Raw genomic sequence first — 72,089 nt, forward strand, 5'->3', positions numbered from 1 at the left:
AACTGGCGCTGCTGCAGGGTCGCTGCGCCACTCTGCGCCACGTCTGCTTTTGGAGATGGGAATCCATGAATACGCTGTGCGCGGAAATTGATTTTATCGCACGCGGCTGGCGCAGACATTCGCACGGGCACGCTGTGCGCCAGCCGCGTGCAACACTTTTGGAAGGAATTACACGAATCGGCCTCTAAATTTGCATGTTGGTTATTCCTCTTGATGTGCTATTCCAACTGCACAAGGGTCCGCAGGATGTATTCCTCTCCCATGGGCCTCTAGTGTCATTGTCTTTTGTAATGGTTTATTTATAACGGGTTTAATACCCAGGGGTTTCTTTGTCTTGGACCCGGGGATCAAACCTGTGTTGCTTCACGCCATCTTGCTTCCAAGACCAGCACGTTGCCTCTGAGCTATCCTCCCGAGACGTTGGAGACGCCAGGGTCTTTTCATTGGAACACCTCCAGCTCACAGAGGATCAATAATGGGATGCCTGCCTTTACTCCTCAAACATGTAGTACCCCAAATTGAAAGTCTGTATAACGCCAGTCCCCATCACTGAGGATGAAAGTAGGGGTGCTATGTTTGGGGGCGTCATTCAAGTTGGCTTTGTAGCTAATTAATGCACCTCGTACCTTGAATCTGTTAACGCTGTGTTTGTAAAAAGGGTAATTCTGGATTATTTTAATTTTAAATATGACTTGTAGTGTCACCCGAAATCCCAATGTTTTAAAATAATCTGTGTACAGCTCAAGTTGTTAAATGAAAAATAATGCAAATTGAAAAGACATTAACTGTTTTACCTGCAAGGAACAGTTTGAAAAAAAAAATCTTTAATATTTTTATCAAAATAGAATTTTAAAAGCACGGCCCATTAAAGCTACGAAATGACTTATCTACTGTAGTAACACGTTATATGTAACTTGCTTTTCACAATTTGTCTTTAGGAATTTGGGCGAGGACGCGTATGGCAGCTTCCTGAATGTAATAGACAAAAGAAGATGACCTCCCTGGAGTCGGTCCTGCGCCATCCTCATCGTCACGGAAGTGAAACTCGGTCCCACAAAACGGCCTCGGATATTTCCAACTCTCGCGGGAACTGCTTCACTGCAGTCATTCTGACTTTATTTTTTTGTATTGTAGTTTTCTGTTGCCTGTTGATGACCGCTCTATCCGAGAATCTTTTTCATGCGTAGCACAATCGCAAAATGTCTTCATGCATTTCTGTTGAGGGTGGGGGGGGGGGGGGGGTAGGGCTTGAGCAGATGCATTTCTTCATTCCTGGATGTTTCTGGTGAAAGACCTGCGCTGCTTTTTTTGAGGGGTTGAGGGGGGGGGGGGGGGGTTCCCAATTGAAGGAATCAAGTCCTGGAGGGAGGGCAATACTAGTATCCGCGAATCTGACAGACCGAGCATGACATTTTGGCATTTTTAAATGTGTACCAAAGATATACGAATGATATTTCAGCATCAAAGATATGTCAGTGTTGCATACAAAGAGCCCTTGACCCAGTGGAATCTGTGAAGTCTGTTAGTGGCCATTAACCGTAATAACGGCCCCTTCTTCTTTTGTAGCATGCTGAGAATACATGGAAAACCAGCTAAGCAAATATAGGACGCGTTTCATGCCTGTTTGAACACCAGGTGTAGCAGACCTAATTTTTTTAATTCCCAGAATTTACAAGAATTTATTTTTCTAAATGTCGCCTTATGAGATTTTGTGACGGAGCGCTGACACAAAAAAGTTCAAACGCTTGAAAATAATGTGTTTTGCCATCTCACAGCACTTTACAGAGGATTGTGTAATTTAAGTGTACTTTGCTTGTACGGTCGACTGTGCCCCCATGCATAAACTTGGGGCAGTGAAGTTTCGTCGCCGTTCCAGTGTTTTGTATTCGTTACAAATAAAATGTGTATTGGTTTTTAAAAAATGGTTTTATTTCTACTTTACATTGTTAAATACTAATGCAATACAGGACCTCGGTGTATTGTGGAAAGTACCCAAAGAGTGGACATCATTTTCTTATCAATCTCTGAAAAAACGTTCCTTGCCCTTTTTTCTGGGGTTTGTTTGAAGGTAGTTGGACAATATGCATGATATGCCATGTTTGTGTGCCTTCTTTTTAGGAACGTTGATCTACTGTTTCTACAAGTTATTTGCCTCAGCGATGCTGAAGGTATTGCCTGTGTGGCTGTTATACCCATCATCGTCTTGACAGATTCCGTTTTCTATTTTTAGATTTACTTTTAGGGTATTAAAAAGGAGCAGCAATGTAATTGGTTATTGCTTCTGAAGCTTTGTTATTGGTAGTTCTACATCTTAGGGGTACAGTCTGCTATACAGGACCATAACCATGCTAAATTGGTTCATGGTACTCATTGTTTAAAATACAGTAGGGGTGCAGACTCTAAAGTTGCATATATACAAAGTATTTCAAAGATAATAGTTATACACAAATTCAGGCCTAGTCTTCATGGTTGAAAAATGTGTTAAATCTCAGATTAGGCAATCACAGGGCCGTCTAAAGGACTAGTTTGTTTGTTTGTTTATTTGTTATAGCGCGGAACCAAACCCGCAAGGGTAGCTGGGCGCAAAGCAGTACAAGGTTACTTGAGGACTTAGTTACAGGAAGCATACAATTTATACAGTACACAATTAGAGCAAAGGTAAGTATACAAAGAGCAGAAAAAAAATGCAGATCAGTTTAGTTGATCAGATGTCATTCATCTGGTTACGGATGTCATATCATACAGATATCATTACAGATGTCTAGTATCTATATGGTGGGAGGTCAAACTAAATGTCATTGGTGCGAATCCAGGTGAGGACTTTCCGCCTGAAGCCGAAGTAAGGTTGGTCCATTCTAAGATCCAGAGGGAGTTTGTTCCAGGTTTGCGCAGCTATGACTGGGAAACTAGAGCCGCCAGCTGTACTCTTTTTGAATCTAGGCATCACTAAGGTGAAGGCGTTGGTCAATCTGGTAGGACGGTTTGAAGTTCTCTTGTGGATTCTGTTTGCCAGGTAGGGAGGGGCTATGTTGTTAAGACATTTGGATGTAAGGGAGAGTATTTTGAGGGCGATCCTGTCTTTGATTTTTAGCCAGTGGATATTTTTCCTAATGGCGGAGATATGAACTCTGTTGGGAATATTTAAAGCTACTCTGATAGCGTTATTTTGGAGAGTTTGTAGTTTGTCAAGGATATACTTGTTAGAGCCTGCATAGAGGGCATTGCAGTAATCTAGCTTGGATATGATGAGGGCATTGGCTAATGTAATGCAGCTAGTTTCAGTTAGAAATGGTCTGCATGCTCGGATTAATTTACAAGTATATGCAGTGGAAGATGCTAGAGAATTCGTTTGTTTTTTGAAGGTAAGCGCTGAGTCAAGATAAACCCCGAGGGTTTTGACGGCAGGCATCACTTTAATGACGTTATTGTCGATGTTGAATGAGGCATAGTTGGGGTCAAGTTTTTTGATGGTCAATGCTGAGCCAAGGATCAGTAGCTCAGTCTTGTCGTTCAGGCAGAGGCCGTGTGATGCCATCCAAGCCTGAATGAGGAGATATATCTTATTTACTAAGGCCGTGTCTTCCAACAAGTGTCATCTGCATAGTTAGTGTAGACAACACCCAGTCTGTCCAACTTGTCAAACAAGGGCTTAGTAAAGATGTTATACATCGTCGGAGAAACACATGATCCTTGGGGAACACCGCATGAAACTTGTATGGGATCAGCGGCTGCTAAGGGGGAGAAGACTCTCATTGTCCGGTTTGCAAGGAAGGATTGTACCCAGGTTATGGCATCACTTGAGAAATGTGCGGCCGAGCTTAGATGATTGCATAAAACTGCATGATCTACAAGTCGAAGGCCGCAGATAGGTCAAGGAGGAGTAGCTGATTTACCATTGTCCTTCAACTCGTCAATTTGGGTCTTGAGGTCAATCAGGGCTGTTTCAGTACCATGAAGAGGGCGGAAGCCAGATTGCCGTGAGCCTAGTAAATTGTTGGTTTCTAGGTAGTCCTGAATTTGCAGGTATGCTACTCTGTCAATGATTTTAAGTAGGAATGGGACAGTGGTGATGGGTCTATAGTTAGTTGGTATTGCAGGGTCGAGAGTTTGTTTTTTTAGCAAGGGAAGTACCCAGGATTGTTTGAGGTTATTGGGTACTAGATTAGACTTAAAGGATGCATTAATAAGTTTTGAAATGAAGGGTGCTAGGTCTCGCGCTGCATCTTTTATGATTTGGGCTGGGCAGTTGTCTCCTTTGCAATTGGAGGGCTTTAGAGATAGTATGATTTTTTCTGTCTCTAGTATGGATATTTTTCTAAAGCTAAATGGGTGAGGGGTGTTAGCTTGGTTAAGGAGGAGCTGAGGTTGCAGTATAGACTCTGTTTGCGAAGGCAAGGAGGCTTTTTTGTTAGCAATTTTAGTTTGGAGCAGGCTTATTTTACCCGCCGGGGCATATTGTATATTGGGGCACCCAGGCTTATTTTTAGGAATGTTGTCAGGTGGGGTTATGGGTGATTCCATTTCGCGGAGGATGGAGAATAGCTCCTTAGTGTCTGATTTGGCTTTGGAGATTCTGTCATTGAAGGTGTTTCTTTTGGTGTTTATGATTTCCTTTTTATACTGTTTGGTAATGGTGGCTAATTTCGTTTTGTTCTCCTCAGTGGGTGAGTGTTGCCAGATAGACTGCAACTTTCTTTTTTGGATTCTAAGGTCTTTCAGGTGTGGCGTGAAACAGTTATTAAGGTGACAAAGTTGTTTACTTTTGCGTAGCTTAGTGGGGGCAATCAAGTCAAGTGCCTTGATCATTGTACTGTTGTAGGCTTCCACCAGCGACGAGGGGTCTGTGATATTGTCTAAGTTATTGAGAGTAGGGAGGAGATGGGGTAGGAGTAGTTCTGCTGTGATGTCTTTTTTACTTCTCGTAGGGAGTGGCGGGGCCATGAGTATGGGTTTAGGTCGGATAAGGTCTAGTGAGGCGTTGAATGCAATTAAGTAGTGGGCAGTCCAGGATTGAGGTATTATATTAGTAATGGTAATGTTACAGTTCCGATCAGCAACCCAGTCTAGGGTTCTACCTTTGGTATGAGTAGGGGAGGATACTTTTTGAGTTAGGGCGTAGTCATTCAGAAGTGAGGCGACAGATAGGGCATGTTTGTCGTTACCATCATTAAAGCCCAAGTTAAAGTCTCCCAGTAGTAGTATTTGAGCGTGGTCTTTAGTGTTGTTAGTTACGATACTAGTTAGGTCATCTTCAAAGGTTCCTAATGGTCCAGGTGGTCTGTAGATGACATGCAAGGTGAGAGTCCGGTTACAAGAGAGGTGCATTTTGGCAGTAAGTAGTTCACAAGATGGGAGTATCAGGGTAGTAGCTAATTTAAAAGGTAAGGTAGATTTGTGAATGATAGCTAGGCCGCCACCTTTAGAGTTGGGTCTATCCACTCTTAGTAGTTGGTAGCCGTCAGGTATAGCTAGCATGATGGCTATTGTCTTGCCGTCTGCGTGCAAGGTGTCAGTATGTCCTCCTTCCAATTGGCCCATGTGTGCTGCTTTCAGGGACTTTGTAATAGTCTATGACTTCCTCTGGCTGGACCCTACATATCTGTCTGGAACAAGGTGCCCACAAAGACCTCTGCAGCAGCACCTGGCACCTGTGACAAAGTACTTTGCCTGACTACCAAGTTAAACGGTGGTATTCTTGGGAGCCAGGTGTTGCTGCCTGCCCTGTGATGCTTGGGCCAATGATGGCACATGGAGGATCCTTTAGCTTGCAACTAACCCTGCGCTTATGGCAGAGACTTGTCCCCATTAGTGCTCTTGTGTCGCTGGCTTTTTAAGGGACTTTAGTGAAGTCCACTAGTGGGGTAATCCTCCCTTACAGGGTCCCGTGCATAAGTAGGTGAGTGGGGTCAAGTCCTACAAATTAAAGTGGGGGGGGACTCATCAACAAACGCAATGGGATATGACAGCGCCAGAAATTAGCATATCAAGGTGAAATATGCACATTTCATTAAATTGGCTTTGCATAACCACCCAAATGGAACAGGACAAATGGCATTTCCCTTACATGAAATCAGCACACACACAAAACTAAGAGAGGATATTTTCTTCTAATAGTGTTTTTGAAAACGTTAAAAGGTGTGCATGTTTTAAACTCCAAGAACCAATACAAATATTTCGATGGGACTTGCAGTACCGAAATAGGACATTTCACTTTTAGTTGTTTATTTTTCATCAAGTTATATAGTTTAGTGATGGAGTGTCCGGCCTACAAATCTACCGACTGCGGTTTGATCCCTGAGGTCAGCTTTAATTCAGAAATTCAAAAAGGACATTCAATGTTTCTCATTTTAGCTGGGGGGACTGAGCCCCCCCTCTGAATAAAGTGGGGGGACTCCGTTCCACCACGTGTACCCTCGACTTGAGCCCTGGCATAGATCCACCATAGACTAGCTCATGCACGCACTAGAGTTTCAAAATAGGGGGATGGCTTAAAGGCCAGGACAATGTACAAAGGAGGCAGGGACAAGATATCAGTGGACAAGATGCAGCTCAGTAGAAATTAACCTGTGAAATTCCCACATGCAAAAGCCCACACACAAGCAGAGCTAAGCGAAGAGGATGACCCCAGAGGTGAAGCTAGGCCCCAATAACATATATGGGTGTTATTGGATGTGAGTAGTAGGAGGGAGATCAGAGAGAAGAGGTGCAACTGGAAAGTGTGTGCCTATAGGAAGGAAGAGGAGGGGATGAAGCATGGACGGTGAGAAGGTTGTTTAGAGATGACTGGTGAGTTGGAAGTCGTGAGAGGTGAAGGAAGGAACATTCTGCAGACTGGATCTTTTTAAGGAAGAGAAAGACCACCAGGTGTGGAACAGCTAAGGGGTTGAAAATCGTGGACAATTTGGAAATACGTTTCCTTGTGAGGAAACTGTGCCCCGGCTAGGTTAGAATAAAGTGGATTAATATGTCTGATTAATATGCCTGAAAATAAAGTGGATTAGTATGCCTGAAACACACCTAAAAGAAGGACTGTGACGAGGAACAAGTAAGTGGCAGAGTTTTGAGGATTTGGTTGAACAGAGTTGAGGGAACTTGGTCGTTTTAGGAGCAAGATAGTCCTGGCTTGTCGAGGAGGCAGAGGAAGGTGTGTGGAATCAGAAAATACAATATTAAGGCTTTTACACCATGCAAAGAGAAATACACCAACACGGGCTTGTAAAGATTCCCAGAATCTTTATTACAACACTAAACAGTTTACAAAACAAAGTACACAAATAGCTATTTGGCCGTCAGTACTTCAGAGACCACCAGCAGGTTCAATGTGAGCAGTGAACAGGAATTGCTAGCTGGACATCAGCATATTTATACAGTTTTTTAGTAATGATGTCCAGCCTCTTACGAGTTAATCATGTACTGGGCTAGGGTTCGCGCCAGGTTCATTCCTAATTTACATATCTCGTGCATGTGGTTTACTTCTTAATACATTTACTAACAAATACTATTATTCTCTGGGTTAAACTTTACACTCTTTACACATTTGCTTCAATGCAGGTCAAACAGATGTTTTGGGTATGATGTCTTAAATAGCATTCTCGTTCTTGTATCTTGTATACTTGTAAGTTAACATCGTCGATCCAAATAATCCCCTGATCCCGAGGTCAACAAAGGACAAGGTCTACATGACCCTAACATGTAGCCTGCAGGCAGGTTGGACATTAACTCGCCTACAGAGGTTGAAGAGGTTAAAGTAAGAACAAGAGAACACAGGTCGGCTATTTTAGGCCATAGGGTGACTTTGCACGACAGGCCAAAATGGCGGCTTTATCCTAAAGTGGAGGCTTGATTAACGTAAGGTCATGACCTTTTTTTTTTATATTGAGCATGTAGTGTAAATAAATACAAACTTTTGCTTTAAAAGAAAAACCTTTTTTCGTCTTGATTACAAGGTCAAACCAACTCCATGGATTTTCCTTTTTTTCCCATGGCAGGTCAATCCCTGGATTTCAGTTCTTTAGCGGTTTCTCTTATTATTTTGCTTTTTCCTCTCCTTGGTTCGGCCCAAACATTCATTAGGTTATGCTTATTCCACCTTCACGGCATCTTTTTCTATTTGTTGACAAGTCGCTTGTTTATTTTCTAGTTTAATCAACATTGTTTGTAGAAATATGCCGAGTGCTCTTGTAGTTTTTTGATTCGGATTATCATACAAAGTCAACCACCACAGGTCTGGATCCAGTACACAAGTCAGAGTTAGTACTGGATGTAGCAATTGATCTTTGACTGATCTTAACTCAGGACAGTACATTACCAAATGTTGTAAGGATTCTTCCTCCTGCTCACAAAGCCGGCATATGGTGTCATTTACGATGCCATATTTCTTCAGATTTATTTTTGTTCTTAAAATGTTCAGTCTGAATCGTAAGATTAGATCTCGATGAGTAGGATTCGCACTCTTTAGCAAGTAGCCAGGCAAGATTTTTGGTACTGAACTGAGACTTTTTGAGAGGGTATGAAATTTAGAAATGGCGCGGGCACTTTCTGTTTGCGCCCAGTCAACTGACAGTAGCAAAGTCCTCACCCTCTTAGGGTTGTTGCATAGGGTGTCTTCTGTTATATGCAAGTTTTGTAGTAGCTCCTTACATTTTTCTTTCCAGATGGTTCGGGGCCAGAATGGAGCGTTTTCATTTTCTTCCTTTAGGATTACATATTGTGGTGGACAATATTTTACTAGTGTCTTCCTGTAGGTTGAAAGTGCTTTCCATATGATTGAGGCCTGCATAGAATAAAGACCCAATTCTTGACGAATTATGTTCATTGGGACGCATTGCGGTAGCCTCAACAGTTTTCTCCATAATCTAGCTTCAACCTTTTCCCAAGCTTCCCACGATATTCTGAGAGCAGTATCACCAGCGTAAGCTATCGATGGAATTACTTTTGCATTATAGAAATCTACTGTTGGTTGAATTGAAAACTTGCCGTATCTTTGTTTCAGAATTAGTGCTTGGACTGTTAGTTGACCCATTTTGTGCTGTAGAAGTTCTATCCATGGTTGATCATTCCAATAGGCGCTTATTATAGCTCCTAGATATTTTGAGCTTGTTATCGGAATAAGTTTGTTGTCAACACACCATTTGAAAGGCTTTTTCACTCTTGCTCTCGCTTTTTTAATTATTAGAATTTCCGATTTGTCAGGATTATTTTTTTCTTTTTTTTTCTTTAACAAAGGCATACAGGGCTTTGAGTTTTTTCTGCAGACCAATTGGGGTCTTATCCAAGATGATCAGATCGTCCGCATACAGTAAGTGGCCTATTGCTGTGGTACCTATTTTAGGAGAACATGCTCTCATTGGTTCGAACCGATCTTTTATTTCCAGAATATAGAAATTATAAAGAATGGCTGCCAAGGGGCACCTTTGCTTTAGGCCTCTTTTTGTTGGAATTGTCTCAGTTAGAGTGCCTTTTTGGTTTAACCGAACTTGTATGGAGGTGTCTGTGTGCAGGGCTTTAATTGCAGCCACTAGATCTTTCGGGCATCCTTTATTTTCCATCTTGGACCACAGAGTTTTTTTATCCACTCTATCGAAGGCGGCAGCCATGTCTATAAATGCAAGATAGAGCTCTTGTTTTCGCCTTCAATAAATTAAGTATGAGCAGATTTAGGCCACAATCGACTTTCTCGACAAACCCTGCTTGCAGGAGGTCTTAGTTTCCTGACTGTTCGATCCGTTTTTTCAGTCTCTTTAGGAGGATGCCGGCGAAGATTTTACCTATGACATCCAACAAAGATATTGGGCGATAGTTCTCAGGCCTGGCTCTATCGCCCTTTTTGTGTATGGGAATGATTATGGCTTTTGTCCATGTTTCTGGTACTTGTTTGTTATTAATAATTTGTGTGAATAGAGTGTAGCACATGTCAGCCCATACTTCTGGAGCTTGTTTTAGTATGGCGTTTGACAAACCATCCAGCCCAGGTGCCGGGGCACTACTAGCTTTTTTGATTAAGATGGTGATTGCCGACTTCTCAAAAGGTATGTTCCATACGGTCTTGTCAAGGTTTCCTTGGATCTGGTCTTCTTCATGCATACCGTCGCTAAATCTTTAAAATGTTGGATCCATTTTCCCTCATGAATGGGGTTGATCTGTTCCAGCTCTCACCCTCAAAAAGCAAGTGAATTCCCTTGCCTCCTCTACTACCTACACATGCAAACTCATCCGTGCCGCCAGACCCTTCCTGTCCAGTGCCAGCGGCCTCACCCTAGCCAATGCCCTTGTCATGTCCAGACTTGACTACTGCAACGCCTTATACTCAGGTGCCAACAAGTCGGTCACCGACAAACTCCAGAGACTGCAAAATAATGCTCTGAGAGCAGCTCTGAACATCCCACGTAGAGAACATATTTCCAAACATCGGATTGAAGCCCATTGGCTAAAGATAAAGGACAGAATCCTTCTTAAAACTATCTCCCTCACGTCCAAATGCCTCAACAATCAAGCACCCCACTACCTAGCGGAAAGAATCAACTGGAGACCTTCCAACCGACTGACGAGATCTGCCAATACTTTCCTTCTGGAAGTCCCCAGATTCAAACTCACCACAGCGGGCGGTGCAAGTTTCCCAGTCAGAGCTGCTCAATCATGGAACACACTCCCACCAGACCTTAGATGCCCTTTACCTTACACGAGCTTCAGATCCTACGCTCGCAAATGGCTGCACAACAACGACATGCAACGTCCTTCACCCTAGTGGTAACAGCACAAACCTGCTATAACTGCTCTCATTGCGCTTAACTGGATATTCTATATGCATTGTATCACCTACTGTAACCAACCAACGTTTTTTTTTTTTTCTGTAATAGCCTATGTCAGGCTGTGTAACTAAGCTTCGAGTCATCTTGTATTGCTGCGCCCAAATGCCCTCGGGCTAGGAGCGCATTACCAAATAAATAAACAAACAAACAAACAAACTCCTTGAGGGACACTTTTCTGATTCATTAGTGCCCACATGAATTTGGCATTTTTATTGTTGGCTGTTATCAACATTTGTTCAGAGTCTCTTTGGAACAATTAAGCTTGATGAGATTTGGTCCAGTTTAGATGAGCCTTTTTTAGTGTTGCTCTTTCGGCGAATGCACACTGAGTGTTCTGTTTCATTAGTGCTCTAAGTTTCACTGCAAGTTCAGATTTTTTTTCTGCTATTTCAGGGTTGTATTTATGTTGCCAAACAGTTTTGGGCTTTGTGTTGTAGCCTTGTTTTTCTCTGAAGATGGACAAACAAGCTTTGTATTCAAATCCTGTGTTCATTGTTGACTGCCAACACTCTATTGCTTTTTTGAGAGTCGGTGTCATTTTTGGTGCCAAAATCAGTCTATTTAGGCCGTTATTCACTTCAACTTTATAGGGCCAACATTTATGATAGACCGGGCCGCTTTCCTGTTGGTTTGTTGGCAGAGAGCACGTGACAACAAGTATATTATGATCACTTTTTGTTGTTGGTATTATGTCCAAAACAGAGATGTTCTTAAAGGTTCCACGGTCCGCAAAAAAATAATCTAAAGTCGCATTTGAGTTATGTGAGGTCCATGTCGCTGCTCCTTGAAGGTCGCCAGTTACATTTCCATTCACCTGCAAGAGATCCTGGCTGTTATCTCTGTTAACCAGTTTTGCGTACGCGGCAACTTCTGTTGTTTTTGGCCTGTTTGTGCGACTTGAGTTTTCTTTTTTATGCAATCTATATTAAGATCGCCGCATATGATTATTGTGGGACTTTCAAATTCAGCTCTTAGTTCATCAATGTGTTGGATCAGTGTCCATGAATTTGTCGCTTCTTTAGCTTTGATGTTCCAATAGAGGTTAATTATGATTTGAAACCGCTTTTCACACTGTGGGAGACCACTACTTTGCTCTTGAATTATGGTTATTTGTATAAGTGGTGAGGGAGTCCCAACACAGAGTATACTGCCCTTGTAATCCTTCTTTATGATGGTCAACAGTCCTGCAGAAGGTCTACCTTTTTGACCTTTGTATCCTTTGTTCAGTAGACATGTGGCCCCACTCATAGTTTGAGTCTCTAGAAGCCAACATTCTTGGATGCATATGATATCTGATGTCAGTAATTCTTCATTTAGTTGTTCCAGTAGATGTAGATAACCTTTTGTGTTCCATGATGCTGTTCTCAATTTCTTTTGTGACGTCCAGGCTTTCGGTCTAGTAGTTATTTGGAGCAAGGGTCCCGGCTAGCCAGTCCTATTGTTTTTCTGTATCAATTTTTGTCACGGGTACGGCTTCGCTATTAACTATATGGTCCACCACCTTGTTTCCAACACTTTTATTCTCATTCGGAGTGCATTTGGGCCTCGCAGAACAGTTGGCGAAAACCTTATTGGTTTACCGTTCTGATCGTCTTCAGGATAAAGTGCCCTTGTTGGAATATGGGTCGATGGATATTGAGAGATCTTAGTCTGGTTTATTCTGCATTCGTCGTTTGTAGAATCATGTGGTTTAATGTCAAAACCAAGGGTTCTGAGTGCATCAGCAGCTGTCCATATTAGGTTTGTGACTGCTTTTGAGAATAAGTGGATACAGATTCAATCTGTTTCATTTTCTTTTGGAAATGCCACGATTTTAATGTCTTTTGGCTCTACAACGCGTAGTTGTGGTACGTTATGGAGTAGTTTCATGAGGTTAGATCTGTTTAGAATTAGACCGTCCTTTGCTTTCAGTACTCGCTCAATGACGTTTATGGCCAGTCTGCCTCTCCTCTCTTGGTCTTTGGTCTTGAGAGCGAATGTTTGCTTGCGGCCGATCGCTTGGAGCTCTTCTCTCTTTTCTTGGATTTTCACGACATGGGGGATCTCTCTTTTGATGATGTTGATTTGAGTGATCCAACATTACTTTAAATAGTTGCTGTTGTCTAATCTCGTTTTTGAGTTCCAAGAAGTCTTTTTTCTTGGAGAGTACAGAATGGGGGCGCGGTTATCTCTCTTTGATTTAGTTTCTCAGTCGCCTTCCGATTTCTGGGTCTCCTCTAGGCCCTCCTGGCTATCCAGTTCTTTAGAGACGTCACAATCATGGACGGAGAGGAGCAATAAGGCGTCTTAGTCCTCACTAGTGTTGGGGTCGTCGTCGTCGTCTTCAGCATATGCAGTTGCGATGACAAATTCTCTTTCTTTCATTTTTTGACATCCTTCATCTTCGTTTTGAGTGTTAATTGCTTGGATAGTTTGCTCAACTTTGTGGGATGCATCTACAAGAGGTTTCAAATTGCGGATGAAATAGCGGGTTCCTTCACTTGAGGTATGTTTAGGCAGCGGTAGGTTTTTAGTCTTCTTGTTTTGATTCACTTACATCGGGTTTCAGAAGAGTTATTGTATCGCTGAAACAGTGGAGGAAGGCCCTTTTGTCCTTTCAAGCAACTTCCATTAGGTCAATGAGTGTTTAGAAAATATTGTTTTTCGTTTCTTTCTCTCTAGCTCTTTTCTTTGATGGCATCAAAGTAGGATTCTACGCATATTAATTTAGATTGTATTCGAGCTAGTAAGGTAGACTGGTCTTTGTAGATTTCCTGGAGAGCTTCATATAGTTTAAGAAACGGTGCCATGATTATTGTCATCATAGATCCAACCGCGGCCTGCATGTTAGCACAGGCCTCTGAGTTTGCTTGTAAAATTGCTGGAACAATGTTATCATGGGCAGTTTCTCTCTGTCCCTGTTTTTTGAGAACTTTTGTTGGGATGAACTTGTTTTCTTCAACCGAGATTTCATTTGCAATTGGATCTGCATCTGCGTCTCTTCCTTTCTGGTTTGCTGTCTGTTTCTGGGGGCCATTTTTTGGTGCAGATGTAGGTGAATAATCAGGATAGGACTGTTTTTTAGTGGTGTTATTGGATATATGATTTTAGATTTTTTTTCTGGGGCCATCTGTGCGATGGATAAATTTATATCCACTTCTTCAATGCATCGTTTAGGTCTGATTGAGTGAGGAGTAGAAGTTTTCGTTGGACAGGCCAACTCCGCCATGGCCTTGGCGTCTGTAGTTGGGCTGTTAGGTATTTGTCCTTGACTCCCATCTTGTGTGTTCGGGGCTAAAGATTTGATGGTGACTATTCCAGCCTCAGGTGACTTTCTCTTGGCGGGGAGAGTTACATGGGATTCCATTTTCTGAGTGGAACCTCAGCAACTCCCTATTCTTGGTCTGTTTCAATGCACATTTGGTTAATTCGCAGAGTCCCTTTGCTTGAAGTAATTCCTGATCAGCGACTTCAAGTTCGGCCCGTTCTGCATCAAATGTCATTGAGCTGAGCTCTCTATTCGGGTCTAGAGCTGCTTTCAGTGGAGGGCATAGTTCTTTCTTGTTGAAATGCCATCTAATCGACTTTGTCCGAAAGGGAGTTTGCTCTTTATTCTTTTGGGCAGTGTTTGGGAGGTGTGATTTGTTTACTTTGAGGCCTCCCTTTTTCACAATAGCTGGGCTAGGTTGTGGGGTGTTTGTTAGCACGGTTATCTTCAGTGGTAATTTCATGCTGCTATTTGTATGACTCACAGGCCCATTCTGCAAGGAAAGTTGTGTGGTTCTCGGGGGATCTAGTTCCTTACTAGAAGGGGCAATGCCTTGAGCTTTACTGGAGATGTACTTGTTCTAAGAGTGGTCAGGGCCACTCGGTAATTCTCCTATGGCATCCATATATAAGGGAGAATTTAAGCTTCCACAAGATTCTCTGTCTCTCTTTTTATGCAAAGGTTGTGGGAAAGTAAAGAATGTCTCTTCTTGCGGCACACAGAATGCATCCTCACTATCACACACTGAATCTGGATTGCCAGGTCTCAGTCCCAGACTTCGCCCTCCCCCTTCTCCTGTAGCCGCAGAGTACGCCGCCTGCTCATTGTTCAGAGCGATGGAGTTAGGTTGAGCATGCACGGCTGCTCTAGCCACGCCCCCACACACGCTTTGCGGCGAGCTGCTGAAGTTGACGTTCAGAGGGGCTGCTCGGAATTCCTGGGGAGACGTGCACACAGAAACTGGACCGCCAGGTCGCAGTCCCAGACTTCGCCCTTCCCCCCTCTCCTGCACCCACACAGTGCGCCGCCTGCTCATTGCCCAGAGCAATGGAACTAGGTTGAGCATGCACGGCCGCCCCAACCACGCCCCACACACACTTTACGGCGAACTGCTGGAGCCGGTGTTCAGAGGGGCCGCTCAGAGTCCCTGGGGAGATGCGCGCACAGCCAGTAAGGAGTGAGGGGTCGAGGTGGGGGACGCGTCGCACACCATGGGACAAGGGCGGCTGATTATTTGGCATGTAACTTGTTTGTCGGTTGCCACGTTGTCCTTATAGGGGCGGCTCTCCTGCTGAAAGAGGCACGCTTCTGTGTGGCTGTGTTGATTCGCAATCGCAACGCCCTGTTTATTAGGCGCGTGGCAAATACACAGCAGTCTATTACTCAGTATCTTGCAATCGTTGCATGCATCACAGGTGTTGGTGTTAACGGGCGATGCAGAGGCAGAGAGCGCAAGGAGGTGCTCCTCATCCGCCTCATGAGCGGCGCTTTGGTTGCAGGCGCCAGACATTTCTGTGTGGCTCCGTATATGGGGCGGCGGGGGGGCCTGTCACTTTGAGTAGTTTGATGAGGGTAGCTTTGAGTCCATGGAGCCTTCTGTGAACACTCTACTAATGCTCCGCATCTAGAGTGTAGCTTATGTTCAGGCACAACCTCCAGGCACCAACTCCAACAATGGTAGTAGAAGAGTTACTCAGACTCCAGCAGGGTAGTTTCCAGGTCACAGGTACCAAACACTCTGCTAACACTCCTAACCTTTAGGGTTTTGTCTTGCAGCGTCTGGTCTCCCTCTAGCTGCTGCAATGCTTCGTGTGGGTGCATCCAGGCCTTGAGATTCAGACCTTAAGACCCAGAGGCAAGTCTCTTCAGAGCCTAAGAATTCAGGACGAGAAGAAACGGACTGTGATCAAAGAAACTAGCAACCAAGCAACTGATGTGAGGAGTCACCTTCACCTCTAGACTGAGCGATGGAACCCTGATTGTGGAACCTTTCTGTTGCACCTGGAGTACTTTGCTTTTCGGAAACCCAGGGAGAAACCATCCCTTGTTTTTTTGCTCTCCACCGATTGACCCAGGTTTGTACTACAATGTGTTCTAGTTAATTTGAGAATCTTGTGTGTCCCTACCACTGAGTCCGCTCTGCTTCATGAAGTACCCAAAGCCTTTTTTGTAGTTAATATGCCCCGAAGTTTCACTTACTGCTCAACCTTTTCAACAAGTGCCCACTTCTGATCTGGCAGCGTTGATGCGTGACCCTGGCGGAAGTATGCTGAAAATAATCTGAAATTCAGGAGCTCCACTTTAGATCTTTTTTTCGCTGTCTCTTCCCCACCATCCCACCTCCTTCCAGGAATTCCTACTATGTTACAGTTCCTCTATTACCCCACTTAATAGTTTTGTAGAGCCATGTAAGTATGTTATTATCAACAATTGATATTTGCCTAGCCAATGCACAATTAGACGAATATTCTGGAGTTATTGGGGTTATGGTTCCTGGGACATCATCTGAATGTATAAGGGAATATCTGGGAGAGGCGGTGGTTAAGTGATGGGGAGGTACAACATTTCTTACACACGTGTTTCATGATCCTTCTGGATGCAATGCTGTCACTGTGTGCTTGCTGTCTGGGGGACTTCTCTCATGTAGAGGTCTGTATTAACATGCATTGTCTACACTATTATAATTGATTTGATTTATTGTTTGCTTGTTAGGTGCTTCTACAATAAGAAAATACTGTTTCAAATCGCCCGCAGGGAAGGGGTGGGGGTGGGGGTGGGGGAGGGGGGAATACAATGCAATACAATATTAAGAGCAGAGGAGGAAGAGGGACGAACATACTATGCCATGTGAGTATTCAGAAAGTGCAAGTGCAGAAAGGAAGAGGGGGGTAAGTGCTGGGGAGTCCGAGCTCGTGTGTGAGCCATGGACGAAGTCCTAGGAATGTTGAGTGCTACACGGCCTGGGGTGTGGGAGGAGTACGTGCAAGTATCCAGAGTGGCGGGTGTGCAGAAGCAAAGTGCTGTGGATAGACAGGAGCTGGGAAGAATTGGCGTGGGTGGTGAACTCCCCGAAGATGCATAAGGGCCAAGGACACCGATTCGCCAACTGTGGTATCAGCAAAGGAGAGGAGGAGGAAAAGCAGAAAGTCTTAAGGAGCTTCCGGAATTTTTGAATGCCCTGCTCAAGGTTCATGGGGAGGGGGAGGCTATTCCAAAGGAGGTAGCCCGCAGAGTAAAGTGAGTGACTCCTTGCCCTCTTTTTGGCAAAATGCTTTACGCACAAAGAGTTGGTGCCAGAGGAGCAAAGTGGTCTAGAGGGAGAGTATTTAGTGAGATCAAGTTGATGATGGTGAGGCCCCTGTGCCAGACAGCATTATGGATGATGCAGAGGGATTTTTATTTAATCCTTGCAGCAACCGTGAGCCAGTGGAGAGAATTTAGGGCAGGAGAGATTTGGTCTCTGGGCTTAAGGCCAAGGATAAGTATTGCTGCCCTATTCTGGATAAGCTGGAGGGGTCGCAGAATGGAGGAAGGAAGATTCAGGAGGAGGCTATTACAGTAGTCCATTCTACAGAGAACCAGGGCTTGAGTCACATTGAGCCTCTGCGGGAAAGTGAGAAAAGGTAGAATTCCTTTGACAATTGTTCATTTATAACGCGCTTAATACCAGCGAGTGGTTTCTAAGCATGGGATCGGGATTCAAACCTGTGTGAGCTTTCGTTCTCTTGCCTCCAAGACAAACGTGTTTTCCCCTGAGCTTTCCGTCTTCTCCAATGGTACCTTATGTGGGCTAGTGACTAGTAGCTGAACGGCTCCCTTCCTCACATGCTTCAGAAAGAATGTAACTCCACAGCCACTGATGTAGGGGCCATACCCTGTGCCTCAGCTATCCCCTTCGTGGCCTTGGTCCCTTGCTCTGTTGTACAGCACTGTGTAGCTAACACAGGTGCTGTTTATCACAATATTGCTTAGACTCGTGGAAGATCCACAGAGAGGATGTAAAAAGAAATCTGAATAGATGGATGACACAAGACTGTTGTGGAAAGTCCTTGACTGCCTTTCACGAATACATGAAGCCATCCCAGCTCTCCATAGGCTGGATGGGGGACCTATTGTGACTCCCATGTCTTCTCAGCAGAGTGCAATACAGTAAGAGGGCCCTTCACGTGACTATCCTGCATTTCTACGTAACTGAAATCCAGACTTCCCCAATTACAGGGGTCGTGTTTGGGTCCACGCACTTCTTGGTTGCCTTGGCCAGGGTAGTGACCGGTGCACAATAGGCTACTGGCGAACCCACAAACCAAGGCAATATATGGTTCAGTTCTTTAGGAGGCACAAATGCTTCTGGGTATTGTGGGGTTATAGTTTTAAAGCTCGTGTCTTTTTATGCAGGATGTGCCCTTGGGAAATCATGGTTCTTTGAGCTTCTGACTGCTGTGCCCGCCAAGTCCAGGGTACAGCAGACCAAGTAGGGATTTCTGGTCAATAAGCCCATATAATTTGATACACACATAGTCAAGACAAAAAAAAGAAAAGAATCCTGAAATATCAAGCCAAAAATAAGATGGCACACATTAATTTCTCTTACCTCTGGCGCCTGTCGCTACCACCTTTTCAACATTCGTAAAGTCCGCTCCTCTCTCACCTTCCATGCCACTAAACTTTTAATCTCCTCCCTCATCTTCTCTCGCCTCTTCTATTGCTCCTCTATCTTCTTTGGACTCCCTGCATCTCATCTCGCCCCCCCTCAAATCCCTCTACCACTTGGCCATCTGTACCCTCTGTCTCCTTGCTCCTCACGACTCAATTTCCTCTTCGCTTTCTTACCTTGGTTGGCTTCCCTTTCACTCCCAACTTAAATTTCATTTCCTCTGTCTCGTCTTTAAATCTCTCCATGATCTCGCGCTCCTCATCTCCTCTTTCTACACCCCTTTCTGCTCCCTTCGTTCTGCTGATCTCTTCCTTCTCACCGTCCCCTTTTCCCCATGTGCTCCTCCCGTTTCCGCTCCTTTCAGCTCCTAGCCCCCCTGCACTGGAACTTCCTCCCTCTCACTATCCGCTCCATCACCACCTTTTCCTCTTTCCGTACTTCCCTGAAATCTCTCCTCCATTCCCCACCCTGATACCCTTTACCCCCGCACTCATTTATCTCTCCCCTCACATCTTCCCCCTACTCACCTCTCCCTACACGCTCCTTTTCCCCCTTACCTCTCCCTCCTTACATCTTCACCCTAATGCCCTCTCTGTTTCTTTCCTCCTTTCCCTTCCTCACCGCCCTCCTTCCCTTACTTACCCTCACAGGTTAATTACTCTACTTACTGTTTTATTGGTTTGATTCACGTCTTGTAAATTGCTTCTACTGTTATAGATTTCTATGTATCCTGTTATAATGTAAAGTGCTTTGGATTAAAGCGCTATATAAACACAATAAATACAAATACATATACATTTGGCCTAATTACGAGGACGGCGGGAATGCGCTGGTTCTACCGGCGGTTTGGTGCTGTCCTTGTAACACTGAATCCACCGGCTGACTTGTGGTACTAATGGGACACTACAAAACCTGGAGGAGCGGGAAGTCCCCATTCCCGAATGGGGACACAGAAGCACCATTGCTAACAGTGCCGGTGCTTCCGTGACAACTCTGCTTTCCGGGGCCGTTGCGCCAGACCGCTTGGACCTGCAGGCATGCAGAGGCCCCAGAAAGCAGGGCTGTAGTCTGCTGGTCCGGAATGGGTGCTAGTACGTTACTACCTTAATTCCGGACTGGCAGACTTGTAATGAGGCCCATTGTATAAAAGCATGAGGGAAATTTCATATAATTACTACATATTGACAAAAACTATATATGTCCTGCAGTGATCTATGAAGTAAAGTTAATCATGTTTTTATACCTTCTTCTGGAATGCTAGGCACGTTTTAGGGTCCAATACGAAAGTGCAGAAAGGAAAGCCTTTGTGTTGAGAACTATTTATGTTAAAACTGGACCAGTAGACTTCCTCTATAATTGATCATAAGTTCCAAATAAGGCTTAATGAAGGTGTTTCAGTCGCAGTGACATCACGTGTAAGTTTGATCCACATAAGCAACTGGGAGGTGAGGAGGCCTAGCCTCTCAGTTCATCAGGGCGCTCAGGATGTGTGGCCTTACTTTGTGGTGTCTGTGGACCCTGGTGTGCTGGACATGTTGCTGCCATCTTTCCCATGACGCCTTCACCACACTTTCCCCATAGCCTCTCCCATCCCATGGTTCCCCCTCACCTGCATTAACTTACCCTATGTGCTACGTTTTCTGACGGGTGCACTTGCCTCTCCCTGCTGGACAGCCTCTTCCTTTATTGTTGATGCCTGCAATGGAAAGGGAGAAGGGACTAGGAATAGTTACTTTCTGTTTTCTTCACTAGTTTAAAAAAAAATATATATATTTGGCTACCACACTGTTTCACACACTAAAAATGTCTGTTGGCAGAGGGGGCACTCGAGAGCCTGAGCAAGATGCTCGCTCTCTACCGTCGCTCCTGTGAAGCAGCTGCAGGCCTGAGGTTCAGACCTCAAGCTGAAGCACCTCGCTGTGATGGTGGTACACCTGAAGGCCCTGGTTGTGTATGGAGCTTGACTCGGACTGAAACAGCGGGCTGAAAGTGCGATCAAGCAAAGTGGGTGTCTGCTGGGGTGCTTGCTGTCAGACAGGAGGTGACGACACTGAGTGCGGGCAGTGGCGCTGTATCGGCATGGCTGCGAAATAGCTGCTGCTGTGGTCAAAATGGATTTGCGGTGTGCCCACACCGCCCTGACTTTGCACGGTGTAGCCATGAATGAGCATAGGAGGCTTAGCTGCCATGGTAAAGTCGAGTGCTGCCTTGCCGAGCAGACTACTGCCGAGCATGCCAAAGGGGAAGAGCTCTGAAGAGAAATAAATACCACGCGAAAAAAAGAAAATGAAAGGCCAAATAATCACTGCTTTACTTTATTTCATTTATATAGCGCATCATAAACCCGTAGGCGTGAAAGCGCATACAAGACAAACAACGTAAAACAAGTAAGTGACATATGCCAAAAGGGGCTTCACATTGAAAAGTAAAATACAAGCATGACATCTAGCTAAACTAGAAAATCACTGCATGTTTTTTGCAAGGGAAAACAAGGTTTATTATATGCAAAAGGTCTCGGACGGGACCGTAGAACCAAACTGACACAGAGTTAGTCACATACCACAGAATTACATCTTATAAAGTGGGTAACTACAGCATTCGGTTATATAGATTAAACTGTTATCCCACCACCCTCATTGGCTACCACCTATAGAACATGCTAAAGTCCCCCCTATGGTCACTGGACCGATTGGCCACACACTATCTAAACCAACTCCCCTAACACGTGGTCACCTACATCGTCACTGCCAGATCCAGGTATCGGATTGGCTATCCAAACTTATGGATACATTAAGGAATCGAGACTGTCGCATGATGTGCACCCCCCTCTGTTCCAGACGTGACCAGAGTAAACTGTCGAGGCCAACTCTGCCCCATAAGACAATAGGCCTTTTCATTATAACCGACGCTGCACGCTCACAAGCTGCCTCCCTGATCTTGTACTTAATTTACTGGCATCACTATCGCAAATCACTTGACGTGCCAGACACGGCTGCCCTCTTGTCTCTTTCAACCCCAAGGTGCCCAGTAATAATGAAACTGGGCCACCGCTCGGGGCTGCATTTCAGGAATGTATTTGTTCTGATTGTATGCCTACTTGTAATTAATATGGGATTAATATGGGATGACCGCTCTTCGGGAAGGCAGTAGTGCTCTTAAATCTCTGCTTGGGATCACAAAATCTTATGCCCTGTTCTCATGAATGTGTCCTTCAAAGGGCTCCTCCCTACCAGCTCACATTCCATTCCCACCACGTTTGGGCCCTGCAGCTGGATACAATTGGCAGTAATCTGTGCACCTTGACTTCTCTTCTGGGGTATGGGAAAGGGGGTTTGTTTTCAGAACTGAACTACACACAGCTCCATGGCCTGCATTCTATTTTGTTCATAATGTACTCATCCTCACCTTCCAATATGGTGACACTTCTGCCAGGTTAACACACTGGCCTTGCTTCTGCACTTCTCTGACTCCATCTTCCACCAGCCTCCACTCTTCCAACACAACACACGTCTGACCATTGCTTTGAATACAACAACTAAACACTGGGCCTAGAATACTGCCCCATCTATAACTGCAACAGTAATACATGTGTTGCTCTTTCTGTGTTGCTATATATGTATCAAACGTAACTAAAAGCAATATATGCTCCTACTGCGCAAACCTCAGTCTGCTCCAGCAACAGTTCGTGCTAATAGGTTTTTCTCAACCTGTATCTTTTTTGCCTGGGTGTGACGATGTGCGTGCATGCCAACAGCTGTCCATATGTGCTGAAATGTGGCATCTGTATGCCTGGGCGTGTCGGACGCCACAGATTGAGGGGAGAGTTCGACGCTGGTCTGCCCATTGCACAGAGCACTGACCTTGCATGGTAGAGGGTCCCACGAGACTAGGCTTACTCAATTAGGCTGACCATGCTAAAGTGCAACATGCGCTTTATCATAGATCAAGCCAGCCATCCTACAGGGCTAAAACATTGTGGGATTGATGTATATTTAACCCATGGATTCGCTAGGAGCACATCCAGTCCTCCGCCAGACACAATAGCTCAATGGATGTGCTCTCTTCAGGACAGGTGATCTCCGGTACCTCCCATCGATGTGGAGACTCAGCTAGACGGACCACACTATTGATTGTCCGGCCCGTCTTTTCAGCTAGCTCTATGCTGTTTGGGCCTGCTGGACCTTAGGGTTGCCCATCGTACATCAGAAGTTGAACAACCAGCTAGGAAAAGTCTTGTAAATGACAGTCCTTATACTTATTGGGTCGGCTACCTGAGCATGTCCATGCCTCCTCCTGATTTGGATACTAAGACGGCAAGCAATAGCAACACAACATTTCAGAATCCACGCAAACCGAGGAGGCAGCCTGTCAAAATGGATACATCGGCGCATCTTTAAGCCATACTGGCTGAAATGAAGATACTGAACCAACGCACACAAGAAGCCAACAGTACAGTACAAGATATTGTGAAAGAGACCATTAATTGCATCAATCTGCAGGCTGCACACACTACCAAGAACGAGCAATGAATTTGTGTGGTGGAGGACAACCAAGAAGCTCTTCCCACAGAACTGGGCTCAGTGATTAAGCAAATCAATACAAGGATTGAAGATCAGGAGAATCGTGCCAGGCAAAACAACCAATTCCTGGTTGTGTGCCAGAAAATTGAAGGCTCAGACATGGAGGGTGTTGTATATACGCTGTTGCAGGAGGGGCTACTTTCTCCAAGCCATGCGACTATTGAGAGAGCACACAGGGCGCGGGACCCTAAACCAGACAAAGGGGAACCACCAATGCATAATCACAATAAGATTCTTGAATTTTCAGCAGTATCAGTGAAGAAGGCATATAGTGCAAAAGGCATGCTGCATAAGGACAGGGTCAAGAATTCACAGGTTCATTTTTTTTTTTTTTTTTAATGTTGATGTCCAGACGGCGAAGGGAGCTCGACTCCGTGTCTGCTGTCAAAGCAACAGAATACCGTTATTACCTTAAGTTCCCAGCTACCTGGTTCTTCCAATACAAAAGCATTGGCACTCATTTGAGTCTCTAGAGGAGGCCTGGCAGTTTCAGCAGCAGCAGCACAATCTAGTTGCTACTGACTCGATATCGGATGTGCCCTCTGCTGTTGGCACCTCTTGGCATCTGCCAGACCGGTTGTGCACCCAGAGCGGAAACTCGGGGAACCAACTCGAGACCCCTCTGAGAATGAATGTCGATGCTAACCCAAACTGAATAGACCGAACAGTGGCCTTTGGTTGTGATCAAAGAAGGAGAGCTGTCCAATAAGGAGAAGGGATATATTGAGCCGAAGCGGCATCACAGAGTAAGTGTCGTGATACCTAGCACAGAGTTATAGACATAACCGGGCCTCCTGGTCAAGGAGTGCAATGGACCCTGCAGTGAACGTTGCCACTCTTGGGGTTAGGCCCTCCTGGGGGTCCTTGGGCCTCGTGCTGCATCTCCCAATGGAGGACCTTAACCTAGAATAGCCTGCTTGAATGGCAGGCCCCCAATGAGAAGACAGATATCTTATCACATTGGCTCTATCATGCTAAGCGCCAACACAGGGTGCAGCAAGGCCCCTGGCTTAGGCTCTTATGTTGGTCATGTTTTCATTTCTTATTGGGCTCCTCCTTTAGCACCCCAATATTCAAATTGTTATATGTTGTGTTTGGTAAGGGATTACTCTTTACCTATGGCAGTGTGAAACCCCAATACGGGGATTAATAGCTCATCCAGGGGCAGACGAGACGGGTCAGCAGACTGGGAATGGGTGTACACTGTGTAGCCTGACACCCCAGACACTCCTCTATACAGTGAGTGGTCCTGGGCCCATCTTGAGGAGACAAGCAGGGTATGTAGCAGCAGGGGTAGGTGAGGATGGCGCAGGAACACACCCAACATAGGACGGCCACTTTCGCGTGTTTCACACAATATTCAAGTATTGGCGGATCCGATTAATTGATTTAGACTGTTAAATACGCTTGGGGACATAATATTTTTACAGGAGCGACACTTATTGTGTTAGGGCTGGGTGGGACAGGAGTATCATCAACCATGTCATAGGAAAAAAAGGGGGGGGGGCTACTTTGATTGCTATAAATCTACAAAACAATAACTAGCATCCTTTTTCCACAGGCCGTTTACCTTTTGCGCTCACAACTGCATCAACGCACAGCCAACACTATTCTCGCTGGCAGTCCGCGTTCAAGACAACCGCCAACTCATCCTGAAATCTCTGCGACACTGGTGCCTCCGCTACATCACGCTTACTGAACACCTTCACTCAAGACAACCGCCAACTCATCCTGAAACCTCTGCGACACTGGTGCCTCCGCTACATCACGCTTACTGAACACCTTCACTCAAGACAACCGCCAACTCATCCTGAAACCTCTGCGACACTGGTGCCTCCACTACATCAGGCTTACTGAACACCTTCACCAAGACAACCGCCAACTCATCCTGAAACCTCTGCGACAAACCACCAACTCATCCTGAAACCTCTGCGACACTGGTGCCTCCGCTACATCAGGCTTACTGAACACCTTCACTCAAGACAACCGCCAACTCATCCTGAAACCTCTGCAACACTGGTGCCTCCGCTACATCAGGCTTACTGAACACCTTCACTCAAGACAACCGCCAACTCATCCTGAAAACTCTGCAACACTGGTGCCTCCACTTCATCAGGCTTACTGAACACCTTCACTCAAGACAACCGCCAACTCATCCTGAAACCTCTGCAACACTGGTGCCTCCGCTACATCACACTTACTGAACACCTTCACTCAAGACAACCGCCACCTCATCCTGAAACCTCTGCAACACTGGTGCCTCCGCTACATCACACTTACTGAACACCTTCACTCAAGACAACCGCCACCTCATCCTGAAACCTCTGCGACACTGGTGCCTCCACTACATCAAGCTTACTGAACTCCTTCACGAAGCAAGGAATCGTAACCCATGGTTTGAAAACTGCGTTTGCGAAACTACTACTGGAAATCCCATAGCAGACCTTAATGATCTCAAACATGATGTTTGCTGCCTTGGGAGTGCAATGAAAACAACCTCCTCCACAAATCACATTTAGGATTCAGACCTGCAAAAGGGGCAGAATCCGCACTAAGCTTGATATGAGACAGATCGATGTGGATGCCAGCTCTCCTAGCGCAATGATCCTCTGACAGCAGTGACGTCTTGTTGAGTTGTGGTGGGGTAAAGGTAGCTTTGTATAACTTAGAAGAGAAGACTTCCCATTGGTTGAGGTAACCACAAGTGAGCATCTGTTCGTTGAGGATTCATTACAGCATTTTTTGGATAGCCATGTTTTAGCTGCTTTCCGAAGGTCGGGTGGTCTTGTGTGTGAAGTTGTTTTGCTTGGTTTTGTTGAGGGTGGAAAAAGGGAAGCGCCTGTGCGGCAATGGTGGTTGATGCTTGGCAGCCTTTAAAAGGAAATTGTTGCTAGATCGCGGGCCCCTGTCATGGGATGCACAGTCACCGAGCCCCCGCCTATCTGGCCGACAAAATATCTAAAACACAATCAGCCAGACCCACTGGAGCAGCCTGCAATCGACTCCTTGTCACCCCCAAAGTCAAGCTCCAAAAAGCGGGTGGTAGCCGCTTCCCCTCGATGGCCAGTAAGCCCTGGAGAGCGCCTTACACATTCACATCAGATCCCAGGATTCGTTTTGGATCTTCCACAAACAGCTCAAAACACACCCTTTCATACACCAATTGCACAACTAACTCACGTCACCAGTGGCCCCAAAGCTATTTCCACTGCACCAAACTCACCCAACCACACAGACATCTGCTATGTGATAGGGGTGAAATGTAAAAACCTCTTTAATTGTAAACAATGTAATTATGTAAATATGAGTGTATGACTATAATCTCTGTAACAATTGTGATCTTTACTATGTAAGCAAGCGCACAGGTACCTCAGGGCTTGGCGCTCTATACAAGCATACAAAATAAATAAATCAATGTACCTAGTTTTGCAGTGAAACCTCAATTTGATCGGTAGCCTGTGGAGTGTTCAGAGGGCTGGAGTAATGTGTTTGCATCTTTTAAGCCTTAGGAGAAGTCTTTTGACTGTTAATAGCCTGAGTAGGTGTTCCAAGAGCCCAAGTTACAGTTTGTTGGCATAGTCTAGTTTTGAGAGTACTGGAACAGCCATGGTCCTGTGTTTGAAGGTCAAGTAGGGCATGAGAGGCTGAATCGTTTGTTGCTGGGAGAAGCAACCCCCTGCAATGGTTTAACTTGTAATGGACAGCCACCTAACCCTTGAACCACAAGTCACAGACAACTGACGGTCATATTGGTGGAGGCCCAGTTCCTATTTCATCTGGCCAGGCTAGTGTTTCAGGGTTTGGTGGTATTGTGCAGCAGATCATGGGTTCAGTTTTGGTTGTGTTTCTGGGTTGGGCTCTCTGCAACCTTAATGGAATCAACGTGCCGTGTTATTGAAACATACTACAAATACACATGCAACGCTTCTGCAAAGGACCATAGGAGAACAGACTTATTTTGGGCGGGTTCCATGTGAACTAAATGGAAGTCAGCCGATACTCCTGTAAACATGTAACAGACTGTGGTCATCCTGGCCCTGGGTGATCTTTAACTATCTTGTGCCCGGATGCCATCCAATGCATTTATGTGTCCGCTGCATGTACCTCACTTCTGTCTATGCCCCTCCTCTTCCTAACAGACGTATCCCTAAAATCTTGTTAACGCTTCCGTCCCCTACAGAGCCCCCTGCGTCTAGAAGACCTCCTTCCCATCTGAGAAGCTGCAATTGTAAGCCCTCTCTGAGTCCAAAATGGTGGAAGGTGAACATAAAACTTCATGAGCTTCCTACAATTCCTGGCCCACTGCCACATATCAGGACGGATATGAACAAACGCCTAGGGCGGTTGGTCCTCCATTTGGTTGGTGCTGGACTCTAATAAAGGGAATCAAGATGGTAGGAATCCTGATATAACAGGCTGAGAGGGATGTTCCGCATTAAATCCGAAAGGGTGCACCTAGCTACAATTCTGCTGCCCAGGTGGCCTGCAAGTCTCCTCCTTCTTACACGCAGTAGAGATGAACGCAAGACTTTCCGTAAACCAGGTCATCAAGGATTCCAGCTGATCCCACCACTCAGTCCAGAATGAGACCCAGGTGACCTACCCTACCTCCACAAACCCATGGTCAACCTTCTGAGGAATCTCTCCCAAGTGAAGTAGGCTTGATCAACCTCTCACAAACAAACGAAGACCAACTGCTGCCAGGTTCGGCAAGCTTCTCCATCTGCAGGGCGCACCAGGCACATGTGGCTCACCCTACTAATAAATGGGTCACCCCTGGCTAACAGTACCATCCCAAATGAGCATGTGGCCTACGAAAACAAATCCCCTCCCAAAACTCCAGTCCCACACATATTTGTGAATAGTTCCACACAAGTACTTTCATTAAGTGCACAAGAGAGTAGGCACAAATGAAATGACATCTCCCCACAAATAAAGCAAATGAGCAACCCGACATGATAGGCTTGCCTGACCCACTGGGAGGATGCGATGCAGCCCTCAGGGCATAAGTGGCAGAGGAGACAGACCTGCGCTGAAGCCGGAGGTGGTGCCATTTGCAACAAAGCAGAGTTGCCTCAAGTCTCTAGTTCCATTGAGTCTGGAGTATAGTGTCACCCCAAGAGTGCTTCCTTCATTGCACCTGAGACCTGCCTCAGACCACTAAAGCCTGACCATCTGCTTGATATCCTCAATAGTTGCTTCTTTGTTTATATCTGTGTTTTGACACACTACTTTCAGTTTGCTTCGCTGGGAAGCTACAAGGATGTTAGGAAGCTTTATTAAAGCAGACATCATCTGGCATGCCGACACAGGAATGCTTGTTTTATCATTTACAAGCAGATTTTTAAGTGGTGGGCGTATTTGAACGGTATGCAGTGATTATAACAAATAACAAAATAACTAATCCCATTGCAACAAACCGAAATTAACAAATTCCAAAATAACGAATTTGGAAAAAAACTAAAAATTGGGGTGGGAGTGGAATTAGTGGTTTTGGGGGTGGGGACATTATTAGGGAAAAAAGGGTGAGGGGCTGCAGGGATTCCCTCCACCCCCAAAAACAACAACGAAATGTATTTGTTATTTTTGAGTTTGTTATTATGGTATTAGTTGTAATGGGATCCGTTATTTTGGATTCGTTAAAATCACATGTAACTTTGAAGATAACAGCAAACGAAAGTATGGAGGAAGTTAACAAGTGACAAGTGACTCTTCATTCTTGCATCACCGGTGTCGCTCAAAGACACAGCAGTCCAATGCAATTCGGTGTGCAGGGAGATGCTTCTCTAAGCGTCGTGGAAGGGCCCTCTATTGACCAGGTCCACTTTGTGAATGCCCTGGCAGTCAGTAAATAATATTAAACACTTTGGGATAAGTTGGAAAGCCTGGATCTCAAAGTCTTCCTCTTCCTTCTAGAAGTTGCAAATGCAATTGCGAAATATAAGTCTTGATTTCAGCGATAGTAGAAACCTAGCTATGCTGGAGGAATGACTCCTTCGCTTGTATTTACAGACTCAATGCGGGCCCAGTTAAAGGGAAGCTATGATTTGGAACGTGTAGCAATGAAAGCAGATGGCGGTCCACCTGGTGCATTGGAGAGAGGCAGAGCTATGATTATGCAAGTTCAGAGCAAGAAGGTGTCACGTGACTGAATAGGAATTCCAATAAACATGATTATAATAATTCTGGTGTTTTATGTATAGCTGCTATGCCTGGAGTCCATTTTGGTTCCATGTGTTAATATCCCCACAAAAATATCGCGATAAAAAAATATTGCCATATTTCTGCGGCGATATTGAGCCATGGACTCTGCGGGGGACACCCCTGCATTATTTTTAAATGTGCACGGGACGCCCCAGCAACCCCCGCTCCCACAAATGACCCCCCCCCCAAAATGTCGCCTATGGCGAGACAAACAACCATATGTACAGCGATATTTCTGGTGGGGATTGTCAAGGGTTTTGACCCCATGTTGACTCAATAGACTGGGTAGATGTGGGGATGAGCTGTCTCGCCCATTATTCTATCCCAGGACAAACTAAATCAATAGACTGGGTGGATGTGGGGATGAGCTATCGCCGCCCACATTCACGCCAGAATAGGAGAACTGCGCAGTTGGCACGAGACCACTCCAAAGATACAACCTTCTTGTGGGGGGGGTTCCACATCACCACTCTACTGAAAGGATGCCATCAAAACAATGTTAAGCAAGGGTCCTATACTATCAAGCAAAAGACCACTCTATTGAAATGCAGTAATTCAAGACAACTCAAAAATGGATGCAGTACCGACAAATTCCCCAAGGTTGCGCTAGCGGTCTAAACTCTGACAGGGAAACTGTATTTAGGAGTTGCAAGAGGAGCAGGGACTTCAAAGCTTGTTGGTTAATTGGAAACCTTAGCCACCTGCTGTTCCCAGAGGCCAAGAGGCTGGGAAACCTTAACACCTCAGAAATTCCCACAGCAGGAGGCAGGATATCACATGACCCTGTTGATTGATTGAGGAGAGACTTCCAGGCAGCCTGCTGGAGCCCACACAAAAGGCTCTTTCTGTTGAATGGGGTATGTTAATTTTGAGTGTTTCCTGTCAACAGCCCTCTGCCAGCAAGGAGAGACATGTGATCACTGACCCACCCAGACTCCTGGAGGCGGACCCAAACACTTTGGGGAGTTGAATTACAACAAATATATATTTTATAGAAATAGTGATAACTCATTGTAACCAAATGACAGGAATGTACAACTTTGAGAGTCTTAGTTTGAAAAATGCCCTCACGATTTGAGTCCAAACTCCAATTTGTACCATGTTCTGGGGCAAAACCCCGCTAATTATGAATATTGTACACAATGGCCCTCATTACGACCCTGGCGGAAAGGGGTTTACGCCGGCGTAAACCATGGCGCCCCTTTCCGCCTGAGTACGAGTTCCCTTAGCGCCATGGTGATTGTAACGCCTGCTTTTAGCAGGCGTTAAAATCCATGGCGCTAAGGGACCTTGTTGTTAATTACGCCACCGTAATTTACGGTGGCGTAATTAACGCCTTCCCCACTCCCATTATACCCTATGGGGCAAAAATGGGAATGGGGAAGGGTAAATGGGGATTGGGGACTTACCGCCCCGCCAAGGTCGGAATGGGGCGGTAAGTCTGCCAACCACCATGGCGGAGTTGGCAGCTTAGCGCCATGGACCATGGTGCAAATAGCACCATGGTTCTCCGCCAAGGTCGTAATGAGGGCCAATGTGTTTAAGCTAGAGACATGGAAAGTTACTGGGATATAGGTGGAAGGGAAATGTACCTTTGTATAATTTTTGATGAAAATCCCATGTTGCAAAACCCACTAAAATCGAAAATAAGTTGCCATTTTTGAATGCAAGCTCCTAGAAACGCCAGAGTCGGGACAGGGACTATCTTTAGTAATATATGATGTGTGTATGTGATGTCAAACAACTGTGTACCTGGGAAATATGTATTTGGATCAGGAATAGGTTTGTGTGCACATTGACCAGGGGAGTGTCATTTCTACAGGTCATAAAAATGACATCACTCTGACACACTATCCCTTCCCAAATCAGGGACCAAAGAATCTGTTGACCTATCAAATCAAGAGAGGGGCAGGCTCAGTTATGCCACGCACACACCCACTTCCAAAACACATAAAAAGAGACTGCTGGGACAGGTAGAGACATGCAATTCCATTTTCTGCGGGACGCTCTGCCGGGAGACTCCAGACTTCACATCCATCAATCTCCAAAGACCAGAACTTTACTTCAGAACTTAAAGTAAGGGCCTAAACCCACAAACTGAGAACTCTTCTCAGCAGGCCTCAGCATCCTTAAAATCATTTGCAAACTATTCCATAGCCGGGCGAGCTGTTTGAATTCTTTGCCAAGAACAATTGCCAGAGACCAGACCAGAGATCCAGAGAGACCCAGACCGCTGTGAGCAGAACCGGTGCCTGATTGACCCGCCGAGCAGAGAGAACCGAAGTCCAGTCCAGTTGACCAGATCCGTGACGAGGCCCATTCATTTCAAAATTAGGAGTGAGTATCCGCCAGAACTGTGCAGAACCCAATCTCTTAGTTAAAATAATCTAATTCAAGCTATTTTAACCTAATTAGAACAGCCTCCTAGAAATCGTGTCATCTGTCATTTGTAAAGCTGCACAACTGTCACCTGTCAATTCTGCAGCTGCAAGCTGTCACCTGTCATTTTGAGTTTTACTTTAAATCCGAAAATCTACCTTTATTAAATCATCCGTATCTCCGGAACCGTTTGTGCTAGGAACGAGACACGCACTCGCGAAATTTACCACGATTTGCGATTTGGCCCGATTTCTTCATCTGTAGAAATCAGCAGCTTTTTGCTTCTCTTTGCTAAAATTCGTTTGCAATCTGCTAATCATTCATAGAGTATTGTTAAAGTGAGCCTGAACTAATATAAAGTAGCCATCACCTACCCTGAACCTCTAGAGGGAATTAAAAGCAATTTTAGCACCTTTTCACTTCCATTGCAAACCACATTAAAGTAATTCGCCTGTGTTTAAAACTCATCCCTGTTTTCTCTAAGCTTGCTGGGGGAACTGGAACTGTGTATTGCATTATAAAGTGTGATTTGTTGGGATTCTTGAAGATTGTGTGCTCTCCTTCCATTTCTTGTATTGCATAAGGGGGGAGTGAATTGTCAAAAGAAAAAGTGATCATATTACCTTTTGCTAAAATCATAACAAGTTATTTCTGTAATGCATTTTATTCCACCTTGCGTTTCCTTGAACCATATAAAGCATTATTTCCCACCTTATTCTTCTGTTCCTATTTATAAGTTACCTCTTGCTGACTACTGCTCATAGTCACAAGTGTAATATGCATTATCAATTTATTTATAGAAGGGTGATATATATATATATATATTGTTTAAATTTTCAAATAAACCTTTTAATTTGCAAAACAAACCTACTTCTTGGCTCAGTGGGGTCAGGGGGATTCTAAGAGGGGGGTGTTATACAAGGGTTGTCATCCAGAGTACTGAACTGGATATAAAAATACATCAATAAGGGTTTTCCTCAGCATCCCAGACTAGGCATTGACTTAGCTGTAGTGTTGATTGAATATCGCTTACAGGATAATATGTAGGGATATCTCAATTTTCAGAGAGCTTCATGACCAATGTAACTTATTACCATCATTGATACCTACAATGTGGTAGTTAATTGATTGACATGAGAGGTAGGAGGAAAGAGGGTTAAGGATTGAGTTTACCCAACCTAGGTATTGGATCCATGACCCCTACAACATTTTCCTGTTCCCCAAGCTGAGCATGTTAATAAAGTTATGCCAATGTGTGCATTTATTATGATGCCAGAGCTTCCAAGAGTCAAGTAAGGGTTCTATATCTTCACTCTTTCTCGTCACAACTTCCTGAAAATGTTTAGGCAGGTGGATCAGCAAACCAGTGACCAAATAAGTATGCATTGCAATAGCCTTAAGATGTAAGAGGTCTTAGGAATTAGAAAAAGTCCCAAAATGTAGTGTTAAGTTAATTGACCGTTCGTTGCAATGCTTTGAGGCACTTAAGCAGAATTTGATCAACCAACGTATTTGTTTGGTCAGTGTATGACGTCAATATAATAGGAAGGGTTACATGATATGGGTGGTGTGTTTCCGGGGTTGGTCGCGCAACATTTTTCCAATTTCACAGTTTGTCCAATAAAGAAGGTGGGTTATGTGGTAAACCAGTATATGATAGTGTGATACCGGGGTAGGTGAAAATAGTCAATGCCCTGCAGGAATCCGTATTTTGTACACTGGGAAACCAATTGGCTGGGAATAATTGAGGTTGTTAGTAGATTTGGGTGTGGCATAAACACCTCTTATTGAACTAAGCTGCCGAGTTGCTACAGTAAAGAAGTGTACAATTTCAAGGCACCCAACATATGGTCAATAGCTCAACGGTGACACGCAATCTTTTCTTGGTCTAGTCTTTTATTATTAGATAGGTAAGCCCGGCGGGCAAAGGGCGATTTGCTTTCTGTGGATATACCGCTGTTTGGCTGTGCTGTGAGTGAACCACAAAGAGAGGAGAAGAGAAGACGCGAGACCTGGCTCCGCCCCCTTTTTCTCACTCCGCCCTGACCAGGAAGTGGATCTATAAAACATTCCCCCATCGACCCTTGCAGCGCTAAACCCGGCGCGCAAAGGGCGATTTGCTTTCTGTGGATATACCGCTGTTTGGCTGTTTGCTGCGAGCGGCGAGCGGAATACGTGGATTGAAGCCCGCCCCCGCGCTAATGCTAGGACACCTGAAAACAAAACCAATGCGTGCAACAGTAGAGAGACGCGTGCTGGTTGTACGATGATAATGCTGCGACCAAGCACGCTGAGGCGCCGTCATTCGGAGCGCGGAGCACGGAGAGAACGTCCCTGCAACGAGTTGCAAACCAAACCAAGTAAGTACTAACGAAGAAAATGTTATTCACAATTTTGCCCAAGCAAGACTTTGAGATGCCAGGGACTTATTACTTGAGCATGATGAAACCAAACTGCTAGGCTATCATTGCAGTACCAGATCCAAGAGCCTGCCAGAAACTCTGAGAGGCATAAACGTGCTGAACAATAGCCAAACCGTTGCTGCACACACGGAGATTGCACAAATGACTCCTTGCCCACACAGTACAACAGATGTTTCAACATAAGTTCACCCTCTTGAAAAAATAGTCATAACTGAAGTTCTAAGCAGCCACCGACCAAGTGTGCGGCTCGAAGTTAGCTATGAACCAACAGTTACATTGGGTGACATTACAAACACTGTAACAAGCAACCAATGCGGACATGCTGACATCGTTGGGAGTGGCGCCAAAAAAAGAAACAAAGGACGCAAAGGGACGATACCGAATGACAATTTCGAGAGCAACTATGACGAGATAATCACCAACGATGAAGTATTTACAACAGAGGCCGCACAAAAACATAAAGTATACCGGACAGGTTCGAAAACAGAAATTGCAACTTACCGGAAGTTCCTTACATAAACACTGATACTCCACACAGGAGAGACTCTATCACTGTCGTAAATCTACTGCTAAGTGACCGGAGAAATATAAATCAAACTTTGACAGCAAACCATTCTGCTAGTAATGATGCAACCAGTCCACTAGAAGGACTAGCAACGATAAAAGCCAAAGCCACTCAAGGAAGAATTTACAGAGACCCAAATGTACAGTTGGCAAAATGCTTGAAATCTGTAAGGCCCAACCCTTGAAGCGACGGAAAATAGATCTGAGCCCTACCGAGCTCTCCAGTGCTCTCAAAAAAGAAACAACAGCCGACCAAGAGAGAAAGAAAATAATCCAACCCAATCGACGCGAGAAAGAACAAGCATGGAATGCCGCCCATCGACGGCCGAACCAGATGATTCGACTGCTACCGATCCTGACTCCACCACAGACTCCTCATTTATAGAAAGACTCTTTCCTAAAATACGAAGAGGTCCAGGTGACTACCTGAAACAGAGAAAAATCCCAAATGATGACGACCAGCGAAAGTGGTGCACAAATTTAATAGGCCAAATCATAAATGAGCTCCGACCTAATCTCACGTCTGCATTGACGATCACGGTGGCCCCACTTATAAAGCTATATGAGCAACTGAATGATACAAGCAAAGACCAAAACACGCTCATAGCCTTGCTGAACTCAAAAACAGTGAATCTTGAAATGGAAATTGTAGACATGAAAAAACAAGCAAAAACGATGTCAAATCATATGAGCTAATGACAATGCTCCTCAAAGAACAAACGAAAACCAACGCGGAGGACAAAAGACTTCTAGCCGAATTGGCAAGAGAAGCTATCCAAACATTGAAAAATCAAACTCAAACGGTGACAAAGCATGAAACAACTGAGTGTAAGCAAGAAACGGCTGAAAAGCACAATAAAAACAAATCCCAAGAAGATAAGAACGTCGTGCTGGATCATCAAGATGTGGTGCTGACCAACAATGACGCTGATCACAAAGCAAAAAATCCATTAAATAAAATAGCCCAAGCAACCCTAGTTGGTGAAATAATTGACTTAGATGATAATGAAAGCCGTAGCTCGAAGAAAACTGAATGTACACATACAACCACCAAAGCTGTAAAGACAAGCCGTGAAGGAGAAACCGAAATCGAAAGCCAACCTTCCACTTCTGCAAACGCAGACGGCTTAGCAGAACTACCCACAAATGCTGGTGATTTGGAAGGTCGTAGAGCAATTCCTGCAAATGTGGAAGCAGAGTTTGAATCGCTCACCAACGAAGCAGAGTCCCAACATGTGCCCCTTCCCTCCGCGAACAAAGATTTTACCAAAGAGTCAGCAATTGAATACTTCTCAATATTAAAAAAAAAAATCAAAGAAAAGAGTCCAGAGGAACCTGATGACGAGAGAATCAAACCCAAGAAACAAACAAGAAAGACAAAAAACATGCCAAATGTAAAAAAAACCAAACAAGAAGTTTGTGTACATTTCTGAGAAACATAAAAAATTTAAACGCACTGCAGACAAAGATAAACAAAGAAGAACAAATAACTATCAAGGAAAAAAAAAAAACTGCGGATGCCAAATCGCCCAGCCTAGCTCCAAAGGACAATCCACAAGTCACAGGTAGCCAAGATCTACAAACAAACGACAAAGCAGCCATGATCGACCTGCTTGTTAATTTGTCGACTCATGACTTCGAAGGAAACATCGAAGACGAGATAATTCTTGACCTCTCGGACCCCAATGATGTGGCTCCTGAAGACGCTAACACTTCTGTTGTGGTCGGATCCGAGCAGATCGAGCAACCACTGAACATAACTCAGAAACAGCGAGTTTGCAGAATAGTTACACCAGCCACGAAAGGTCAAGTCGAGTCAGCAAGCTCAACCTTACCAGATCCAACCATAAGGCGATTTACAACTATCGGCGAACGCTGGTCCCAAGAAGGAAAAATAAACCAGACAATTGACTCTAACCGTGGAGCCAAAGGCAAAGTGAGGGAGGCTAAATTTGACAGAGATAGAGAAGAAGATCACCTACAAAGCCAAGTAAGTGAACTGAGAGAAACGCAACATGCCTTTATACAACAAAAAAGGAGAGGAAAAAAGAGAAGATCAATACAGCTCCCAAACAACAAGAACGAATGTACCAACAAGAAGAACCAAAATAAACGCAAATTATTGCTTGATGATTGAGAGAGTGTTCTGCGGGGCAGACGATTTGATATTAAACAGACAAAATGTCCTCCAGTTGTTTAAACATATACCGCAATTAAGACCAATTGACACGGAAGACATCAAAACTGTCGAGTTCCTAAATGAAAGAAAAATGGATCAAGTGCTGCTACATATTCATTCAAGAATAGTGAGAGATTTGATCTTAAATAACAAATTCGACCTAAACTCCCAAGGTTTTGATGTCTGTGAGATCCTCGATGAAAACGTATCAAGAAGTCCAAAAGAAACGCTGCCTGTAAAACCAAAGGAACAGCTCAGTTATAAATCACAAACAAACATTGGAAACGAAGTTCCATCAAACGGAAATAAATCGAGTTTAGGCCGACAAGAGAAATCTAACACTCAAGTCGAACCATCAAGTGAGCGAAACCGTCAAGACTACATACCCAAAGATGAAATAAAAATAACTATCATTCAATCCACAAAACCACGAGACGAGGCCGGAGAAGATCAGCAAAAAGAAAACAGAGAAGGGGAACAGGCTAGATGGAGTTGGCTAGCTACAACTCTAAATTGTGAAAGAAAAAGCTAATGCCAAACGATACCCAAGAGCAATGAAATATCTTTGGGTTCTTGGAACAGTCAGGGGTTCTTCCATTTACACAACATGAAACCGAAAGAACTAGAAGACCTCGATATTATCTGCTTGCAAGAGACGTCGGTTCAAACAATGCCAGTGGCCGTAAACTATGAAATAGCACTCAACCCAGCAATAAAACAAGCCAAGGGAAGGCCCAAAGCAGGACTCATAACCCTGATAAAGACGGAGTGACATTTAAAACTAATTTCATCTGAAAATCCATCCCTATACGTCCAGGTGACGCAAGTAGCAATGAAATCCAAGAAAAAAAAGAATGCAAAGAACCTTCACATAATCAACATCTACTGGCAGCATAAAGATTTGGACGATTTTGATTTCCTAGACTTGATCTGTGAAATCATCGATAAAATTAAGGAATCAGGAACGAATGCTAGCATCATCTTATGCGGAGAATTAAACATGGACTGCCTACACCAAAGCAATTTAAAAAAAACGAAATTTGTCAGAACAGTGAATAACCTCGGCCAAATCAATGCAGTTTGGTCTGAAGAGATGGGTGTACGAAACATGCAGCTACTGAATGGAAATGTCAGAGGAGACATCCCTGCAAGACCCACCTGGGAGAGAGAGAAAAGTAAATCTATACTAGACTACTTTTATATGTCAGAGAACATATTTAGTGATGTAATTACATTAAAAGTTACGACTATGCTCCAAAGCGATCACAACTTGCTTACAGTACTAGTAAAAGCAGATCCAGGAGGAGCGATAGATTCTTGGAAAAATCAAATAATAGCTGCACCAGGCCGACAAAAGGTGCGCCTCGATGAACAAAAAATTAACAACTTGACACACGCGCTGTCCGAAACACCAAGATACGAAACCGATAACGGGACCGAATATAGCAGCTTACTCGAAAAATATACCGAACTTCATAGTATAAACCAAAAACCGATCTACAAACATCAACACGTTATTATATGGAGATAGTTCAGAAAAAAAGAGAGCTACGAAAAAACATTAGAACATTAAAGAAACTTGAACGAAAGGAGAAGAAATTTAAAATCAAAATGCTCAAGAAAACATATGGAGCCTGGCTATCAATGCACAAATACAAGATCATACAGCAAGATGCTGAAACAATGCTAGCGCTGATAACCACAAGAGCTGTGAGACGCTTTTGGTCCGCAATTAACAACTTAGATGCGCCACAAGGAGCACTTCTATTAAGCACTGTGCCCGAACAAAAGTGGATCGAACACTACACTGACTTGTTTAAGAAACAAAATACAAGAGGAGCGGACCCAGTGGAGGACCAAGCTGAGTGGTCACTTAACATCACCGAAGAAGATATATTAATAAACTTTAAAAAGTTGAGCTCTTCGAGAGCGCCTGGGCCCGATGGCCTGACGAATGCACACCTTAAGAAACATCCAGAAGCCTGGGCAAACTTCTGCTATACTCTCTTCCAAAACATCGAACAAGAAAGGAGAGTTCCAAAGTCGTGGAAGACAGCTATAATAGTCCCGGTGTTCAAAAAAGGAGACCGCTCAGAGCCAAAAAACTACACACCCATTATGTTGCTTGGCGTAATTGGGAAAGTCTTTGCCACTCAAATACTAAAACAACTTGGAGCATGGATTAAGGACACAGGTCAATACGATAACCGCCAAACTGGCTTCGTAAAGGGTGTAAGATGTTCTTTAAATTTACTAATGATCAACTTGATAAAAATGGAAGCGCTAAAAAACAAAACAAAGGTCTACATAGCCTTTGTGGATCTTGCAAATGCATTCGACAGTGTTGATCGCCAACTATTATGGACTAAGATGACACAAATGAACTGCCCTCCCCACTTAATAAGACCAATTCAAGATCTGTACTCAGGAACATCAATCAAAATTAGGTTGATTGCGACAGGCTCCCTATCAACTCCAATAAAAACCCAAAGAGGCGTAAAACAGGGCTGCCCTTTGGGAGCAACAATTTTCAACCTATTAACGGCCGACGTCAGCCAAGACCTAAATCTGGGACACATGGTCTACGCTGACGACATGGTTCTATTGGACCAAACACCAATTGGACTACAAAGAAAGCTGACAGCCTTAAAAAGATAAACAGACACAAATGGCTTGATAATAAACACAAACAAAACTGAGATATTGGTGTTACAAAATCTAAAAGGAGCCACAAGCAAAAAAAGCAAAAAGTACTCATGGTCAGTCGGCGATGCACAAATTGCTTGTGTAACTCAAGCACAAAACCTTGGCGTCACAATAAATTCCAACCTAACAGACGAGCTAATGGTACTAAATATTCAGAGAAAGTGTAAGATGTTGGGAGCACAAACAGCTACAATAAATAAAAAATACGGAAAATTCAACTAAAACCCGTGATCGAATTTTATAAAGCAAAAGCAATCCCAACCTTAGTTTTTGGGGTTGAAACAATGCTGGGCTGCTCCTTCAACACTTGGACTTGGTGTGAGAACACCTTTTGTCTAAGAGCGCTGCAACTTCCAAAAGCCGCGCCTGTCACCTGCCCACGATATGAGCTAGGTCTTCTATCAATCAATGCAAGGATACAATGGAACACCTTAACCCTGTATAGAAAGATCCTTGGAGCGGACAATCTCCCTCAATTTAAAATCTTAAGATGTCCAAATAAGTCCCCATCCGGCACTGTGTACACGCAGTGGAAGGCAAATTGTGAGAAAAAAAACACTAGAGACCATTGGAACAAATGCAGAAACCTTGATACTAAACCCCAATAAAGTAAAGAAAAAGCTATGGGAATGTGACTGGTGTGAAACAATTGCACAAAGAGCAACCCATAGGCGTACGAAAGACGCCCCTCCAAGAGCAAGGATGCTCAACAAAACACCAAAATACTTTGAACGATTTCTGTGCCCTAGCCAAGGAAACGCTTCATCATGTTCCGCCTAAATTTATTCAAGACGAAACAAGCATTAAATCTCTGGCAAAGAAGTGAAACGTTAGATGAACTTTGTCGTTTCTGTGGATTACAAAAAGAATCTCTAATACATTTAGTTCTGAATTGCACCCATTTTCTACAGACGAGAGAAACTCATCTAAAAAAGACAAACATAGAGACTACCTACCAAACTAAGGATGACATATGGGCGCTACTCCACGAGGGTTCAAACAGGCAACTGATGTTCGCACTAACGGCATTTCTTGGAGATCTAGAAAATAAATTGGAATCAAAAGATCGCAATGGCGAGAGGACCGAAGTGGATATATAAAACGACCGAAGGACGCGAGAAGTTAATAAAACTGGGTCCATCTGAACTACGAGCGAACAAAGTTGCCTGCTTACCGATGCGGTTAGCTGTCTTTTCAGAAAGAAGTTGCTTTGTTTCTATTATTTTAAAAGTTTGTAACAAACTAATATAAAATAAAAAAAATAAAAAAAATAGATAATAATAAAAAAATAGATAGGGTTCACCAGTGCTGGAAATGGACAATGTTTACCCCACCGTTTGTGCGTGAGGGGAGTTGGAAGAGTGATGTGGGCTGGCTTGAGCCCCAACCCAAGACAAGTAGCACCTGATCTCCACATGGAACTGAATACATTGCAGCTGGGGGGCATGTGAAGGAGGGACTGAGTCTTGGTGGTTTGCATAAAACCAAAGAGCATTTTGGGATCATAAGATTGAGCCTTCTGCTCAGGTCTCACAACACTCACCCTAACAGTAAACTGTCTGTAAATCAATAGCCATAGATACTCGTTTGCACACTGCCTACGAACGAGAGCTTTGGGAATTCCAGATGTTTCACAGAGCTTGTAAATCAATCTGCGAGTCTCCTGAGGAGGGCTGCCATACTAAAACACCAAAGAAATCACTTGAGCTACAGATTTTGGAGACTTAAGCTCACTGGGTCTGGGATGGAAAGGCGTTCTGGCGAAACAGATTTGACCAGAGCCCTTGTTCAAGTCCAATTCTTTCACTTGGCGTTCACAAAAATAATGATACAAGTTTATGTTGTGAGGAAGTGTGTGGCTTTCCTGAGTGGGATTCCTGGCTGGGCCTCTAAAATGGCGGACGACCGATGGGCACTGAACATCATGTAAACACAAAGGACCCAAGTCATGGAATTTTTTAGCGCGGTGCACAGTGGCTTTGCACTGCCAACAGACACCCCGATTCACATAGCGGTGCAAAGTGCATTTTTGCAATGCAAAGTGAAAAATACACTTTGCACCGCTCTGTGATTCAGGGTGTCTGTTGGCAGTGCAATGCCACTGTGCACCGCTGTAAAAGTTCCATGAATCGGGCCCAAATTGGTTTATCTGTGTAAAATCCCTTTTGCATTCTAGTCCTGATTTCGTATGGTGCACTTTAAAGTAAAAAATAAAACGTATCAAATCTGACTATTTCTATTCTTGAGCAGCAATTAGATGCATGCTAGTCCGTGGATAACAGGGGTGGCCTGGCCTACAGAGAACTCTGAAGATTTCCTGATAGTCCTCTGCACCCTGGACAGGAGTGGACTGGCCCATAGGGAACTCTGGAGATTTCCTGATAGGCCTCTGCACCCTGGGCAGGGGTGGATTGGCATACAGGGAACTCTGGAGATTTCCCGTTGGGCCTCTGCACCCTGGGCAGGGGTGGACCGGCCTACAGGGAACTCTGGAGATTTCCCGTTGGGCCTCTGCACCCTGGGCAGGGAAGGACTGGCCTACAGGGAACTCTGGAGATTTCCCGTTGGGCCTCTGCACCCTGGGCAGGGGTGGACCGGCCTACAGGGAACTCTGTAGATTTCCCATTGTGCCTCTGCACCCTGGGCAGGCGTGGACCGGCCTACAGGGAACTCTGTAGATTTCCCGTTGGGCCTCTGCACCCTGGGCAGGCATGGACCGGCCTACAGGTAACTCTGGAGATTTCCCGTTGGGCCTCTGCACCCTGGGCAGGGGTGGACTGGCATTACCGGCCTACCCCTGGGCCACATGTATGTACTATTGCCGAATGTTCCCATAGGAAAAGGGCTGGGCTTGCTGAAAATGTGTAATATGGGGCCACTTCGAACATTATTTCCAGGACCTCTTTTGGATCCTAGTCCACCCCGGTGAATATTATATGTTTTGATTGGCAAGTGTTGAAGTGGTGGAACTTGGTAAAAGAAGGATTCAGAAGTATAAAGAATTCCCTCCACCCCCCCCCCGTCCGAGCCTTCTTAAATAAATGTATTCTAGCATTAAACTGCAATGCTGTATACCCACAAATTTAAGCGACACCTTTAAATCATCAGGTTGGATGGGTGCGTCTGGGTTTGTTTGAGGAGTTGGCAAATTTGCTGGAGAAATGCCTGAAGACAAGGTAATGCAAACAATAGCTATTAGAAAAAAAGCCTCTGAGACAATCGGGCTGTGCATTGACCTATGCAATTTACTACACCGGCAGATCATCTATGACTGAAGCATATAGTCTAGGGAATTGATGTGAAGTGGCAACAGTCTTTACCACTCCAGCTGGGGACAATCATATCACGAGGATACCATTTGGCCGGCATCCAGATCTCCATGTTCCAACGATTGATTGCCTTTTTTATTCAAAGACCCTGAGACAGAGCAGAATAAGGATGGTGGCAGCACCGTAAACACTGAGAGGGATCTGGCACGAGAGAGAAGAAGCCAAATGTCTACAAGCAGCAGAGTGGTTAATCCAGATTAGAGCTAGGAGGCCCAGGAAGCTGGGCCAGCAGTATTTCAAGGAAGGTTAGCAGTCATGGAGTCAGAGATGAGCCGGCTAGACGGGGCCAAAACCAGGGCAGAATAGGAAACTCTAAAGAGTGAAGGCAGAAAACTGCCAACCCTGAAGAAGGGTAATCCGCATTGGGGAATTGGAAGCGGTGTTGGCACGCAGCACAGAAACCATGGAAGACCTAAATCGACCTCGGTTCTGGCAGTAAGCAGCTGAAGAACATTTCTTTAGCAGTTCAAGGTAAGTGCATGGTCACGTGATTAAGGTTCTCACAGCCATTCCCTTGTCCTTGAAATATCCTTGGCTCAGGAACCTTCAGAGAGGCGCCAAGCTCCTGGCAACTCTTCACTTTAAGCACGGATAGAAATGTATTGCATTTGGTTTGTGCGCGGCCTTCCTTCGACTGCATTTGTTTAAATGCAGTCCTTGCGAAACAGCTTGGATTATTCCACTGTCAGTATTTGCATGCATTGGTTGGGTGTGGTGGTCGGGCGGGTTCTTTGGGCCTCATTACGAGTTTGGTGGTATGTCGGCGGTGATACCACGGAGATGCCACCAAATGGTATTACTGTTACCTCCTCTTCGTCTGGTGGTGTGACCACTGGTAATACTGCCGAAATGGGTACATTTTGGTAGTGAGTCGGCGGATTTACCGCCATCATTTTTCTGGATGTTTTTCCTCTATCTCGCAGCCAACCCTGTAATTCAGCGGTGCAGTAATGCAGAGCTACCACTGCATTACCGCCGATTTTCCTTCAGCACCGAACTCGTAATGCTAATTTATGACAAATGCAGTCATTCAGAGAATTGTGCATAGGGGTAAAAGAGTGCAAATGAGCGGAATAGTGAGTTGCAGCAGGTCTGGAACGCACAACTTTGGTATGTTTGCACGGTCGGTGCATCTCTTTTATACATATTTGGAAAAGCTCAACATAATGTTTCTTTTAGAGAATCTTTGCTTTTCGGGACCGGCGTTCGTTCATCGCCAGGGTTTTTTTCACAAAGTTTTTGCAGCTGATTCTTTGGGATATAAGGTTTAGGGGTGTGGGGAATAGGTAGTAAATGACTGGTAAAGGGGTGATTAGGGCGAAACCCTCAACATTACAAAAATACAAATTTGATCATTTTTTGGGGCCACAAATCGGTGGCGAAAAAAAACCTGGCGATGGAATGACATTTAACCGTTTTAAGGTATTTTTAAAGGGCTAATATTCCTCGGGTGTGTTCATGCGACGCTGAGTGCTAGTGGCAATATTTTAGCATCTAATTGGGTTTGCGTTCCACCGCAGTCTGGCATAGTGTACATTGCATACATAATCACAGAGTAATTGCAGCAGTAAGAGACGGGCATAAGACGGGCAGTAGTAACAGCAATAGACTTTATGCAGGAACAATGTATGGGGGTTGTGCTGTGTGGGGGGTTTGAAATGGTGCGCAAGATCAGCGAGAAAATGGGCACTGCACAAGATCAGCCAGGCGTAGGTAGGTGCTTGTGTAATAGTGCACACCCGAACAATTATGTTCCTTTTCCTAGTTTATAAAATTAAAATAAGGACCGGTGACGAGAAGGAAATTGCATATGGGTTACCGTGGCCTTGTCCATTGTGTAGGGTCCCATCATAGAGCAGGGTGGTTGGTTGGGATAATGGGAAAGTCCTTGGGGGTTGTGTTAATGGTGGCCCTGGAGTGGAGTTTTCAATGGAGAAAAGCCTAAAAGTCACGCTCCTTTCATCAGGCTTTGCTTCAGCGCTGGGCACTGGTGAAGGGTCTCCCCGGGGCAGAGTGTGAAGACCGCCTTGGACTTGCCAATGTACATTAGCAGAAGTCTAGTCTTCGAGAAATGCTCGCTTGTTTTTTTATTTGATATATTCAGTGTTTTATAATCTCTGTCGTGTAAAGAGAACATTACACGAGGGTGTTCCTAGCGGAGGGACCTTCAGTGTATATGCTGGCTAAACCGTCACAGAGAAACCACAAAATGCCTCTTACAGGCAATCTCAGATGCACCCAATCAGGGGTCGAAGTGAGCAGGAACGGACGGGAGCGGTGCTCCTATACTTTTTGGAATTAAGTTTTACAGCTCCTATACTTTTATTTTAAAAAGAAACCGTTCCGTAACGGTTTCGTTTTAAAATAACTGTGTAGGAAGAGGTTGAAACTTGCACTGTCAGTGAACCGCACTGAACATTCCCTTAAACTTCAGGCAAATGTGGTTTGGGGGTTTGTATTGTGTGTGGGAGGGGGGAGGGCGATGGGGTTAGTGAGCAGCGGGGCTGGCTAGCAGGGAACATAGTTCCACTACTTCTTTTCTTACACTTCGACCACTGCACCCAATGTTTGCTTCATTGCATCGTGTAGTCCATTACATAGTAGGTTTGTTCGTGCACATGATAACTGTGCTGTCGTGTAGCAGCGTCTATTCGAAAAAACAACACCACAAAGGAAACTCAAAAGACAAACAGAAACCATCACGGAATTCACAGTACAACCACAGACTCAAAAATTAAAAGGCAACAGAAATTACCTGCCCATGATGCAATCATTGCTCTACAAAACTAAACATCTACCTGACAGAGTTCTTCTGATCTGAACTAAACTCCTATGAGACGCATCCACAGTAAATGGAAATGAGGGGGCAAGCTGGCATTCCTAGATAAATCACTGAGCTAGGTAACATTCTCAGGTCGGGTCAACAAGACACTTTTCATGTGCACAGAGGAAGGAGGGAGGTGAGGGGTAAACAGAGGAGACGAATGCACGAGTTCAAAGAGGCACAGATAGCTTGTTGGTTGTGGCACAGTCTAAGCCATTCCTATGGGGGTATGAAGTGTTTGGGGCACTGCTCAAGTGCACACTTTGTCAATCATTGAAGACAGTGTCTAGAACAGCAATGGATTGCAGACAGCCAGTTATCAAAGGATAGCAGACAGCCACTTAGCAATGGATAGCCGCCATCTAGTTAGATGGATAGCCGTCATCTAGTTAGATGGATAGCCGTCATCTAGTTAGCAATGGATAGCCGTCATCTAGTTAGCAACAGATAACGGTCAGCTAGTTAGCAATGGATAGCGGACAGCCAGTTAGCAATGGATAGCAGGCAGCCAGTTAGCAATTGATGGTGGACAGCTAGTTAGCAATGGATAGCGGACAGTCCGTTACCAATGTAATAACGGACAGTCAGTTAGCAATGGATAACAGACAGCCAGTTAGCAATGGACAGTGGACAGCCAGTTAGCAATGGACAGCGGACAGCCAGTTAGCAATGGACAGCTAGTTAGCAATGGACAGCTAGTAAGCAATGGACAGCGGACAGCCAGTTAGCAATGGACAGCCAGTTAGCAATGGACAGCAAGTTAGCAATGGACAGTGGACAGCAAGTTAGCAATGGACAGCAGACAGCCAGTTAGCAGTGGACAGCGGACAGCTAGTTAGCAATTGAAAGTGGTCAGATAGTTATCAATGGATAGCTGATAGTCCGTTAGCAATGGATAGCTGACAGCCAGTTAGCAATGGATAGCGGACAGCCAGTTAGCAATGGACAGCGGACAGCCAGTTAGCAATGGACAGCCAGTTAGCAATGGACAGCCAGTTAGCAATGGACAGCGGACAGCCAGTTAGCAATGGACAGCCAGTTAGCAATGGACAGCAGACAGCTAGTTAGCAATGGACAGCAGACAGCCAGTTAGCAGTGGACAGCGGACAGCTAGTTATCAATGGATAGCTGACAGTCGGTTAGCAATGGATAGCGGACAGCCAGTTAGCAATTGATAGCGGACAGTCAGCATTGGATAGCAGACATCCAGTTAGCAATGGATAGCGGACAGTCAGTTAGCATTGGATAGCAGTCATCCAGTTAGACAAAGGGTCAAAGTAAATGCCACTTTGTTATGAAAGGGATACTCCAAGGCAAGGGGTGTTCGGCAGCAGTTGAGGCTATTGTGCACCTCGGATGATACATAGAATATAAAAGGAAAGTGGCAAGATTAGTGTGTGCCACTGGACATCGTGAGCATTTGGTAATCATAGCTCTACAGGAGCAAGCGTTAAGCCTCAGTTCATTTGTAAGTTCCAGCACTGGTGGATGATCAATGCCCAAGGGGAGCCATGCGGTACTGTGTCCAGTCTCTCTATTTAACCAGCAGGCTCTGCATCCCCTCTAGAAGAGGCGTCCCCATGATATGTCCATCACCTCCAACAGACTTGCTCGTTGTTATCTTAAATTCCCATGTCCCTCCTCACTCTCACACCACCCTTCCCCCACTTCCCTCGCGGCATTGACTTTTGTGGTCTGGGGTACCCCTCAACTACTTGTGATGCCTCCTCTAGCTCTTCAACAACAAGTCATGGCTTGCTCCAAGACAAAACAACCCTCTGCATGGATGATGGCCTTTGTTCATCCATTGATGCGTGACTGTAGCGCTGTAACTCCCTCCATTTCCCAATGCACCCCGGATGGCAGCTTTTTAGGCACATTTTCATCTTGTTCCAAAACAACTTTTGATTCCCCCGGTCCTTGTACAATGTATGAATTGTTAGTCTGCAGGCAAGACAGTTCTCGTTCTCAACCTTCTTGCATCCTAACAAGTATTTTTTGTACGGGTCTTGATTAAAATAAAAAAAATTAAAAAAACAGAAATGTCTTTAAAACTCAATTCTAGTTTTATTGAATGAACAGTAATTTATTTGTTATATAATTACATTTAACATCATATAATCATAAATGGTTCTTCAATTCTCCAATTTGTTAACTTTCTCCTGTCATCCTAAGCTGCCTTCATTTAGTATTCTACTAGACTTTTCCTCAGTCGTTCGTTCTATTCTTTGTTCTGCTGTCTCTTCTTCAAATGTTCCTCATATGGTTCTTTCCTGGCTTTCTAATCTTTCTGGGCGCTCCTATTCTGTGTCGTAGGCTGGTGGTCGCTCTTCCTTTTCCAACTTCCAGTCTGGTGCTCTGTAAGACCCGGTCCCAGAAACGGGCTTTTATTATTCAGTCTTTTCGTCTGAAGGGCCATTTCTATGCTGACAATTCCCAGGTCTTCCGCTCCTTTTTTCATCTTTCTCTGGCCAGATTCACTCTTCTGTCTCTGGGTATCGGTGAGCTATCAAGTTATGATATGATAGGTTATTTATAACCCAGAGGTTTCTAAGCGCAGATCCGGGGATCGAACATGTGTTGCTCTGTGTCTATCTTCTGGACTATCCTCCCGAGAATGTGTATGCTTGCATATTCCCTTTATCTAAATTGTCCAACACTCTGCTTTTATTTGCTCTTCCTCCTACTTATTGTTGCCTGTCCCCGTCTTTCATCAACTTCCTCTGCACTTTCTTTTTTTCTTCTGCACATAATCTTTGTCACCTTTGATCCCTCCCTTTTCTTTTCACCTCCTCTTTTGCCCGTACTTGTCTCCATCAACTCTTTAATAATCACACAATTTGTCCTTTTCTTACTTTTTCATCTGCAATGATTATTACTCTTGCTCTGATTTATTCTCTCGGCTTCACATCTCTTCCCTCCTTCCTTAGGCTCCTGTTTCTCTGAATTTTATTTTCAATTCTGCTATTAGACTTATTTCAACTTCCACCCCATCCTCTATTCAAAATCATCCCTAGCCTTTCTGGGATGGCACTCTAATCTAATTTAATTTTCTTTAGATTCAAATTGAGGTTGCAGGGAGGAGGTCGGTGAAGAAACAAAAATAAATAAAAGAATAGTGGAGTCGCCAGTGTGGAAAGCCATGTGGCGAGCCCTTCAAAGAAAGAAAAAAGAATCTTGCTTGTGGCACGAGTGGAGCACCATTAAAGGAATAAATCCTGACCCTCACACCGATGGTGGGACTATACGCAGCGCCGCTCAAAAAATGTTTTACCTAGTTAATCTGAGATGGCGCTGGATCTGAAGATCCTGGATTTTGGAGATTCCCCAATCTCAGAAATGGACAAGCAGTCCCTGAGGGAATAACTTGCCTTGCGTGCAAGGCTTTCTCCACCTGTGCCTGAGACATTGACGCAGCCCACGCAGTGGGATATCCATTCTATATGAGCGACGAGATGCCCATCAAGCAGCAGTCGTGACGCCTGGCCTCAGGAGACGTGGAGGATATACGCCGCCATGTGGACGATCTTCTGCAGGCAGGGATTATTCAGGTGTCCTGGTGCCATTCTTCTTCTATCGTTGTCGCCCGAAAGAAGAACCGGGATGCCTGGATGTGCATTGATTATCGCCGACTTAACACCAGCACTATGCCCTGTTGTATTTGTCCAGCATTATGCTGGACAAATGCACCATGCAACTATGTAGACGAGGCATCAGACTGCCCGAAAGGGAGTACATGGTTTTTGGTCCTGGACATGCAGAGTGGGTATTACCAGAACCTGCTGCATCCGACGGATCGTTAGAAGATGGCTTTCATCTCGGCTACTACGAGTTCGTCAGGATTCCATAAGGGATCTTTGGTGTGCCAGCGACATTCCAGCACCTCATGGAAAAGATGGTGAGCGACATGAACTTCCTGGATGTACTAGGTTACCTGGATGACATTGTGTTTAGGAGGGCTCCAGAGGAACACAATAGGAGGTACTGGATCGCCTATGGGAACATGGACTAAAGGTCAGTGTGGACAAGTTCCAGTTTTGTCAGATAAGCGTCAAATAAATTGGACACATCGTCTCTGCGGATGGCATTGCCATGGAAACAGGCAAAGATGGATGCCCTAATCACCTGGCCAAGACCCTGAATGAGTTGCACAGTTTTCTGGTATTTTGCAACTACTGCAGAGGTTTGTCACGGGATAGGCCAACATCGCCGGACCACTTGCGAACTTCATCAAATAATACCTGCCTACCCAAAGAAGCCAGAGGACTACTGCGAGCTCTGCAGCCAGTTTATTTCATCCACGGGAGTCCTTTGGTGAGGGGTGGACTGACCAATGCCAGCAGACCTTTGAGCAGCTCAAGTCAACCCTCACCACCAGAGCTTCAATCCTGCACTATGCAGATCCTCAGTTGACCTACATCTTGCAGACCAACTGTGAGATGAGACTGGTTGCTTTTGCCAGCCAAGGCCTGCATGCAGCGGAAAAGAACTAACCAGTCCACAAGTTGGAATTTAAGACTTTAAAGTAAGCTGGCTGTCATGATTCATGCCCCTCATGCCCCTCATGCCCCCAGCCCTCAGCCCTCCAAGATGTCAGGCTGGAGCCAGGCCACGATCACCTACATGGCCCTCAAGGACCTCTCCATCCCTCCAAAGACCCACTTGGAGTCAGACTAGGCGCTTGTGGCACCAGATTCACTCACTCACTCCCATAGGATTACATTGGGGATTGGACTTGTAGTGCATTGATGGGGACAACATGGATGCCCTCACATATTTCGGTTCCCAGACTGCATGTGCAGTCTAGTCTTTTGGGTGGTTCAGCCCTGAGACACCTGGGATACCCAGAGACTTTTTAAGCCACGCCCAGGCTGAGAAACATGCTTTGTGTTTTTTGCGCCTGCAGCGTGACACTCACCGTGTTCGGTCGGTCTCCAGTAGGCCTGCATCTTTCTTCTGCGCTCAGCTCCTGCAAGAACAAGAACACCGTTGGGAACAGCCTTACCTTGCGGCGCTTCTGCCCATCATTCATTGCTCCTTCTGTTCTGCGGGCATCTTCGGCGGTGTCATTCCCATCCCGGCACGCCGCCTCCTAAGGAAAAGTGAAAAGAACAGAAAGAAAGGCATTAGTAAGCATTCAGCAAATCTTCGCTTATTTTTAAAGACTGTACAAGCTTCAAACGCTTACCTGAAGCCCAGCCGCTCTGGGGGAACTCTGTCTCCGGAACTTCTCACCCGTCTGCAAGAGGGAAAAGACACTCCAGGTTAGCGTGGAAACATCTAGAGGCGCCGCGTACCGCGTTTACTCACCGCATTTCTTCTTCATAACTGGCACCACGCTGAAAACGTCGCGGCACCTAAAAGACACCGAATAATAACTCAGTTCAATACAAATACGAAAGGGTCGCATCGTGCTCTCACTCACCTTAAGCACTACTCATCTCAGCAGCACGTCGCCATCCCCGGACGCCGGCCATCATCTAAGGAAGGAAAGGAACGAACTTAGAGAACAGTTCAAAAGACTCATTATACTTACCTGTCGGACTCTTGCCAGTGAAGTAACTAGACAGCAACGAGCCCACATCAATCAACGCGCCCCTGCGCTGAAAGCAGGACGGAGAGCACACTTTCCAAGAAAACAAGGCCCAGTCTCCAGTCGAGTAGACTCCAGGGAAGGGTTTGAGGTCGTAAGAGGTCAGAACAGGCTGAGTGACGTCCCCGCGGATACCAGGTGAGTGTTACACTATCACAGGGAAGTTCCAGGATTACCACTACGTTGCCACTTTCACAGTGAGGACGTATAACAACTGCCTGATGTGTATGTTGAAGTCAGTGAAGCTGACTGATACTGGACACTAATGGCTCGCTGCATTGTCCACATATAATTTCAATCTTTAATACTGACATGGGTGCACTAACATCACTGCCGATGCCCTCTTTTGGAGGCCTCATGCTCTGCCAGACGATACAGCTGGAGCCACCACATGGAAGGAGTTGGCTTCAGTAGACGTCAGAGCTATCTACCAGGCTGTGAGTCAGCAGGAGCCAGGCAGAGCTTTGGCTGTGGACTGCCTAGGCTCCCTAGCTGAGGTGGTACCAGACATTTACTGTAAGATCACCAGTCTGGAAGTATCTGAGCTACTGCGTTTGACCAGAGATGTTCAGGGATGTTTGTCCCAACCATCAGGTCCTGACATTGCAACATTCCTGAAAGCCAATACCATGTGAGCCGAGATACTCAGAGATGTATCTCATGACCCAGAACAGGCTTCAATGCTGAAGGAGTGTTAGACGTATACTACCCTTCAGCACAAGCATCTAAGGGAAGCAACGTTGGAGAGAGGCTATTACAGTGCCTGTTGCTACCGCAGTGTTTCTGCCAAGCTATATGTTATGCACTTCACGACCAACATGGATATTGTGACAGTGAAAGAACCTTTGATTTGGTCATCTAAAGGTTTTTATGACCAAGACTGTCAGCTGACGGGGAGTACTATTACCAGCACTGTGCCAGGTGTGTCACCAGAAAGACTATAGCTCATATTGCAGCATACCCTCATCACCTGCAGAGTTCCAAGCCCCTGGACCTCTTCTGCATCAACCTCCTCAAGTTTGAGATGGAGAGGCGAGGTGTGCAAAACATCCTAGTAGGGATAGACCACTTTTCTCGCTACACGAAAGCGTTCCTCACCAAAGATTAACCTGCTGCTACAGTTGGCCCGCGTAATGTGAGAGAAATACTGTGTACACTACGGTTGGCCAGCCAGAATACATTCCGACCTTGGACTGGATTTTGAGTCCTAACTCATAAAACATGCTGGTGCTTGTTGGAATCAAAAAGATCTTTAAGACTCCATACCACCCTCAAGGGAATGCCCAAGTGGTTAGGTTCAATCGCACACTGTTGGCGTTGCTGGGCACCCTGATGCCAGAGGGGAAGAACAAGTGGAGTCAGCATGTGGCTACTCTGACCCATGCTTACAACTGTACCAACAATAATGCCACCAGGTTAACAGCATACTACTTGCTGTTCGGAATCGATGCACAGCTGCCTGTAGACCTGTGTTTTGAGTGCATGCAGATGGACCAGGAAACGAGAACTACACCAGCTACGTGAAGCAGCTCAAACGTCAACTAGAGCAAGCCCATCAGTTTGCCTAGATTCCTGTAGAATGACAGCAGAGGGGAACATTACGTTGACAAGGTTAAGTTTCATGTTCTTCAGCCTGGTGATTGTGTGTTGATTTGCATCCTGGGAAAGAGTGGACAGAACAAGCTTGGCGAAAAGTGGAAGTCTCAGCTGTTCATCATCGAGCATCATTTAGGAGAGCTCTCTATCTACTGACAGCACGAGGAAGGATCATCAAAGAATATCAAGACCTTGCACTGGAACCAACTGTTCACAGTCGGGATGTGATTGAGCTGCAAATGGTGTTGCCTGTTTTGCTTGAATCTTCTACCATGCTCCCCGTCAAACTCATCCAGCCTAATTCTGCAGGAGTCTGTCCTGATACATTCTGGTTTCACCATCACCGTCTTGTGGACAATGCAGGATTTGACTTTTATGGACTTCATTCATTCACGGTGTGTCACTCTTTCTCAACTCTCATGCTGGACTTCCTTTGCATCTTGTACTCATGGTAGCCCTGAATCATGCTGTTCCCATCTTCAGCTTGTATCCTGTCTTGCAACATGTGTTACTACTGACTTCTGCAATTGTATTTGCCCTCTACTCTTGCTTCTCCACTCTTTTGACTGCTTACTCTCTTTTCTCTCCTCCTTTCCCTTCTCCCTTTTCCTATCTCCTCCCTTTACTTTCTTCTATGCACTTACTTTATCAGAATTGTCGCTGGACCTAATATGATAGCAACCTCGTCTGTTTCCTACACCCTCCCATTACTGTTTTTTTCTTCTCCACCCTCCCCCCTCCAGCACTATCTGAAATGTCATCAGGCCTAGTACGCTAGTCACTTGTTTTGTGCCTCCCCTCCCTTTCTGCACCCCTCTCCCTCACTTTGTGTTTTTCTCTGGCTCTACCAGAAATGTCGTCAGGTCTAGTACGGTAGGTAGTTGCCTGTGTGTTTCCATTTCCTTCCCACTCTCCCCCTCCCTTCCTTATCTATGTCTTAGCTCTTGCTCTATCTGAAATGTCATCAGGCTGAGTATGATAGTTAATTTCACATCCTTACTGTTCAGGGCCTGTAAGAATGTCATTGTATTTTCCCTTGTTCCCTCCCTTGTCTTGAAGCGCTTTGAAATACATTGTGTATAGGCGCTATTTAAATATACTATCATATCATATGATTGTCTGAAGACGATGTGGCGGTATTGTCTGATTTTTAGTTTGTCATGTTTAGGGGACAGGGTAAGGAGAAAGTCTGTTGGACCTGGTGGAAATCTTTTATTGATTTATATGGTAATGGGACATTGACATGGAGAGTTAGGTGTCTTAATATGGTCATTGATCTTTTTAATTATTTGTAGCTTTTAGTGTACGAGTGTTTTTTTTTTCTTTCTTCTTTCTCCTTGTCTATATGTTGGGGATAAGTGTATACATTTTAGTGAGGATATGTTGTTCTTTATACTGTGTTTCATTGCCCCAATGACAATTTGTTTTTCAATCTAGTTAATGAATGTTTGGGGATATATTTGATATTATATACGATAAGATTTGTAGGTATTGATGTTTAGATTTGCCTTGTTTTATTATTTTACATGTACTTGTCTGAATTTAATAGAGATGTTAATAAAAGAATAGGAATCTTTCAACGTGCCAATGAAGAGACAGCAATGGCTTTGCACTGACAGGCCACAAGAAGAGAAGACCGTTTGATGGCCCAAACCCCAGAATTGACCCAATCTGCCTAGACTGTGAGACCAGTGGAAGACCAACTCCAAGCCAGTGAGGAAATGAGTGTGATCAGTATGGTGTCTACCAAAACCCCATTCTAGTTCAGACACTAGTGTGGGTTTCCACATCTATGGGTCCAGATCCCACACCTGGGGAACCTGATCCATAACGTGAAAGTTTTCCTTATGAGTCTAATACTGATACTGCTCCCATTGCCCCTGCTATGCTGAATATGACAGAGGAACACTTTCCTGCTCCTCAATTGTTAGATAGGGACTCTGGCTTGGTAAAATGTGCAATGCCGGGTCCCGGGGAAACGCTAGATAAGGTTTTGACTGCTCTCTGATGTTCCACTAGGGAGAGTAGGCCTGTCATTTAATTGACATATGATTCACCAGGAGTCCAGTGAAATGTCCCCATTTCCCGGTCCTCAGATTTAGGATCCTCCTTGTTTAGAGAAGGTTCCTAAGAGTTCTGAGGTACTGTGGGAGGGGCCTGAGGTTCAGAGTACTAGGTGGCAATGAGCGACCTGTGGATCGAAATCTTGACGGGACAGATTCATAGCTCAGGACAATGCTATCCTCAGGGCAGAGGATAGTTCAGAGGGCGGGAGCATGTAATCCCCTGCGTGGGAAAAGAAAGAAAATGATGAAGGATCTACCGGCACGTGAAGCCGTGCAGAGGACGCTTCAAAGAAAGAAAAAAGAATATTGCGCATGGCGCTAGAGGAGCGCCGTTAAACAGAAAAATTCAGTGCTGTGCCAAAAACATTATTTACCTAGCTGTATTCACAGCTGGGCCACAGGCTTGAAATGTGGGGCACCCGTTAGAGGGAGGTAAGCACCCAAAGACTCTGCTGCCTCCCTGCACCTTCTTTCGCCACCAGGTCCCGGTTCACTGGCTCTCACCGAGCGTGGAGTAGCCAACGCCCAAAACGGGGAAAGCTGTGAATGCAGTTAAGGTCTGTCCCCTACCAAGGTTTGCCTCGTACACTGCCGGATCATTGCTGGCATACATGACCCAGGTGGTGTTATTGTCGCTGAGTTTATGGACTGCTTCTGGAATACAGAACACAGCTAATAAGAACTTTGCCCTCCCCAACACGCTGCTACTGATGCTGCTACCCTGCCCGCCAGATGACCACCTAAGAGCAGAAAAAAAGAAAGATCTGCAGCCAAGAAAGGACCTTGAGACAGTTCTGGACAGACTGTCTCCCAAGTGCGGCGTTTGTAATATAGTTACACTGCACTGTATGAAGACTCTTATATATTTTTAAGGACTCTTCTATTTTCTTTAGATAACTTTTTATATTTTCAAAAGAACTCTTTTTATTGTTTTGAACACCTCATTTTCTAGTTACGCAGCTGCTCATAGTTTTTAAGATTCGACTATAGTGTCTGATGATTCCCCCTTTTTATAATAAACACGTTCAAAACTGCTGGTGCACTGGGTGAAAAGAAATATCGATATATTAACTGAAGGAACTGTACACCAGAATTTCTTCGTCTGCCTTTCTTTAAGTGTGTTCAAAGTTATTATAACCTAGTGTTTGTTCCATAGGGTGTTTGGGAAATACTCACCTTTGCCTTTTCCTCCCAAATCCATTTCACACAGAGGTGCATCATGGTGGCCTACTCGGCTGAGAGTTGGGTTATGTATTTAGAAGTAAGTTTCCCATCTAATTGAAAAATCTGAGAAATATTTTTGGCAGGAATTAAATATAAACCAGGGGAGAAATAGAGTTGCAAAGTTTGGGAGAGGTGGGACTAGCCTTAATCACAAATTGAATAATATTATGAATACCTTGCATGATAACGAAATTAGAGCAATTTGCAATCCTCTAAATTTTGTAAATGTGTGTGAGATTTAAGCCCGGCCAAGATTATGGTTGATCAACCAAAACATTTGTACAAACATGCATTTGATGACAGGTCATGGGCGAGAAAGAGACAGTTGAGGAAAGCAGTCCGGGTGTTAAAGTCAAAGCAATTGAAAAGAGACGCATACATGAGAGAATTAAAATAAAATTGAGAAACGAGTTTGGGAATTGGTCTAAGTCTATTTAACAGAATGGTGAATTGAGGCAGAGGGCTGTAGGTCAGGCCAATTTGAGAAACCTCTGGTCATTGATTAATACAACAACGATAACTCAGAGTAGTGTCCAGAGTAGTATTATACAGGAAGAAGTTTGGCGAGATCATTTGACAAATCTCAATAGGAATCTGTCAGACCTAATGCTGGACCTAATGCTGGATTCCCTAAATGAAGTGACCTGGGATTTGAATATTACACAGGAAGTAGTAGAAGATCTGATTTAAAAAAATCTTCATCCTCCAGAGCAGCGAATCCAAATGGACTAACTAACCAAGTGTTAAAATCAGAAATTGGCTCGTGGTCCAGATTGTTATCAATGCTTTTTAAGGAGGTGGTGAAGACAAGGCAGCTCACAGACTCGTGGAGGTGGTCTATTGTTTTCCGATCTATAAGAAGGGAGATCAGGCGGATCCTAAATAATATTGCCCGATCTCGCTTCTGGACGTGGGTAGTAAAATGTTTGCAGGTGTCTTACTGAACGAACTTGAAGTGTGGGCCGAGGCAGGTGGAATACTATCAAATCATCAAATAGGTTTTCACTGAATGGCTTGGTTATGAGCACCGTACGTTGTAGGTCCTTCCAAAAGGAAGGCTCAATGTTATATGGGGTCTGGATCGATCTATTGCAAGCCTTTGATATGATTAACCAAGAGCGTCTGTGGGTTAAGTTAAAAAGGTGGGGCCTGCTAGAGTCGCTACTGGCGATTGCTGTCGAGTTGCATGAAGTTTCACAATTACAGGTTAGACTAGACAAAACAGGAAGGTTGTCAGGCCCAATTAATACCAAAAGGGGGGTGAGGCAGGGGTGCATAATTGCAGCCTTCATTTTCAATCTCTATCTGGCCAACCTGGCATAGAGTCTGGAAGGGTCTGTGTTGGCAAGTCCAAGAATTGGAAAGGAGCGGTTAAATTGGATTACCTACGTGGACAATATTGTGCTTCTAAACTATACCCCGATAGGACTCAAGCGGCTGTTAGGAGCCCTAGGGGATTATGCAAGGTTAAATGACCTACAGATAAATCCCTCAAAGTCTAAAATTGTGAAATTCAAGCGACCGCTCAAGTCAGATCATTTGTTTGCATGGCGGATTGTTATGACCGGATCTGGGTCATGTCATTTGTGATTTAAACAGGATGCTGTGGCAGGTATACTTAATGGTTGCTTTATTCAGGATCTTCAGTTACAGGTACAAATCAGGTCTCATCAAGTCCATAAGGAGATAGGAGGAAATCATGAGGGAAACCCATTGGCTCCCACCACCCAGGCTATCAATGTTCTACTGCCTGGATTAGAACTCAATCATACACAAACACTCCAAGCTTACCTCGTACATTCCACAAATGACTTCACCACAAACTTTCACAGGAGAAACCAAAAGAAGGAAAGCTCATCATAAAGGAAGGCTAATCCTAACACGGATAGAGGGCCAAGTAATCCCATTTGCAAATGAAGTCACATACATGGGTTCACAAATGAACAAACTCTCAAATATGTATTGCAAATTCCCGCTAACCCCATTGGTAAAGTTCTACATTGGGAAGGTCATCCCATCCTTGATATATGGGCTGGATGCAAATCCTGTGGTAAAATCAATAGATTGTGAACGGCTTGAAGGAAAACGTTGCAAATATGTATTAGGTCTGCCTGCAAATGCATCAAAATGTCAACCACGTAACTGCGACTACGTAGTTATGGCCATTTTGGTACATTTCTGTTTACCGACTCCCATTCCTGCGCCCAAGCAAAGCAGGGGTTGCGGGGGTGTCATGACATCTGCCCCAACAGAGATACCACATACATTGGAATGGGCATTTATATAATTTATATAACATACGAGTAGATGGAAAAGGCATTTGTGTGCTTTTTTTCAAAATAAATGTACAGAACACACAATTGCTACTTCAAGCAAACGAAAACCGTTAGGTTTTTCACATAAGTAAACTACTGTAAACACATACTTAATGAGTATTTTAATCCACACTAATGGATGGAGATTTCATTAGATATGACAAACGCGTCTGCCGCGTGGTGACGTCACCACGTTGGCTGACGCGAAACTGGTAACCATGGTGGCATAAATGCCTGACTCACATGGACGGGTCTCCTTTGCTCTGAGACGTCGTTCGGTGGTGCAAGAATGGGACGACATACAAGAGGATTCTCTTCTTGTCATAGGAAGCAATAAGCTAGATATAGGCGTTATGCTACGGGAACCCACCATATTGTGTAATTTACACAATCCCTTTGATTCTGATTGTAAAATGAAACTGTATTCTTGAGTGGAATTCCACCCTGGAGGTTGACTCCCATTACCTGCATTTAGAAGGACAAAGAGAGCTACCTCTTCACCAACGTGCCTCTAATACGTCACCTGCCAGAAGGTAGGATGGCATTTTACATATAAATTTACCAACAGGGTTACTGAATAATGCTCTCCATTCTATCCACTCTCATAATGTTCCCATTACTGTCCGAATAGATTGTACAGATATGAGCGCAACAGTGATCTTGTGCTTCACCTGAACTTAAAAGTTTAGAAAAAGTGACATCAGATTTTCTGCTAACCTCCCTCATCCCCACATATTCCACCTAACGTCAGGTAGGATTCTGATTCTAATTTTCTATTTAATCCTCTATATATTATTCGGAATAGAAGTGACCTTTGTGTTAGGGAACTAAGCACTCCAAAACTTGGGGATGCTTACTTACATGATACTTGCAATTCTTTTAGTGCAATCTTACATTGGGTGACGCCATGCTCCTTCCAGAGAGGAACTTCAAGGACCCCATCTTTAGGGGCCCATTTAGTGACCTCCAGTCGGTACCCACGAGAGGTAGGATTATACAAGCTTAGGGAATGTCTAATATAAAGAGACTTATCACAAGGAGCTACTAGCTAATAAACACGATTTCTGTTGTCTCCTCCCACTGTACAGAGTGCACGAATTATGAAAAGGACTGATTGGCCTGAAACAAAACCATGCTCCTGAAGAAGGAATACCATATTCCGAAACGCATTGAGTTTATGTATTGATGGCCATTTTTTATATTATTTTGATGATTTATATGCTTTATGTTTGATGCATTATGAACTTTTCCTAACAACAATGTACAATATGAATGGAATATTGTAACATGACTATAATAGAACGTAATTACATACTTTTAAGTAAATACTTGATAAACCATCATCTATGAGATTGTACTAGTATAACACAGGTGGTTATTCAACGTTCACTAATATTTTATTGATCTTGGATTTACTTTCCTATAAATATTGTTTGTTTGTTTAAAAAACCCCAAGTGTTCCTGGGATTTTTTTTTTTATTCTTTATTTAAAATTTTGCAATTAGATCAAGAATGGGCAATACATCATAACGTCTCAGAACATAGCATAAAGGATATAAAAAAATGCAGAAACAGAAAACAAAAAACAAAAACAAAAGAATACATCAATATACAATCTTCAAGGTGAACTAGTACCTACTCAAAAAGGCTCCCCAGACCTTTGCATGTAAACTCAATTTTCCCATTTTTCTGTAAATAAATTTCTCAATATTCGCTAAGCAGTTAATTTCTGTAATCCAATCCTCCAAAATTGGTGAGTCACGAGATTTCCAGCTTCTCAAAATCATTTTTTTGCAAATAGAAGGCAGCTCTGAACAAAAATTTCTTTTCTGACAGCGAAAGGTCTCCAAGCAAATCATCGCAGCCCAGCACCATTGTTTTAAAATTCAAGTCAATATTTTGGTTCACAACCCCGAGACAAAGAATACAAACCTCATGCCAAAACCCACGGACCCTCACACAGTCCCACAGAAGATGTTCCATACTGCCTTTCTCACTCCAGCAACACCAACAAACATCTGAATCACACAAACCTCTATTTTTAAGCCTTTCCGGGCTCCAAAAAAACTCTATTGAGAATTTTAATTTGTCTCGAACGTTCAGTCAAACTTATCGAACAAAGCTTCACGTTCGCACACATCACCAGCCATAGGTCAGAAGTGATTTCACAACCCATTCTTCTGCTCCATTCATTAAGTAATTCGGTATTCTCTTTATAATTCGATACAATTCGATGATAAACCCTACTTGCAAGTGACTGAACACCAGTGGTGATAAGTTCAACATTCGCATCCCCGTCACAATGCACTTCATCAATCCATCCCTTCAATTTCCTGAAGTCTGAGATAGAAATATTTTCTACCTCAGTAAAGTCAATCCATTTATCATTTTTAAAAACATCACTAATCCATTGAATGTGTGCCTGGGATGCGAGTGTTCCACAGACCGTGGACACCGTTTCCACTAATAAAACTGATAAAAGTAGCCTTATTTTTGGTTTAAGAAGATGTTGGTTAAATATCCTTATAAATGCTTCTTTTTAACTGCACTATTAATGAAACAACATGCTGTGTCGCACATAAATAGCTCAGCAAGTTAAAAGCTCACATCTGCCAAGTGCAAGGCAGCACTTTCCAAGTTCATATTTCAGCTGGGCTGAATCAGCCCTTCATCCTTCTGAGGCTGATATATTAAATACTATAACTTTTTGTAGTAATAACATCTATTATTGCTGTACTTCCTTTTGGAAGGAGCAATGAAGTGCTATACATGAAAGTATGATATAATACCTATTATTTCACAGGGATATGGGAAAGTCAAGGCCACAGTAACATCAAAAAGCAGAGTATATTATATTATTATATTATATTATAAAGGCACAGGCGACAAAAGCAAGAACTAATCAATTCAACTCTAAATAAGAGGTGCTGGGTATGGGGCATCCAGTCTGCCTGGCCTATGTGGGCAAGCACTAATCTCCAGCTGCCCCTTTTTGCAAATACTGAACATTACGGAAAGCTGAACTTCACAGTGTCATTCCCAAAATTATAGAGGGTTCTAAGAGCCCACTTTATTTTCATTTGCACACTGCCTCTGCAATTCTTGATCAGAGGCCATGCCAGAGGTCACAGGGGAGTCATCAGAGGTCGTAGCTGCAACCCCTGGCTCGCAAATGTCAGCCATGTCCATGAGTATCACAGGTTTGCACCTGCTTCCTTATACCTGATTCACAAAGACTAAAACCAGAGCAAACCTGGAGGGGCCTGGAGCATCTCTGAGATGCGCACATGTAGATGCGTTTACAAAGATTTGCCCAAGTGCATCTCACAGATGCTGCAAACAGCTCCAGATTTTCTCCAGTTTCCGGATATGTGAGAATGCAGGAGCAAATCTGAGATGTTACTGGGCTTCTTCTGATTTTCTCCAGTGTAAGCATGTGTGAATCAGGCCCTTAATCTTTCCCTTCCTGAACCTTCGGTCTCCTTTGATCCCTTATGCTGCCAGGCTCAGATCAGCGCCTAGAGATAATTAAGTTTCATAATGCCACGTACAATTCACTAATATTACCCCAATGTAAATATTCCTGACCATTGATCAGGCTCCCTTCTGCCACTTCTTCTCCTTCTCTCATCTCTGACTGTCTGTCAGCTATCCAGGAGTGGTATGCCGCCAATGATCTCTGCCTTAATGCCAGTAAGACCGAGATTCTCCTCATTGGCTCACCTGCTCCCTGCTTTCCTGTCACTCTCTGGCCGGCCTCTCTTGTCCCTCTTCTTGCTCCCACCTGAAAGGCTAAAAACCGCAGGGTCATCTTCGTCTCCACTTTCTCCTCTCCTCACATCTCTGACGTCTCTAAGAAGTCACACTACCAGCTGCACCTCCTCAGATGTGTTCATCCTTTCCCCCTTCCTCGAGAAGCTCACTGTCTCCAGAGCTCTGGTTCTCTCTAGGCTGCACTACTGCAACAGCCTCTTTCTAAATCTGCCTGCTTCTACTCTGCGCCCTCTGCAACTCCACCTGAACAGGACTGCGAGACTTGTCCTTTGCCTCAAGCCCTGGGATCGTATCTCTCCAGGACTAAAATATCTGCACTGGCTCCCAGTGTCTGAAGGATTAAGTTCAAACCCCTCTGCATTGTCCACAAGGCCGCCTGGGGCCTCAATACCTTCAATTCTCTCTTCCTAAATATCTTACTTCTTGGGCTCTTCGCTCATCCGCCTTCAACTCCCTCAGGGTCAGGCGCTTCTCCATGCAATGAGTTGGTGGTAGATCTCTCTCTTCGGCTGGGGCCTCCCTCTGGAACAGCCTCCCTTCCTCCCTGAAACTTGAGGAGAACCGGTTCCAGAAGCACCTCAAACCTTCATCTTTTGCTTCAACTTTCTCTCCTCCTCTACCCTGCTGAACTCCTGACTGAAACTGCACTGGTCACCTGGCTACCCTCTGCTCTCGGGCCCATGTCTTCTCCCCCACCTGTTGCACACCTGCACTGCCTCTCGGACAACCCCTACACTTGGGGCCTGTTTCTGTACCTCTACAGCCCCCACCAGCTCTCGACACTTTGTCTGCACTTACCCTTGCACTTGCCACTAGCTGGCCGCACTTTTACCTATTGTTTTATTATTTGATTTATTCTTTACTGTTCATCCTATGTATTGCACTGCCCTCTTCCCTTCCCCCCACACTTACCCTCTTCCGCATCCCCTGCAATTGCACGATCTCAATGTCACCTGCCCTAGTAAGATCGTTGTCTTTGTCTTCCCTCTGTGCCCCCTCCCTTGCCTCGTCACGCCTTGAAACGATTGTGTATTGGCGCGTTATAAATGCCATATCATATCATATCATTGTGGATTTTACCCCCAACAGCAACATCCCAATTGATCCCAGGATAGGACTTACTCCATGCAGAAACTGTAGTCCATGAGAATTTTGTATCACAAGTACTATACTGATTCACAATGAATCTATGGGAAGCTGAAGGTCCACACTAACTGCAACATTACGACTTGGAAGGCCAGTACCAGCATTGTTGAACATAGATCGAGGATTCGTTATCAAACCTGCACAGCACTGCTGGTCCAACATTACATTGCCATTGGGCTGACACCTATTTTAAAATGGAAGTCGAACACGTGGGCCACATGGTCATGTGATGACATGGGCATGTGACTGACAATGGGCTTTTCGAATGACTGTTTAGCCTGCAGGGTCCGTTTTGCACCATACTCGTACTCTGTGATGTAGCCACACCGATTGTGAAAGTCAGGTAAGACAGTTCTGTCCCTTAGAACATGCGTTTGGCATTGTCTCTTAGGACACTAGCCTACATTTTGATATAGCCCTGCTCTTGTTATTACAGTTGGCAGGCAGCTAGACTGAGGGCCCGGTGCACACCAGTCTCGCACTCCGTGTGGAAGCCACTCTGAGCGTGATAGCCAGGTAGACTAATATTGTCCCGCAGAGTACGTGTTTGTCTTCATTACTTTGGACGCCGGCCCGCATTCTGAAGTAGTCTTGCTGTTTCCTTACATCCTCAAGCTTGATCTATTCCGCTGAATATTTACCTTGAACGGCCTCCTCATGAGATCATCTCTGATTCGAGGTAGTTCCTATAATCAGTAATTCATATTAGACTATGGCTATGGGTATGTTTTGTTGAGGACCGATTTAGTGCCCCTTTGTTCTAGACTACCCACGTGGTTGGTGATCTAGCAGCCAATGTGTCAGTGGCTACATGCGTGTCCAACCATCTGCCGTTCTGTAGGATGAAAATGTAAACTGTTGACTAGTTACGTTATAGATTTTTTGTTTTGTTTCACTGTTATACATTCCGTTATTGCTTACGGAACAATACATTATTAAATGTGAACCTCTTTAATATTGTCATTTATTGACAGACTATGTGCCTTGAACATTGTTTTCGCTGATGAACTTGTTTTATACCCCGAAGAAGGCTGGACCATTGTACATTTCTGGCCCACCATTGCAGCCGAAACTCGTGAAGGCAACTTCAAGTCCTTTCGACTATTCCTGTGATTGCTTCAGTGAAAAAATTGGCATTGGTTTGCCAACATTGATCAACGAATACATAAGCTGTTAATCACACATGAAAAAAGTTTATGTGTGTGAGCTGACACTCAAGTGCAGCTCTATGTGTATGTGAATAGTAACCGGAAAGAAGGGCGTGGATAATATTCAGTGCGCTTAACGCTTGGTATTTTGGTATTTGTGATTGGATGGTCTGGCCTGGCAGCAGAACCCAGCAATGACTGTTATACCTCTAGTCAGCCAGTGAATAGGGTACGAATGGGGTATGTGGGCATTTTGGGTTACTTGCGCCTAGCTTTTTGGTTTAAAGTATGTGTTCCCATAAATTAAATTTAAATACTCCATTTGCACATTCCTCCAAATGGAGTATGTTGGCACCTTGTTAAGAACTGTAAACGGCTTCTTGTAAAGAACTGTAAACTAGCCTCACTTTGGTTTAGAACATTTATATTAAATTTCATTTATGGGATCTCCTACTTTAAACCAAAAAGCTAGATGCAAGTAGTCCAATATACCCACAATGTATGTGTCTGTATGTGAATAGTAGGTCACTTTGTTATCATTCCTTTTGTTTTTTGTTTATTTTTTCACACTTTTATTGCTTTGTCATGGTGTTGGCACAATTGCTGTTGCTTTGTGCTTTGGAGATGGACAATTCCGGTGAGAACAGATCTGTTGTTAACTGTCTATATAATGTGTTTCCTGACTAATTTCTGTTTCAAACTAGGCCATCATTTGTTTTGTCTTCATACACATGCTTTAATATGTTGCCTACAATTATGAATTAATAACTGATTACATTGTTATATCAACTAATTGCCTTGATGCAATTCCTTTTTCGAGTACTACGCTTGGACCTTATTGTAATTTGGTTCTAGAAGTTGCAGAATCCTTTTGTTTTGTGGATAAGGTTGTATGTAGAACCCACCTTTGGGTTTCTGCTTCAAAATAACCATATGGGAGTTACCTCTTAGTCTGTGTTTTGTCAGCAGCAGCAAGAGCATCAGTTAGACTTATAGGGCTTACCTGCAACATTTCTTGCGCAAGTGGTGGATCTGCGTGCGCATCACTGGATATCCTTCATCCTTCACTTCTCTGATAAATAATATTGAGGGTATTTACAGAGGTGCTCACGTGAGCGATGAGCAGAGTTAGGGCAAAAGGGTTCCCAAAAAGAGTGGTTACGTTGCAAAGAAGCAAAATGGACATGTGAGCTGTGATGGTCAAGCAAATACCACATGTAATGTAAGTGGTCTGGTAAAGGCTCCTCTCTGCCACTAATGGTGGCCTCACTGCACTTGGCTCTGTAAGGGAAAAGAGGAGTGGGGTTCATACGTCGGACAGTGGAAAGGCAGATGTGAAACCTCCAGTGTGTTGATGGCTGTAGGTTGGAAGTGACCGGTTCTGGAGGGCCAATCTGCTTCCTATGGGTTTGGCAGAAGAAACTGTTGCTCTCTGTAGGAAGAGCCCAAGATGTGATAAACTACAGCACTCATGGTCTGGATAGCCAATGGCGTGGGAAAGTGCAACAGAGCTAAAGAGGAGAGCTTAGTTGTGGCTCGGTTAGGATTGATGTGCTAACGGTCTGGCCTGTGGTGGCCATCTGTGGTGGTTTGTGTGTGTGTTGTAAGGTGGTAGGAGAGCTCAGAGGGGAGTCAGTTAGTCAGGGCAAGCCAGTAGAAGGCCTTACAAGGCAAAACTACCTGCAACCCTGCACTCCCTCAACTCCCTTTGTGGCATTTCTGGATAGTATGCAATGTTATGATAGGCAAATTTTATGCTGCACCAGATCGCCACTGAAGCTGTCTCACAGCTCACGCTTTCTGCCTCCATGCCAGCAAGAAGGAGATCCTTCCTATTGGGATCTCTGCTCCCTTTTTCTTCCCCTCGCTCTGCCCATCCTCTATGGTCTCTTCCCCTTCTACTTCACCCAAAGCCAAAAACCTTGGAGTTTTCTTCGACTCCCCTCGCTCCTTCCTCCCTCACATTCAGGACATTGCCAAGAAGTCCCACTTTCGACTCTTCCTTCTCAAAGGAATTCTCCATTTTGTCACTTCCCCAGAAGCTCAATGTTAGCTCAGTAGTCTAGCTCTGGTTCTCTCCAGGCTAGAGTACTGCAATAGCCTTCTCTTGAGTCTACCCTCCTCCTCCCTACGACCCCTGCAGCAAATCCAGAATAGGGCAGCAAGACTTATCCTTTGCCTCAAGACAAGAGACCACATCTTTCCTGCCCTAAACACTCATCACTGGCTCCCAGATGCTGCAAGGATGAAATTCAAATCCCTCTGCATCATCCATAAGGCTGTCTGGTGCCGGGGACCATGTTATCTGCAACTTTCGCTTACTAAATACTCTCCCTTTAGACTTCTACGTCCCTCTGGTTCCAACTCCCTATGTATCAAGCGTTTTGCTAGACAGAGGGCTGTTGACCATTCCCTTTCCTCGGCTGGCTCCCTCTTATGGAACAGCCTCCCCCTTCCTCTTGAGCCGGATCTCCTCAAATTCTGGAAGCTCCTCAAGACTTTCCCTTTCACCTCTTTCTTCCCACCTCTGCTAATCTCAGAGTCGCTGTGTTTTGTGGCCAGGGCCCTTATGTGTCCTTCGGGGCCCTGACCTCCCACACCCAATCGCCTCCAGCCTCCACCCGCCTACAGCACTTGCCTTGGCACCAACTGGCCTGTGCCATTGTAGGCCGGCACTTACATACCTAGTGCATCTTAACGCTCCCTAGCATTTCCTACCCTAGGCACTTACACCTGCTGCTCTCCCATGAGCAGGGCACTCCAGCACTTACCCCCAGTCTCTGTTCCCCTCTCCTCTCTTTGCGCTTGCACACTCTGAATCTCACAGGGCCTAGTAGGTTTGTCTTTATCCTCCAATGTATTACATTTCAATCCCATGTTCCCTCTCTGTTGCCCTGTGGGTGCTTATTCCCATTTCTCCAGCTCCCAATGCCACCCTTCTCTCTGTCTCTGTCTCAAATGGCAACACTGTGCCCTATGAGGAGCAAAACCAGCACCTGCGAGTTGGCAGATGAGCGAGTGGGGCGTTTCTATAAACAGCTAAGACCTATGGGAGGCAAGAAGTGAAGATTGAGTGGAAGGGCAGCTTAAAAATCACCCCTTTCACCTTCCTTAGTATGTTGGTCAGCAGGCTGAGAAGCGCCTCAAACCTCACTCTAACAAACACAGGTGCTCTGCTTAGTGGCCTGCTGGGGCTGATGTCCGTCATGGGCAGAGCCCGTTGAGGCAGGGCAATACGTTTGTCAGGCTTTCGTCAGGGTATTGTTCGAGGTGGGGGTCAGAATTCCTGCTCGTTTAGCCCAGAGGTCTACGCTGCTTCCTCCACCAAGTCCCTAACTCTTCTCACACAGTCCAAAATGAATCTCCCTCCCCTTCTACCAACAGCCACTACTCACTAGGTTTTGATGCTGTGCCGGGCCTTCGCAATGAGAGTAACGTTTTAACCCTACCGGGGATTCTTCATAATGAAACAAGGAGCAGAAAAGTTGGAAAGGACTCGTATTACCAGCAGATATGCTAGTAACACCCGCCTGGCAGGGGAGCGACGGAAAACAGGTGTTGGCAAAGCCAATGGGTCTGGCTTTGTAAATGCAGAGGGTATGTTTTTGGAAGGTCTCAAAGGACTAACCCGGCTTATCCTATACACTTGCAAAGCCAGTTCTCTTGCCTGTTATTGCACGTTTTCCAGTGTAGAGAATGGCTGGGGCTTCCACTGCATAATGTCTACCAGGTTTCCAGTGGCCCTGTTTGCTCTGCAGTCTAATGTGTGTTCCGTTTCTCTGACCACCACCTATCGTGCACGCTCCACAATCAGACAGAGGGGCCATCTTAAGGATTTTTGAGGAGACTACCTATTCGGGGACCCCTCACAAAGTAACACAATATCAGAATCGCATAGCTCCTCTGGTCAAATTCAACAAAAATGCTAAGGGCATTCCAGAGTAGGGAAGCCATCTCTTTCGTTCAACTACCACCTTAAAAACTCTTCTCTGGGACATCTGGCTCTCTCTTCTGCAGGTTCATCCCTCTCTATTTGGAGGGTGCATGTTAATTCCTGGGGCTCATCTTGAGGTCGCCATGCAATAGCCAGACAAGTCACGGTGGCGCATTAAAGCTGCTTATCATAACATAACATACTAGCCAGAAATGCCACTAGGCTGGAGCAGTCCCACTGCTGATGTCTTTACAAAGCTGTGCTGTAATAGTTAATATATGAAAGCAGCTGGTTAGGAACTAGAAACAGTAAGTGTTGGGGGGTAATGGAATTACTGCCACTTTTCCCGCACCGCCATACTACGAGTATGGCCCTGGAGTGTGGGATGATGCTGGAGGTAAATCCTCCCACTTTCTGACACAATTCGGCAGAATTGGTGGAATTACTGCAGCGGTAATTATGCCAGTGGTAATTCCGCCAAAATGGCCTCTCAAAAAATGGGGATTAATTCTGCCACTGCCATTTGTGTTCAGGTGGTAATTCCGCCAGACAAAGTGGTGGTAATGGTCCTTCCGTTGGGCAGTATTCTAACAGATTTACCACCAGAATAACACCCAACTCGTAATGAGACCATCGTCAGTAAAAACAGTGCTTACAGAAATATGCGATTAAGACATGACGGTGGTTGGTGGTCATTGCGGCAGGGCTCAGTATTTGCAAAGTGGCTAATTATGTATTTGTAAAGTAGCTATTTGTGGTTGCATGTCCAAACTTTGAAGACTAGGGGGCCTCATTATAGATTTGGTGGTTATACCACCCAACAATTATACCCTTCCCTGTATAGATTCATACATCTCCTTCGGTTATTCCACATTTTGAAGCCCCATTTAACTCTATAGGGAAACGCCACATTCCCGCATGCGGTATTACTACATGTCATCTCCTCTACCCAAAGCCAGACTGAAAAGATGAGATTAACTTCTGAACCTCAGAATTTGGCACAGCGGTAAATATATGGACATTTTACCAGTGCTGGTAATTTCGTAATAAAGAAATATATTTATTGATAGTTTGGAACTTCAACTGTTGGCAGACTTAAGAATGCAGTGAAAAGGGTACTGTTTCTAGTTCCAAAGCGACAATAATATATACATAAATAGATGGGTAGGGAAAGCAAATAACTGCACATCCCCCAGGGGTTACAATTGAGGCATGGGTTTATTATACGATCACTTGGACCTATTCCCTTGTTGGTAGCCATCCAGGTGCAGTTAAGCAGGTATAAATAGTGTAGATGGGTAGGTAGTTAGCTGCAATTAAGCAGGTATAAATAGTGTAGATGGGTAGGTGTTGGCAAAGGAATGCGTTTTACTGAGGGATTACAGCTGATGACATCCTAGGCAACTCGAGCAAAGCTTTATTTCTTTATGCTATCACTCGAGACCCGGAAGTGGAAAACATTCTCTTGTTGAGACCTGCTCGGCTACAATTCTCTGTTGTGTATGGGCTTGTTCTTCCTGCTGCAGACAGGTGGTGGGCAAGGCTCCTGTTATGGCTGAGGCCAGAGGTAGATTGTAGGTAGGTAGTAGGTAGCTGAGCCTATTATTCAGGGAAGGGCATGAAGAGATCAGGCTGTGTTTGAAAAAGTTGAGAGCAAAATACTTTATTTCGGTTTTCACCATTAACAGCAGATAAAATACAACACAATTGAAAAATAATAAAAACAGTCATATTACAATCTACTAAAGTAAAAGGCTTAACATTTTCTGAAAGAGCTGCCGTAATAAATTCACACAGGTCATTAATAAAACAAGGCTCCACACATGACAGAACATAATTCATTGTGTCAGCTGATATTATTGACAATAAAATGACTTTTGAGCCATAAACGCCTCGGGTCCAGTAATTTACGTCAGATAAATAAAAAATGATTTAAATCCTCATTGGTCGCGCATCCACCTATACAGAGCTTTGTGTTAAACAGCCGCGTCACCCTTGCTCTCAGAGGCAATACATTCAATTGAACCATTGCAATAATGCGTCTTTGCACTGGTGAGCGAATAACACTCAGGGAAAAATTCTCTGCATCTGTATGATGTGCCCTCGTCAGATACCTTAGAGGGCGTAATTTCCCGTACTATTTATTGCAAGGTCATCATTTTTCTTTCTGGCTTGCCGCTTTGTCGCCAGACTATCTCTCATTGCATCAAAGACGATTTCCTATTCTTAACACATACAGGAGCAGTTCTAATACGAGGGGTAAATGGCATACGTCCCCGCCTTTGCTAATTCCTCCCTCACGTTCACAATGTTGGGGTTGATCAGGGGAACGGAATGCAATTTGCGGAAAAATTCTAAGAACCTAAATTTGGCCTGTACACAAATATTTAAAATCCTAGTCTCAAGGGCAAGAGAAGCCCCTGGGGTACCGGGCATCAAACCTAGAAACTTTCTCAGACAGAGGCATAAAATACGTTCCAGCGAGGTACAGTTCACACAGCCCCAAAGCTCACTGACATACAATATGGCAGAATAAATCGTAGCCTCAAGGGCTTAAATACATTTATCAAAGCGAAAATAAACCACCAAATTTTTGATAAAAAGACCTACGCCTACCCAGACTAGTTCCTGAGTGGTTCTCCACTTTTGCTAGATGTGCAAACCACTGACAATTGCTTGCAAACATGACACCCAGGTAACAGTATGAATCCTGCACACTTAAGTTCACATTATCTATGCACCAATTATATGTTTTTTCATTTTTGGAGCCAAAGACGACTATCTTGGTTTTCTTTCGGTTTAATTTTAAAATAATCCGATACATGGTCCAGGCTTCTAGCCAGCCTCTTGGGGATGAAATCTAATAGAACTGCATTATCTGAAAAAGTAGAGCGGGGTCCATCACACCGTTGAGACATGAGGGCATGAACCTGGCAGCTGTAAGGCAGGCATACAATACGATAATAAAATAAACAAAAGCGGAGAAAGGGGACAACCCTGATGGACTCCTTTATTGGTGGAAAACTCAGTTGAAGGCCCTGCACTGGCAGGCCCTCCAACAAAGGCCCTAGTATTCGAGAATAAGCATACAATCAAGTGCAGCCAAGGGGGAGCGACACCCATTTTCTGTAGTTTGGCCCAGAGGAGATGGCGATCAATGGAATCAAAGGCCTTTGGTAAGTCCAAAAAGGCTGCATACACTTCTCCCCTTCTTATCCCCACATATTTATCTAGAACTTTCGAAAGCACAAATACATGGTCTAGTCTTGAGAAACTCTTTCTAAAACTGGCCTTTAGATGGGGAGTATCTTATTTTCCTCAGCCCATGGCTCAAGCCTGCCCAGTAAACAGTAAAAAAAAATGGAAATGCGATCCTAATAAGGAGATGGGGCGATC

Source organism: Ambystoma mexicanum, chromosome 2p (genome assembly GCF_040938575.1).
Source record: "Ambystoma mexicanum isolate Mex_15411 chromosome 2p, UKY_AmexF1_1, whole genome shotgun sequence".
Lineage (NCBI taxonomy): Eukaryota > Metazoa > Chordata > Amphibia > Caudata > Ambystomatidae > Ambystoma > Ambystoma mexicanum.